This window comes from Chiloscyllium punctatum, chromosome 7, assembly GCF_047496795.1.
Source record: "Chiloscyllium punctatum isolate Juve2018m chromosome 7, sChiPun1.3, whole genome shotgun sequence".
Taxonomy (NCBI): domain Eukaryota; kingdom Metazoa; phylum Chordata; class Chondrichthyes; order Orectolobiformes; family Hemiscylliidae; genus Chiloscyllium; species Chiloscyllium punctatum.
The window spans coordinates 114631066-114700151 of NC_092745.1; the positions used below are offsets into that span (position 1 = coordinate 114631066).

Below are 69086 nucleotides of genomic sequence, written 5' to 3' on the forward strand. Positions count from 1 at the left end.
CTCCACTAAACTCCAGTGAGAATGGACCTGACCTGATCAATCTTTGCTTATTAGATGTGCACCTTCATCCCAAAAATCAAGTGAATGCTCACTTAGCTACCTCAATCGCGAGTATATCCTTTCTTAACTGGGCAGCACAGTGGCTCAGTGGTTTGCACTGCTGCCCTCATAGCACCAGGGACCCAAGTATGAGTCCAGCCTGAGGTTACTATCTGTGCGGGTTTCCTCTCACTGCACAACAGTGTGCAGTTTAGGTGGATTAGACAAGGGAAATGCAAGGTTACAGAGTCGGGGTGGGTCTGGGTGGGATGCTCTTTGGAAGGTTGGTGTGGACTCAATGGGCCAAATGGCCTGTTTCCACACTATAGACTTTCTGTGATTAATGAAGGAATCGAAAACTGTATGCAGTACCATAGGTACTATTTCACTTATGCCCTAGCAAAACTTCACTAATTTTGTACTCTGCCCACCTTCCAATAAGACCAAACATTTCATTTGGCTTCCTAATTATTCACTGTAGAAATGTTATGTCCTTTCATGCAGGAGGACAGATCCCTCTGCACTCTCCATCCTCTTAAATATTTGGATCTTACATTCTTCATACCAAAGTGGATAACTTCACGAGTTTTGAGAAGATTTGTAGCTCAGGTTGTGGTTCTGGATGTAGGTTTGCTCGCTGAGCTGGAAGGTTCATTTGAAAACGAATCTTCTAGCTCAGCGAGCAAACCTACATCCTGGATAACCTCATGTAATGCACCACCAAAGCTCAGCCATATAACATGCAGTCTTGTGTGTTTTCTGTATAGTTGCCAGGAGAATGATTGATTTGGTGTACTCCAAATACCAGACCCCAGACTCATTTTGGTTTATTTTAAGCTATTTTTTCCTAATCAACTTGTTCAGAGTTGTTATTACACAGGCCTCCTAGTCCAGGAGTAGGGACTTTCCACAATGCCAAAAGAGGGCCCAACTTCCCAATTAATTTCTTTTATTTATTTTTCTAGTCAACCTGTTCAGACTTTTGGAGTAGGTGGGGCCTGAACCCAGGCTTCCATGATCAATTTTAACACTCACTGCATGTGGAGTGATTTCTCAGCAATTAGCACAATCATAAACACACTCAAGGCCCAGAGGCAGCAAAACCACTTAGTTTTGGGCATGTCTATACATTAACAGATCATTCGCCCTTATTATAAACTGGTACCTCAAGTGGAATATCCACCTTTGTGAGTAACAGCTTTTCCAATCCTATTTACTGTTCAGCAACTGAATTCAATGCCTTGGGTGGGGTACAGTGCTGAAATATTAGTAAACTGAGTCACACCATGGAGCCTGTATTATGTTCTGCACGTAGTGACTTTTAACTCTCACCATGGCATCAGAAAGAAACACAGAGACTCCAGGCTCTTAACCAGTTGGCACAGTAACACTCTGCCTAGCGTCTGCTGCCAGATGGATGTGGAAATGCATGCATTGTCCCTTGGTAATATACTAGTACTCCTTTACACTTAGTAAATTCCCTTGGACTGAGGGAAAAGAAAAAAAGTGGTGGAGATAGAGCCCAAACAGAGAGAAAAGCAGTTGGATACTCAAAGGAGTGGGTAAAGGTCAGCCTGGGGGAATGGATTTAAGCCATTTAGAAAAGAATCCCCACAATATGGAAGCAGGCCACTCAACCCATCAAGTCCATACCGACCCTCGAAATAGCATCCTACCCAGACCCACTCCAACCCTGTAACCCTGCACTTGCCATGGCTAATCCACCTAGCCTGCACATCCCTGGACACATTTGGCAATTTAACGTGGCCAAACCACCTAACCTGCACATATTTGGACTGTGGGAGGAAATTGGTGCACCCTTAAAATATCCACACAGACACAGGCAGAATGTGCAAACTCCACACAGGCCATCACCCAAGGCTGGAATCGAACCCGGGTCCCTGGCACCATGAGACCTGGGCTGAAAATGTGTTGCTGGAAAAGCGCACCAGGTCAGGCAGCATCCAAGGAACAGGAGAATCGACGTTTTGGGCATAAGCCCTTCTTCAGGAATGAATCCTGAAGAAGGGCTTATGCCTGAAACGTCGATTCTCCTGTTCCTTGGATGCTGCCTGACTTGCTGCACTTTTCCAGCAACACATTTTCAGCTCTGATCTCCAGCATCTGCAATCCTCACTTTCACCATGAGACCTGGCCCTATCCAGTGCCTCTTCTGGAGCAGATGGGATTTGAGCCCACATTTCCTGGTCTAGTGGTAAGGAACTACAAAAGCATTCCACAGCCATTGAACACTTAGAAGGAGATTAATTGGCTAAGTGGATTGCCACTGCTAGGCAATCCATTGGCCAACCAGCATTCTATGTAGTCTCAGCTGCACCATGTTTGAGTGGTGGCCACCATTGGGGCTACAGTAGACACTAAAGAAGACCAGAGATCGGGTATTCGCTGATACTGGCTGATAGGCCACAGCGAGATAGCTGAGGAGAGTGTGGGCCTGATTTGAGAGGGATGGTTAAAGTGTGAAAGGATTGCCTCCACAGGTTACAAGGGCTGCCCAAAGGTCATCCATCTCCTTACCTAGCACCAACTTGCCCAGTAATAGCTGCCAGGCTACACATCTGGCATAGGATTCCACTAATTGGCCACTTCAGAGTTACAACAGGCCCAAATAGTGGCAGGGGGAAACCTGGTTGTTCCACCCCCCCCTGAAAATTGAATTTCAGACAAGGTCCCCACCTGTTGTGGGAATGTAAAATCACATCCAATATTTCAATCCTGAAGAAAAGTCATCAAACTGCAACGATAACTTGGTTTCTCTTGCCATAGGTGCTAGCTGATCAGATGAGTTTTCCAACTTTTTTTTAGACCAGATTCCCAGCAGCCTTTTTGCTTTCAGGATGATACCTTAAAATACTGTCACAAAGCTGGTCCTTCTTTCTAAAAGCTGTTCCTTTTCTCAAGGATACTGTATCCTTGTTTTTTTCACAGGGGTCGTAAACTACTCCCGGTACCAGTTAGACTGGTTTGGTACAGAGATTAAAGGGCATTGAGAGGCTTTTTCATTTGTATGTAAACAGATGAGAGTTCAGGCCAGAGTGGTCATGTGTTAGAAGTGACCTGTATAATGAAAGGGGAGTGTTCGGCTCTCGACCTGAGCAGTTCAGTCTAGAACTAGCTAGAAATTCAACATTGAGCTGTGTGAAAACAAGCTCTCTCTCTCTTTCTGCCCTTCTAACTTCAACCTGTAAGCAACTGTTCCATTTTTTAACTGTGTTTCAAGAAGGTTTGCTTATTACGACTATGGTGTATATTCTGAACAGCATAATTAAGTCTAGTTTGAATAGACTGAGTTCTTTAGGGGTTCTTTATTCTTAGTGTTTGTGTTTCATGGTGTAATTTTGTGAATAAATTTCTATCTGTTTTAAAATCTAGTAGTCTATCTAACTAGCTTAACTCTGGGTAATTTCTCACTGTACACTTACCAAAGCAAATTGCAAAGTTATGTCTGGGTTGCCTGCTCAAGAATGTTTTGAGTAATCTGGCCTAGTCTGTAACAGTACTTCTGTCTTTGTCTCTTTGAAATGAACAGAAAGATAACAGTGGAGATGAAGCTGTTCTTAAATCTGTTACTGCATGTTTTCAAACTTTTGGATCTTCTGTAAGATGGAAGAGAATATAACTGGGCGGCAGGGGTCTTTGATTATTTTGGCTGCTTTCCCAAGGCAAAGCAATAGGCGATGGAAAGCTGGTTTTCATGATGGACTGGGCTGCATTCACAACTCTCTGTAATTTCTTGTGGTCTTGGACAGAGCAGTTGCCAAACTGAGTTCAGATGCATCCGGACAGGATGCATTAATGAAAATTGGGAAGAGTGCTTTTTGGACTTGGGAATTTCCTTTGTCTTCTGAGGACGTATGCATTCTTAACTGTCGTTCTGGCTTGGATGTACCAGAAAGGACTGGACAAAGAAGGCTGCTGATCACATATAGTGACCCTTGCTGATTATTTTCTCACTGACATAAGAGGCTGGATAGATCCTTGGAGAAAGTACAGCAGTAGGAGAAATAAGGAAGAAACTGCAATGAAGGCGGAATATAGCTGGTGTGAGCTGGGATCTGGAGAGAAGTTGGAAGGAAGAGAGAAAGTAAAAGGAAGGACTAACAGAGGCATGTCCCAGATAACTTACTCTTAGAGCCAAGGATATCCATGAAATGTTAGCATTTGGTCTTGCAAGATTGGGGATGGGGAAGAAGTTTGAAGGCATGATTAATTCTGAAGAGATGGAGCCTCTTATTTGACAATGGCTTCCAATATTGATGTGTTTTGGCTGAGGCAAACATTAAGACAGGGCATTATCATCTTTTAATTCTAATCTGCATACCACAAGCCTCTTCGGATGACTCAGAACTTTTCATCAAGTAGCTGAGTCAAGCAGGCGACATGGTTAATGTGACCTTCGTGACCTCAACCATGGTATGTTACTGGGCTAGAACGGGCTTCAATCACTCTGAGTCGTCATTGTCTACAGGTTTGGTACAGAGGACTGGAGGATTGCAAATGTTGTGCCCTTGTTCAAGAAGGGCAGTAGAGATGACCCAGGTAATTATAGACCAGTGAGCGTTACCTCTGTTATAGGAAAGGTTTTGGAAAGGATTTGGAAAGGATTATAAGAGATAAGATTTATAATCATCTAGCAAGCAACAATTTGATTTCAGATAGTCAACATGGTTTCGTCAAGGGCAGGTCGTGTCTCACAAACCTCATTGAGTTTTTTGAGAAGGTGACCAAGCATGTGGATGAGAGTAGGGCAGTTGACATGGTATACATGGACTTCAGTAAAGCCTTTGATAAGGTTCCACATGGTAGGCTGATGGCGAAAATGCAGAGGCATGGGATTGAGGGTAATTTAGCAGTTTGGATTAGAAACTGGCTTTCTGAAAGAAGGCAGCGAGTGGTGGTTGATGGAAAATATTCAGCCTGGAGTCCGGTTACTAATGGTGTGCCACAAGGATCTGTTTTGGGACCACTGCTATTTGTCATTTTTATAAATGACTTAGATGCAGGCAGAGGTGGATGGATTAGTAAACTTGCAGACGACACTAAAGTTGGTGGAGTAGTGGACAGTTTGGAAGGATGTTACAGGTTGCAGGGGGACTTGGATAAACTGCAGAATTGGGCTGAGAGGTGGCAGATGGAGTTCAATGTAGCTAAATGTGAGGTGATGCACTTTGGGAAGAATAAGAGGAAGGCAGAGTACTGGGTCAATGGAAAGATTCTTGGTAGTATGGATGTGCAGAGGGATCTTGGAGTCCATGTACATAGATCCCTGAAAGTTGCCACCCAGATGGATAGTGCTATTAAGAAGGCATACGGTGTGTTAGGTTTCATTCGTAGAGGGATTGAGTTCCGGAGCCGCAATATCATGCTGCAACTATACAAAATACTAGTGTGGCCACACTCGGAATATTGTGTACAGTTCTGGTTGCCATATTTCGGGAAGAATGTGGAAGCATTGGAAAAGGTGCAGAGGAGATTTACCAGGATGTTGCCTGGTCTGGAGGGAAGATCTTATGAGGAAAGGCTGAGTGACTTGAACCTGTTCTTATTGGCAAGAAGAAGGCTAAGAGGGGATTTGATAGAGACATACAAGGTGATCAGAGGATTAGATATGGTAGACAGTGAAAGTCTTTTTCCTAGGACAATGACGTCAGCGTGTATGAGGGGGAATAACTACAAATTGAGGGGTGAAAGATTTAAGTCCGATGTCAGAGGCTGGTTCTTTACGCAGAGAGTGGTAAGGGCGTGGAATGCCCTACCTGCTAATGTAGTCAACTCAGCCGCATTAGGGAGATTAAAACAATCCTTGGATAAGCACATGGATGATTTTGGGATAGTGTAGGGGGATGAGCTGAGAATAGTTCACAGGTCAGCACAACATCGAGGGCCGAAGGGCCTGTTCTGCACTGTATTGTTCTATGTCCTATGTTCTATGTTCTATGTGAACACCACACAGACAGTCACCCAAAGTGGAATTGAACTCAAGTCCCCAGCGTGAGAAGACAGCAGTGCTAACCGCTATGCCACCACAGGAAGGGAAAGAGAAAACAGAGCAAAGTCAAGGAGTTTTATTGGTTCCAGATGAGAATTGCTACTCATGAGGAGGCCTCTCAAAATACTTCTTAATACACTTTTCCAATTGGGCTTCTGACGCCCAGTGGATTCCCAGGCATGGTCAGAAATATACAAGACTCATCGGACAGCATGAAAGTATCATCAGGATCCACATGAAATTCTCAGACCCTGGCTTGTGAATATTTCTGAGGCTATCGCTGGCATGCAGTGCAGGGCCACAACAGTGGGCTGGCAACAGATCAAGATGAAGGTGGAGCCGGGGCACCACCCCAGTGTAACCCCCTCACAAGTCTAGTTTTCACCTGACAGTGTTGAGGGTGTGTGGTGGAGGTGGTAAAGTCAAAACTGTTCTGCCTTTGTGTTAAGATGCTGCATGAGAGATGTAGACTATTGGATGTTGATATGATTGATTTAAAAAATGAAGAATGAGAAATCTATTAAATCATTTTTAATTTATTGATTTGACAGAATATGAATATGACAACACACAGATTTCCATCAACAGCACCTTCTAAACCACCTGGAAAAAAATGGGGAGCAGATGCCTGGAAAGACATTCACACACAATCCTGACTTGGAACAATATTGTCGTTCCTTCACTGTTGCTGGGTCAAAGTCCTGGCACTGTCTTCCTCAGAGCACCTCATGGACTGCAACAGTTCAATAAGGTGGTTTATAACTTATCATGACTCGACTCTGGTGGGGAGGCATCAGACCAATGGTATATGTTAATTAAGAGTTAATTAGGTGAGAACTGGGTGTGATAACTATATGGAAAACAAATAAAAGATGGGTTGGAATTTTGTGATGCCTTCTGACTAGAGAAAGTACATTCCTGGATTCTGTTTTATCAACTTTTTAGCCTCTGGGGTTTAACAATCACCGCCTTGTCATGGGCAATTGGTGTGAGCAATAAATATTGGCCTAGTCAGCAATGCACACATCCTGTGAGAAAACATGAAAACATATTTAGGGTTGAAGTAATTCAACTTGCTTTATGGTTTGGAACTCCAGGTTGCAAAGATGTCTTGGATAGTGGCATACCTTAGATCATCCGCATGTTGTATTCGGTTTCATTATTGCCAACACAAATAGATTTCTACTCCTCTCAGCCACAGTAACATTCCATAATGAGTGTTGTACATGATTAAGCCATAAAGAGCCCACAATGACAGAGTAAGCTTTCGCTAAAGCAGCAAATTGACAACTGGAATTTATGCTATTCATTTCAACATGACTGGATGACAAAAAATATGGTGACAGTTCTACTCTGCCAGGATAATGATACTGTAATCTTGACTCTGCAGTAATTAATCATGTCTTTGTGTAAGTTAAATAGGGCAGCAGGAATATTGCTCTTTTGGAAACAGCTTTTTTTTTGTGAAAGCTGTTTGGTTTTGGAGCTTTGATGTATAATGAATGTTGTATCACCACCACAATCACACTGTCACACAATGTCTGACAATAAAAATCCACCAGTCAGCATTTAAAATGACAAGAGAGCCAAACAATTCTTAAATTCTCATCTCATGACTCAATATCGTATTCTCCAATTTTAGAGCCTGAACACCTCCTTCCATGTGTTTTATCCACCCCCACAGACAGAGTCCTGTCATGACATAGGTTGCTTACAGTACAGTCATGAATATTTTCAGCCATCACAAACTCCTGTTATCACCTATCTCACTTCTTCTGTGCTTTATTATTGACTTCCCTTTGTCTGATTAACTGTTTCCTCTTTCTCTGAGCTCCAGTTATCCGCTCACTCATTTTCCCCTACACCGCCATCATCAAGATAAATGCCATTTTCTCTTGCTGCCATTTTATGACTGGACTTCTCATATATTAGAGTTGAGTGTGTGGTGCTGGAAAAGCACAGCAGGTCAGGTACCATCCAAGGAGCTGGGATCTGCTCCTCAGATGCTGTGTTTTTCCAGCACCACACTCTCGACTCTGATCTTCAGCATCTGCAGTCTTCACTTTCTCCTTCTCATATATTAGAGTTGATCTTTCTCTGCACCTTACCTCACGGGTGGCGCAGAGGCACAGTGGTTAGCATTGCTGTCTCACAGCACCAAGGACCTCGGTTCAATTCTAGCCTCGGGTGATTGTCTGTGTGGTGTTTGCACATTCTCCCTGTGTCTGTGTGGGTTTCCTCCCACAATCCAAAGGATATGCAGGTTAGGTGAATTAGCCATGCTAAATTGCCCTTAGTGTTCAGGGATGTGTAGGTTAGGTGCATTTGTCAGGGTAAATGTAGAGGAATGGGTCTGCGTGGGTTACTTTTCGGACGGCTGGTGTGGACTTAGAGTCATAAAGTCATAGAGATGCACAGCATGGAAACAGACCCGCCCATGCCGACCAGATATCTCAACCCAATCTAGTCCCACCTGCCAGTACCCAGCCCATATCCCTCCAAACCCTTCCTATTCATAAAGAGCCTATTTCCACACAATAGGATTTCTAATTCTCTGTTGCTGTATCAGTACATTCTGCTTTCTGTTCTTTTTTTAGATTAGATTACATTAGATTACATTACAGCATGGAAACAGGCCCTTCGGCCCAACAAGTCCACACCGCCCCGCCGAAGCGCAACCCACCCATACCCATACTTCTACCCCTTACCTAACACTACGGGCAATTTAACATGGCCAATTCACCTGACCTGCACATCTTTGGAGTGTGGGAGGAAACCGGAGCACCCGGAGGAAACCCACGCAGACACGGGGAGAACGTGCAAACTCCACACAGAGAGTCGCCTGAGGCGGGAATTGAATCCGGGTCTCTGGCGCTGTGAGGCAGCAGTGCTAACCACTGTGCCACCGTGCCGCCCATACTATTATCCTGATGTTCTTACGTAAGGTATAATTTGCCTGGATAGCGTGCAAACAATACTTTTCACTGTATCTTGGTACATGTGACATTAATAAGTCAAACCAAGACAAATCTGAAGGAGGGTCACAAGGCTCAAAATATTAACTCTGTTTCTTTCCACAGATACTGCCACACCTTTTGAGTTTCTCCAGCAATTTCTGTTTTTGTCTCAAAATCTCTTGATAGCCTCCATCTGTATGATTGGTTTATTACTAGCACTGACAGAAGATGGCCACAACTGACAAATATTCTCCGCAGTATTAATTTCTGTCACTAAAGTTAATTGTACCTCCACTATGCTGCCACAAGGCAGGGGTCAGCTAATGGGAACAGCTTACCTTCCTTAGCATTATCTAAACCTGTCACAGTATTGTGTAGATATAGCAAGTTACCTTTCTCTAAATGAGTACAACCCCAGTTTCCCCAACCTGCTGTTGATCAGATACAACAGATACATGAGAAAATGATGAATTATAACATGAAGCTCAGCTGAGGAATAGAAGTAACTGCTTTCATTTTTCACAAGTGATTTCTAATTTGTTAAAATTCAAGGGTAGATAAAGACTATTCTTTATTATTTGTTTTTCCTAAATTAAAACTCTTTTTGCTTCTCCATCTCAACAATTTAATAAAATTGAGACTTGCATGGAAAACTTTATCATGATGGAAAACCATTTTGTAGAAGGTGTCAATGGGGAGATCTCCATTTGGATCAGCATACTTCAGAGTTGTCATGGGAGTGTAAAGCGTGTTTGTCTGATGACGGAATGGCGGATTGTCTGAGGTAATGATCTTCTTGGTGTGCTGTTCAATAAAAAGAAAGACAAAATCATTTAGAAATTGTATGAATTAATGTTTTATGTTTATTAACTATGGTTTTCTCCTAGCTAAGCATTCCATCAGTGCTCTCCCTACTTCCTGTACCAGGCTTGATTTTTGTAACCAAGTGAAATACTGTACACCAAAGTGATCCTTACTCCTGAATATGATCATACAGCTTTGATTTTTATAGTGAGTGAAAAGGAGTGGCCAGTTGGTTAATATTGTGTCAGTGTATGTGGTAGGCTTTCCTCTATAGTCCTAATGTCCATGGATATGAAATCCAATCATGAGATAATTAAAGAGCAACTTGAGGAGAGATCTACAAGGTGTGTACTATACATATATTATTATAAATTTGAATTTGGATTTCAAAATAGATGTAGTTGGGTGTTGGTTATTTCAGTGAAAATGTTTCTTTTATAAAAGGTCAGAGAGTCTTTCTGAAACATTGACTAAGTCCAGCATTTTTTGACAAAAAGCAGGTGACTGTGGACCCCTGTGGTGTTAACAGAAAGATGTTTATGACAGGTAGAGTTAACGTGTAAAGACTAGAGTGGTGGAAAAGCACAGATCAGGCAGCATCCAAGGAGCAAGAAAATTGATGTTTCGGGCAAAAGCCCTTCATCGGGAATAAGGCTGGGAGCCTCAGGAGTGGAGAGATAAATGGGAGGGGGAATGGGGCTGGGGGGAATGTAGCTGGGAGTGCAATAGGTGGATGGAGGTGGGGGGAAACCTCAATTTTCCTGCTCCTCAGAAGCTGCCTGACCTGCAGTGCTTTTCCAGCACCACTCTAATCTTGACTCTGATCTCCAGTATCTGCAGTACTCACTTTCGCCAGAGTTAATGTGTAAGGTCATTTGTTTGTTTTCAGTTGAGAAGAATCAAGGATGAGCAAGCTTTTTTTTTTGTAATTCAATCAGAACTAACCAGTGTTGAGCTTAGAAGCCACTCTAGTTTCTCTCCTAGAGGAAGGATTCAGGGAACAGATCATATCAGCAAAGACATTAGGTTTGTGTAACTTCTAAACCAGGAGAATGTGGTTAGAAATTCTCAAATTGTTAGAATTGAGGAAGTTTAGGTTTTCAGATTAATGAAAAGTTCATGTTGACAGATTTGAAAAAAATACTCATGAAATTGTCTTCACATCTCAAGACAAAGACGTCATCAAGAGTGTGTTAGGTAGAATCCTAAAGAGTTGAGCTAGGGGCATAATTTTTCTGTAGTCAAGATTAGAGTGGGGCACTCTCCTCCCATTTAATCTCTCCACCCCGGAGGCTCCCTGCCTCATTCCTGATGAAGGGCTTTTGCCCAAAACGTCGATTTTCCTGCTCCTCGGATGCTTCCTGACCTGCTGTGCTTTTCCAGCACCACTCTAATATTGACCCTGATCTCCAGCATCTGTAGACTTCACTTTCACCCCCATAATTTTTCTGTACTTGAGTTTCTGTAATATATAGTGTTAGGAAAGTTTGTCTTACTGTGTGATGTGAGATCATTCTAATTGTCTAGGTAAAAATGAGGACTGCAGATGCTGGAAACCCAAGTCTGGATTAGAGTGGTGCTGGAAAAGCACAGCAGGTCAGGCAGCATCCGAGGAGCAGGAAAATTAATGTTTTGGGCAAAAGCCCTTCATCAGGAGTAGAGGCAGGATGCTTGCAGGGTGTAGAGATAAATGAGGGGCATGGGGGGGTGGGGTGGGGAGAAAGTAGCATAGAGTACAATAAGTGAATGGGGGTGGGGGTGGAGGTGATAGGTCAGAGAGGAGGGTGGTGTGGATCGGTGGAAAGGAAGATAGGCAGGTAGGACAGGTCATGGGGACGGTGCTGAGCTGGAAGGCTGGAACTGGGGTAAGATGGGGGGAGGGGAAATGACGTAACTGGTGAAGTCCACATTGATACCTTGGGGTTGAAGTGTTCTGAGGCAGAAGGTGAGGCGTTCTTCCTCCAGGCGTCGGGTGGTGAGGGAGCAGCGGTGAAAGAGGCCCAGGACCTGTATGTCCTCGGCAGAGTGGGAGGGGGAGTTGAAATGTTGGGCCACAGGGCGGTGGGGTTGATTGGTGCGGGTGTCCCGGAGATGTTCCCTAAAGTGCTCTGCTAGGAGGTGTCCAGTCTCCCTAGAGTAGAGGAGACCCCATCGGGAGCAACGGATACAATAAATGACATTGGTGGATGTGTAGGTAAAACTTTGATAGATGCGGAAGGCTCCTTTGGGGCCTTGGATGGAGGTGAGGGAGGAGGTGTGGGTGCAGGTTTTGCAATTCCTGCGGTTGCAGAGGAGGGTGGATTGTTGGGGGGCATGGACCTGACCAGGTAGTCATGGAGGGAACGGTCTTTGGGAAAGTGGAAAGGGGTGTGGAGGGAAATATATCCCTAGTGGTGGGGTCCGTTTGGACGTGGCGGAAATGTCAGCGGATGATGCGGTTTATGCAAAGATTGGTAGCGTGGAAGGTGACCACCGGAGATGGGGGGGTTCTGTCCTTGTTACGGTTGGAGTGGTGGGGTTCAAGGGCCGAGGTGCGGGATGTGGACGAAATGTGTTAGAGGGCATCTTTAACCATGTGGGAAGGGAAATTGCGGTCTCTAAAGAATGAGGCCATCTGGTGTGTTCTGTGGTGGAACTGGTCCTCCTGGGAGCAGGTACGGCAGAGGTAGAGGTGCAGGTGGAGGTGGAAAGAGGTGTAATCCAGGTAGCTGTGGGAGTCGGTGGGTTTGTAAAAAATGTCAGTCCACTAGGTAGGTTGTGGTTTCCCTTTGTGTTTTTTTGTGTGACATAAACATCTGTTCTGTGCCTGAGGAAAATCTGCAGCTTCATGAGAACATTGAACCTAGACCTGTGCCGACCTATTATCCTATTCTAAGATCAAGCTAACCTACATACCCTACATTTTACTATCCAAGAGTAGTTTAAATGTCCCTAATGTATCTGACTCCATTACCACTGCTTGCAGTGTATTCTGCTCACCCACCACTCTGTGTAAAGAATCTGACATCTCCCTAAACCTTCCTCCAATCACCTTAAAATTATGACCCCTCATGATAGTCATTTTCACCTTAGGACAAAGTTTCTGGCGAACCACTCTATCTATACCTCTCACCATCTTGTACACTTCTATCAAGTCACCTCTCATCCTTCTTCACTCCAATGAGAAAAGCCCTAGCTCCTCAAACGTTCTTTATAAGAAATGCCCTCCAATCCAGACAGCATCCTGGTAAATCTCCTCTGCACCCTCACTAATGATACTATACCCGTCCTATAATAAGAGGAGAAAGTGAGGACTGCAGATGCTGGAGATCAGAGCTGAAAATGTGTTGCTGGAAAAGCGCAGCAGGTCAGGCAGCATCCATGCTTCCTATAATAAGGTGACCAGAACTGAACACAGTATTCCAAATGTGGTGTAACCAGGGTTTTATAGAGCTGCAACATAACCTTGTGGTTCTTAAAGCCAATGGATGAAAGCCAACACACCATAAGGTTTCTTAACAACCCTGTCAACTTGGGTGGCAAGGACTCAAGATCCCTCTGTTCTTCCACACTGCCAAGTATCCTGCCTTTAACCATGTAATCTGCATTTAAATTCAACCTTTCAAAGTGAATCACTTCATGCTTTTCCAGGTTGAACTCCATCTGCCCAGTTCTGCATTCTGTCAATGTCCCATTACAACCTCCAACAGCCCTCCACACGATCCACAACTCCACCAACCTTTGTGTCATCATCTTCTAGGAGAAAGTGAGGATTGCAGATTCTGGAGATCAGTGCTGAAAATGTGTTGCTGGAAAAGCGCAGCAGGCGTGGCTCAACACTTCAACTCCCCCTCCCACTCCACCAAGGACATGCAGGTCCTTGGACTCCTTCATCGCCAGACCATAGCAACACGACGGCTGGAGGAAGAACGCCTCATCTTCCGCCTAGGAACCCTCCAACCACAAGGGATGAACTCAGATTTCTCCAGTTTCCTCATTCCCCCTCTCCCCACCTTGTCTCAGTCCCAACCCTCGAACTCAGCACCACCTTCCTAACCTGCAATCTTCTTCCTGACCTCTTCGCCCCCACCCCCACTCCGGCCTATCACCCTCACCTTAACCTCCTTCCACCTATCGCATTACCAACGCCCCTTCCCCAAGTCCCTCCTCCCTAGCTTTTTATCTTAGCCTGTTTGGCACATTCTCCTCATTCCTGAAGAAGGGCTCATGCCCGAAACGTCGATTCTCCTGCTCCTTGGATGCTGCCTGACCTGCTGCGCTTTTCCAGCAACACATTTTCAGCTTTTATCTCTAATCAAGCTATGCTTTTCCAAATAATCATAAATTGTGTCACTCAGAATCCTCTCCAATACTTTGCCCACCACAGATGTAAGACTGACTGTAATTCCAAGGGTTGTCCCTATTCCCTTTCTTGAATAAGAGAATGACATTGACCACCCTCCAATCATCTGGTACTACTGCAGTAGACAGTGAGGATGCAAAGATCATTGCCAAAGATGCAGCAATCTCTTCTCTTGCTTCCCATAGTAACCTTAGGTTTATACCGTCTGGCCTAGGGGACTTCTCTATCCTCATTTTCAAAATCTCCAGCACATCCTCCTTCTGGACATCAACTTGTTTGAGCGTATCAGCCTGTTTCACGCTGTCCTCACAAATGACAATGTCCCTCTCACTAGTGAATACTGAAGCAAAGTATTCATTAAGGACCTCCTCTACCTCCTCCGACTCCAGGCATAAGTTCCCTTCACTATCCCTGATCAGCCTTACCCTTACTCTGGCCATCTTCTTGTTCCTCACAAAAGTGTAGAACATCTTGGGGTTTACTTTAATCCTACCCACCAAGGTTTTCTCATGCCCCCTTCCAGCTCTTCTAAGTCCATTCTTCAGTTCCTTCCTGGTTGCCTTGTAACCCTTTGGAGCCATGTCTGATCCTTGCCTCCTCAACCTTAAGTAAGCTTCCTTCTTTCGCTTGACTAGATGTTCTATATCTCTTGTCATCCAAGGTTCCTTCACCCTACCATCTCTTCCTTGCTTCAGTGGGACAGACCTGTCCAGCACTCGAGGCAAGTGCTCCCTAAACAACCTCCACATTTCTGTCGTGTGCATTTCCCTGAGAATACCTGCTCCCAATTTATGCTCCACAGTCCCTGCCTAATAGCATTGTAATTCCCCCTCCCCCAATTAAATACTTCCCCATATCATCTACTCCTATCCCTCTACATGACTATAGTAAAGATCAGGGTGTTGGGATCACTATCACCGAAATGCTTTCCCACTGAGAGATCTGACACCTGACCTGGATTGTTGCCAAGCACCAAATTCAATATGGCCTCACCTCAGTGTCTGATCACCAAGTCAACTAACTAAATAAAAATATATTATGATCTATCCAGCCAGATCTCATCCTGGGACCTGACTTCTACAGTAGTACCATCAGCAGGGATCAAACTGGAGGAAGCCTGATATTTTCTAGAGGGCACTGGAGAGAGTCCCCTACTCTTATGGACCTTGAAGGATACTTAGCAAATAGTTTACTTTTCTGGACATCTCCTGACTTCTGTTCCCAGCAGGTTTGACCTACCCTGATGCCCTTAGTCCAATCTCAGATTAAATTTGGAGATCTGGTCCCGATACTGGCATCCACATGTATAACCAGAAGCTCCAAGCATCAGCTTTTGACACCTACAGTTTAGAATTGCACTCAGGCAGACGAAGAGAGAGAAGGGTGGCTAACTAACTCACTGTATTTTGACTGCTCCTTTGCAGGGTTTCTGAGAGTACAGGAAGAGCAGTTAAAAGTAGGATCAATTAGTGTTCCAAAAAAACTTCAGCATTGGTTGGGATAAAAACCTACAGCTTTCAGTTATTACTGGGCACACCATGACTTCTGGTTTCCCCATTAAGCACCATCCTGACTTGGAAATGTGTTATTGTGCCTTCAGTGTCACTGGGTCAGTAACTACAACATATGGACTTCAATATTTTAAGAAGTCAGCTCACCACCACCACCTTCCCAAGGGTAATTAGGGATAGTCTTTCCTATCAGTGAATAAATAACAAAAGACATGAGATAATACAGTGTCAAAGTCAAGGACATGTTAAAAATTTTGTTTCAAATCATGAGAAAGGAGAACACTGATTTTATTCCTTTCAGGCATAGTTCCATTCAACTGATTTCACTTCTTATTGATTTATGTAGTGTAAGCTTTGATAAGCTTTTTTCTTTAATTGTTAGTACCTCAGCCACATCATCAGCACTTTGTCCCAGGCTTACAAATATGTCCTTGTAGTTGCGTAGGTAAATATTTGTAAACATATCTCTTGTTTCCTGGTCTGCTGCAGACAGATCCACTTTCAATCCCTCTTCATAAACCTTTTTTTCAAATTCAGTGATCACAGGGCCAGGTTCAATCAGAGTGATGCTGTCAAATTAAAAGAAGTCATCGATAAACTCCCAACAATGAACTATTTCTTAGACAGTTAGTAGAGGCTTCTGTATGAGTCAGAGTAACTCATTCTCTTCAATCATTTTGCTATCATTATTTTGACTGAGGCTGCTGCAGTTAACACATACTATGGAGTCTCAGGAATGCTACAAGTTGAAGGTAAGCTTAGAATCCCAAAAGTGTGGAAACAGTGTTGAGCCATTTGGCCCAACAAGTCCACACCAACCTTCCAAAGAGTATCCCACCCAGACCCATTCCCATACCCTATTACAAATGCTATTTTTCACAGAATTTCATTTCATAGAATTCCTACAGTATGGAACATGGTGTAGGGGTTCGCAGGGTTGGGGTCACAGGCAGACGGTGCTGAGGGTTTGCTTGCAAGGGTAAATGGGCCAGAGTGGGGCATTGGGAATGTTAGTTCCAAGCAGCTTCCTCATTCTTGATGACTAGCTCTTTGATCAAGCACAGAGCCTTTCACTGAAGAACTAACCCAAATCAATTGGCACTGGGGAGGTGGAGAAGTGGGAGGGGTAGAATAGTGGATCATAGATCTCTCCACCCAGAACGTGATCTTTCCAACAATGTTCAGGCATGGGGCCATGTAATCGAATTAAATACACTTCCACCAGCAAGAACAGATGACTCCAGCCATAACATCATAGACTCAGGATATAACTTTGCAAAGGTTAAGGAGAGGCATTTGTTTTGAAGAATTTCAAAAATAGGAACACGCTGCTGTGTTGCACCCTCAGCAGGAAAGAGCATTTTTGGGCCCTATATTTAAGGAGGGATGTTCTGGTGATGGAGGGATCCAGAAGAGGTTTCAAAGAATGATCCTGGTAAAGAAGGGCTTGTCATGTGAGGAGTACTTGAGGATTCTGGGTCTGTACTCGATTGAGTTTAGAAATGGGCTTGGGATCTGATTGAAATGTACAGAATACTGAGGGACCTGGATAGAGTGGACCACTAGTAGGAGAGGCTGAGACCCGAAGGCACAGCCTCAGAGTGAAGGGGCAACACTTTAATATTGAGGTGAGAAGGAATTTCACAGGGGATCAAATTTTGCCACTCCAACTCTGCTTCCATTGTGGAATCTGATGAAAATGGAAATTAGGTTTTTTTACTGGAATGAGTGGCCACTCTGGAATGCCAGTTTTACACCTGCGTGTTAAAATGGCATCCTGATATTTCTGATACAATTTGGGAGGTTTTGAGAAAATTACATGCAAGTTAATGACATAAATGTTATGTAAGTCATTATACATTTTTAATAACTTAACATATCATTCTGCAATTAGAGTCCTATTGAGTTCATAAATGGAGTGAGGGGCAGACAGACCTTCTGTTTGTCCCAGAACATGATATTGTTTTCTCAGTAATTTAATTGGGAAAAAAGGTCAATGTTCAACTCACTGTCGGGAAGATATGGGTCCAGTAAGGTCTCCTTTTCAGAGCCTACACTCTGAAATGTTCCAATGTAAGATGGGGGATATACCATAGAGGATCAGAGGGGAAATATACTCTGGGAGGTTTACCAAAAATGATGTTTACAAGTAGCCAAGGGGACAATGGTTTCTATTCTACCCACTGCTGCAGCACATCCACCCACCCTGACACCAAACTTGCTCCCCTTATAAGCAGTCAATATGTGCGTAATCTGATGAACAAAAATTTGGATCAGAAGCTAATATAAGTGACATTCACTCAGCTGCAAAGTGTGGCGAAAGATTTTCATAGATAACATGAGTATACAACTGACTGATGAAATGGCACCTTAGCTATTATAAAAATTATTTACATAACAGGAAACATAAAATAGAAAATTTGCCTATGTAATCACCAAATGCATACACTGACAGATATAGAGTCATTGAGTCATTGAGATATACAGCATGTAAACAGATCCTTCGGTCAAACTCGTTCATGCCAAGCAGATAATCTAATCTAGTCTGTTTTGCCCGCACTTGGCCCATATCCCTCTAAACCCTTCCTATTCATTTACCCCTCCAGATGCCTTTTAAATGTTGTAATTGTACCAGTCTCCATCACTTCCTCTGGCAGCTCATTCCATACACACACTACCCTCTGCATGAAAAAGTTGCATTTTAAGTCCCTTTTCAATTGGTCTCCTCTCACCCTAAACCTTTGTCCTCTAGTTTGGGCTCCCCCAACCCAGGGAAAAGACCTTGTCTATTCACCCTTATGATTTTATAAACCTCTATAAGGTCACTCCTCAGTTTCCGACGCTCCAGGGAAACAACCCACCCTGTTCAGCCTCTCCCTATAGCTCAAATCCTCCAACCCTGGCAACATCCTTGTGAATCTTTTATGAACCATATAACGTAATAATCTGAATGTCTTCTGCAGCAGATCATTTAAATCAATTCCACATACATAATAATGTAATAAATGGGCAAGAATTAATTCAAAGCTATCTTTTCCCAAAGTTAGCACAATTGTTACCTACTTCAATTTGAATTTTATTGCCTGAATTGCTAAACTTTCACAAAATCCTTCGACTGCAAATTTTGAGGCAGCATAGATATCATTGAACAAAATTCCTGAAAAGAAAAGAGATAGACAATTAGCTGAAATTTCTTATAAAAAGTAACGCCACTCAAGAAAGAGAAATTAATTCACAGATTGAATCAAATAGAACATGAACAAAGCAAGAATTTGATCTCAATGGGCATATTAGTGAAGTGATTACATTGCAAACCATACCCTGAATTCCCATCACACTACTAATCACCACGATGTGACCCTTCTTCCTCTTCTTCATATCTGGTAAGATTTCTTTAAGGAGTCTAACAAGTCCAAAGAAGTTGGTGTCCATAACATTCTTCATCTCCTCCAAGCTCTGGCACTCAATCGGTCCAATCATCCCCATTCCAGCATTGCTAACTGGAAGAGATAATACACAGAATTATACAATCACACGTTTCTACTCAGTTTTTGTTTTTAATTTAGCAAAGCTGATATATTATTAAAATAATGTAAATATATATATAAATGTAAATATTCCTGATGAAGTGCTCTTGCCCGAAACATCGATTCTCCTGCTCCTTGGATGCTGCCTGACCTGCTGTGCTTTTTCAGTACCACACTCTTGACTCTGATCTCCAGCAGCTGTAGCCCTGACTTTCACCTAATGTAAATATATGTAAATTCACATATTTGCAGAGCTTAAATGTCCTTATTAAATCGGCATTAAGAGATTTTTTTCAGCAAACTGACTCTCCAATCTTCACTGAGTTGTAAGCCACTTAATTTTCAGAATAATACAGTGGATTGAGCAAACTAATTCTTAAGGGATGGCATGCTCTGACATCATGCAGGGTAAAAACAATGACTGCAGATGCTGAAAACCAAATACTGGATTAGTGGTGCTGGAAGAGCACAGCAGTTCAGGCAGCATCCAACGAGCAGCGAAATCGACGTTTCGGGCAAAAGCCCTTCATCAGGAATACAGGTAGAGTGCATGAAGGGTGGAGAGATAAATGAGAGGAGGATGGGGGTGGGGAGAAAGTAGCATAAAGTACAACAGGTGAGTGGGGAAGGGGATGAAGGTGATAGGTCAGGGAGGAGGGTGGAGTGGATAGGTGAAAAAGAAGATAGGCAGGTAGGACGTCATGGGGACAGTGCTGAGCTGGAAGTTTGGAACTAGGGTGAGGTGGGGGAAGGGGAAATGAGGAAACTGTTGAAGTCCACATTGATGCCCTGGGGTTGAAATGTTCCGAGGCGGAAGGTGAGGCGTTCTTCCTCCAGGCATCGGGTGGTGAGGGAGCGTCGGTGAAGGAGGCCCAGGACCTCCATGTCCTCGGCAGAGTGGGAGGGGGAGTTGAAATGTTGGGCCACAGGGCGGTGTGGTTGATTGGTGCGGGTGTCCCAGAGATGTTCCCTAAATCGCTCTGCTAGGAGGCATCCAGTCTCCCCAATGTAGACGAGACCGCATCAGGAGCAACGGATACAATAAATGATATTGGTGGATGTGCAGGTAAAACTTTGATGGATGTGGAAGGCTCCTTTAGGGCCTTGGATGGAGGTGAGGGAGGAGGTGTGGGCGCAGGTTTTGTAATTCCTGCGGTGGCGGGGAAGGTGCCAGGACGGGAGGGTGGGTTGTAGGGGGCATGGACCTGACCAGGTAGTCACGGAGGGAACTATCTTTGCGGAAGGGAGAAAGGGGTGGGGAGGGAAATATATCCCTGTTGTTGGGGTCCCTTTTGGAGGTGGCGGAAATGTCGGTGGATGATTTGGTTTATGCGAAGGTTGGTAGGGTGGAAGGTGAGCACCAGGGGCGTTCTATCCTTGTTACAGTTGGAGGGGTGGGGTCTGAGAGCGGAGGTGCGGGATGTGGACAAGTTGCGTTGGAGGGCATCTTTAACCACGTGGGAAGGGAAATTGCGGTCTCTAAAGAAGGAGGCCACCTGGTGTGTTCTGTGGTGGAACTGGTCCTCCTGGGAGCAGATACGGTGGAGATGGAGGAATTGGGAATACGGGATGGCATTTTTGCAGGAGGTAGGGTGGGAAGAGGTGTAATCCAGGTAACTGTGGGAGTTGGTAGGTTTGTAAAAAATTTCAGTGTCAAGTCGGTCGTCATTAATGGAGATGGAGAGGTCCAGGAAGGGGAGGGAGGTGTCAGAGATGGTCCAGGTAAATTTAAGGTTAGGATGGAATGTGTTGGTGAAGTTGATGAATTGCTCAACCTCCTTGCGGGAGCATGAGGTGACGCCAATGCAGTCATCAATGTAGCGGAGGAAGACGTGGGGAGTCATTCATAGGATTTGGATATCATTGGCAATCTCAGTAAAGGCAAAGTCACCATAGGGCTACTCTCTCTTAGAGGGCAATGACTGGTGGTGGTTTAACATGAGGATCACATGTCTCAGGTGAGAGGAGATGTTGAGAAAGAGACTCCTTCATGGTAACCCTTGCTAGGAAGTGAACACACACTGTTGGTGTCCCTGCATTTCAAATCAGTCATACAGTTGAGTTAACCAACCCCCAACAAGCCCAATTCTTTATTGCCCAATCCTATTTGCCCTGGAGAAGAAGTCTATTGCGTGTTGAAGTCTATTGCAGCAGTTCTGATCCAACTGAGTGATTTACTAGACCACTTCAAATGGCATGTCAGAGAATCTGGAGGCCAAACGGGGTAAAAGACAGTAGATTTGCTTTCCTGAAAGATATTGGGGAATTAGTTAAGTTTTTATAATAACTTGATATTTTAATGGTTGCCACTATATTGAGGCAAGTTATTTAATCCAGAGTTAATCAAATTTGTAATTCCCAAATGCATGCACAAATTTTTATAATAAGGAAGCAGGGTGACGTTGTTGCGCATTTCATTCAATGAGCTGGAGTTAATTTCTACATTGGATTAGTGGTGCTGGAAGAGCACAGCAGTTCAGGCAGCATCCAACGAGCAGCGAAATCTGACATCATGCAGTCTGCCTTCCAATCCCTTCTACAAAACTACTTTAGCAAGTTTATTTTTAAATTGTTTACTTTTCATGCAAACATTACATTTGTTTAAATCACCTTATTCAGACATGTCATTATCAGGCCTGCTCTTGTTTGCCAAAACCACCAAATACAAAGAACACTCCAACTCCTTACCTCTGCAGCAAACTATTATCTTAAATCCATCCCTTTTGATTCCTCCATTTTCATCTCAGACAAATACAAGGAACTCCTACATTTTGTTGCCTCTAAGATTGAGATCTTCACTCAGTTCCCTCCACCATCTCCTTAATTTCACAGTGCCCACAGAGCAACCTTCCTTGACGGAAGCTTTTGTAAGGAGCATCCAAGAGGGTTTTCTAGAGCAGTATGTAAGTAGTCCAACTCAGGAAGGTGCCATAATGGACCTGGTGTTAGGAAATGAGCCCGGCCGGGTGGTTGAAGTTTCAGTTGGGGATTACTTTGGGAATAGCGATCACAACTCCATAAGTTTTAGAATACTCATGGACAAATACTCATACTACAACTGTACAAAACGCTGGTGCGGCCACACTTGGTATATAGTATACAGTTCTGGTTCCCATATTTAAGGAAGGATGTGGAAGCATTGGAAAAGGTGCAGAGGAGATTTACCAGGATGTTGCCTGGTCTGGAGGGAAGGTCTTATAAGGAAAGGCTGAGAGACTTAAACTTGTTCTCATTGGCAAGAAGAAGGCTAAGAAGGGATTTGATAGAGACTTACAAGATGATCAGAGGATTAGATAGGGTAGACAGTGAAAGTCTTTTTCCTAGGATGATGACGTCAGCATGCACGAGGGGTGATAGATTTAGATTAGATTAGATTACTTACAGTGTGGAAACAGGCCCTTCGGCCCAACAAGTCCACACCGCCCCGCCGAAGCGTAACCCACCCATACTCCTACATCTGCATCTACATCTACCCCTTACCTAACACTACGGGCAATTTAGCATAGCCAATTCACCTTGCCTGCACATCTTTGGAGTGTGGGAGGAAACCGGAGCACCCGGAGGAAACCCACGCAGACACGGGGAGAACGTGCAAACTCCACACAGTCAGTCGCCTGAGGCGGGAATTGAACCCGGATCTCTGGCGCTGTGAGGCAGCAGTGCTAACCACTTAAGTCCGATGTCAGAGGCAGGTTCTTTACACAGAGAGTGGTAAGAGCATGGAATGCCCTACCTGCTAATGTAGTCAACTCAGCCACATTAGGGAGATTTAAACAATCCTTAGACAAGCACATGGATGATTTTGGGATAGTGTAGGGGGATGAGCTGAAAATAGTTCACAGGTCGGCACAACATTGAGGGCCGAAGGGCCTGCTCTGCACTGTATTGTTCTATGTCCTATGTTCTAAAGATGAGAGTGGTCCTAAAGGAGGAGTGCTAAATTGCGAGAAGGCCAACTATACCAGAATTTGGCAGGAGCTAGGGAATGTAGATTTGGAGCAGCTTTTTGAAGTGAAATTCACATTCAATATGTGGGATGCTTTTAAAGAGAGGTTGATTAGGGTTCAGGACAGATACGTTCCTGTGAAAATGAAAGATAGAAATGGCAAGATTAGGGAACCACAGGTGTGACACTAACAAAGAGGAACAAGGATGTGTACATAAGGTCTAGGCAACTGAAGACAGACAAAGTTCTGGAAGGATATTGGGAATGCAGGGCCAATCTGAAATGAGGAATTAAGAGGGTTAAGAGGTGTCATGAGATATCCTTAGCGAGCTGGGTAAGGAAAAAGCCTTTTATTCACATATAAGGAGCAAGAGGTGAGCAGGGAAAGCATTGGCCCACTCAAGGACAAAGGAGGAAAGATATGTGTGGAGTCAGAGAAAGTGGGTGAGATTTTTAATGAATACTTTGAATCAGTATTCACCGAGTACAGAGACATAGCGGATGTTGATAGGGATAGATCTTTGATTACGCTTGGTCAAGTTGGCGTAAGGAGGGAGGAAGTGTTGTGTATTCTATAAGGCATTAATGTGAACAAGTCCCCAGGACCAGATGGGATCGATCCCAGGTTACTGAGGGAAGTGGGAGAGGAAATAGCTGGGGCTTTAACAGATATCTTTGCTGCATTCTTGAACACGAGGGAGGTCCCAGAGAACTGGAGAATTGCTAATGTTGTCCCCTTGTTTAAGAAGGTAGCAGGGATAATCCAGGTAATTACAGACCTGTGAGCCTGACGGCAGTGGTAGGGAAGCTACTGGAGAAGATACTCAGGGATTGGATATATACCCATTTGGAAGAAAATTAGCTTATCAGTGATAGGCAGCATGGTCTTGTGCAGGTAAGGTCATGTCTTCCAAACCGTGGGGCGGCACGTTGGCTCAGTGGTTAGCACTGCTGCTTCACAGCACCAGGGTCCCAGGTTCGATTCCAGCCTCGGGTGACTGCCTGTGTTGAGTTTGCACGTTCTCCCCATGTCTGCGTGGGTTTCCTCTGGGTGCTCCGGTTTCCTCCCACAGTCCAAAGATGTGCAGGTCAGGTGAATTGGCTGTGTTAAATTGCCCGTAGTGTTAAGTGCATTTGTCAGAGGGAAATGGGACTGGGTGGGTTACTGTTCGGAGGGTCGGTGTGGACTTGTTGGGCCGAAGAGCCTGTTTCAACACTGTAGGGAATCTAATCTAAAAAAGAATTATTTGAAGAGGTAACAAAATCAGTTGATGAGGGAAGGGATGTAGATGTCATATACATGGACTTTAGTAAGGGGTTTGATAAGGTTCCCCATGGTAGGCTGATGCAGAAGGTGAAGTCGCATGGGGTCCAGGGTGTTCTAGCTAGATGGATAGAGAACTAATTGGGCAACAGGAGACAGGTAGTAGTGGAAGGGAGCTTCTCAAAATGGAGACCTGTTACCACTGGTGTCCCACAGGGATCCATACTGGGACCACTGTTGTTTGTGATTTTCATAAATGATTTGGAGGAAGGTGTAGGTTGCCTCATTAGCAAGTCTGCAGATGACACTAAGATTGGTGGAGTAGCAGATAGTGAAGGGGACGGTCAGAGAATACGGCAGACTATTGATAGATTGGAGAGTTGGGCAGAGAAATGGCAGATGGGTTCAATCTGGACAAATGTGAGGTGATGCATTTTGGAAGAGGCAATTCCAGCGTGAACTATACAATAAATGGAAAATTGATGTACCGAGAGATCAGGGTGTTCAGGTCCATTGATCCCTGAAGGTGGCAACACAAGTCAATGGAGTGGTCAAGAAGGCATATGGATGGGATACTGAGTACAGTTGTATAAGACTTTGGTTCGGCCACATTTGGAATACTGGACACAGTTCTGGTCACCACATTACCAAAAGGATGTGGCTGCCTTAGAGAGGGTGCAAAGGAGGTTCACTAGGATGTCGCCTGGTATGGAGGGTGCTAGCTATGAGAAGAGGTTGAGTAGATTAGGATTATTTTCATTGGAAAGAAGGAGGTTGAGGGGAGACCTGATTGAGGCCTACAACATCATGAGAGGTGTAGACAGGGTGGATAGCAAGAAACATTTTCCCAGAGTGGAGGACTCAATTACTAGGGGTCACGAGTTCAAAGTGAGAGGGGAAGAGTTTAGGGAGATATGCGTGGAAAGTTCTTTACACAGAAGGTGGTGGGTGACTGGAATGTGTTGCCAGTGGTGTTGGTAGGGGCGGGAACGATAGTATCATTAAAGGTGTATCATTAAAGATACATGAATGGACAGGGGGCATAGGGATACAGATCCTGAGAAAATAGATGGCAGCTTTCGATAGAGGATATGAATCGGTACAGCTTGAAGGGCCAGAGGGCCTGTTCCTGTGCTGTAATTTTCTTGGTTCTTTGTTTAAGGATCCTCTGTCCTAACCCTGTGATAGTTCCTTTCACGACTTGCTCCTGCATGTCAGTGCCATTCTCTCAAAGTTCAGCTTGTCCATGGGATCCAAATCCAGCTCCAACTAATCTGCTGACTGTCCAAGATCCCATCCTAATTCCCATGTTAGCCAATACTTTTAATGGTTCTCACTCCCATAAACTGTTCACCCCCCCCCCCTTGAAACTGCCTACATTGTCCTCTCCTTTAGAAGGTAATTCTGAACCTCCTTACTCTTTGCAAATTATTACTCCAAATCCAACTTCCCTTTCTTCTCCAAAGTCCTGAAAATGCTGTCAATTTCTGAATCCATGCCCACTTTTCCCAGAAATCCATGTTTGAACTCCTCCAATCAGTTTTCCACCTATGCCACAATACTCAAAAATAAAACAAAGAACAGCAGGCACTGGAAATCCGAAAGAAAAGAACAGAAATTGCTGGAGAAACTCAGCAGGTCTGGCAGCACCTGTGGCATGAAAGCAGAGTTAACGTTTTGGGTCCAGTGATCCTTCTTCAGAAGGGTTTGAAGAGCCAGACCTGCTGAGTTTCTCCACTAAAACAGCTCTTATTATCAAAGTCATAAATGACATCCTATGTGACTGTGGCAAAGATAAACTATTCCTCCTCATTCTTCACACCCTTCCTTGTGCCTTTGATATACTACGCCATCCTACTCCAGCACCTTTCCACTGCAATCAACCAAGTGGGTTTGGTCTCACCTGAGGTTCTATTCTGATCTATCACCTCACAGTCACAGTGACTTGCAATGGCTTTTCTGCACCACTAACTCAAGTGTCTCCCAAGAATGTATCTTTAGCTGCCTCCTATTTGACACATGTCACACCCATTGGTGTCCATTGGGTAGGCAAATAGCCGAGTGGTACTTTTGCCAGACTATTAATCCAGAGACCCAGGTCATGTTCTGGTGACAGGATACTGAGTTGGAGTATCAGTACGGGAGAATAGCATACTGAGTTGGATGATCAGCCACGACATACTGAATGGTGGGGCAGGCTGGGAGGGCCGAATGGCCTAAACCAGCTACTATTTTCTATGTTTCTGTGTAAAAGTGCATCCTGCCACAACAATGCAGACTCCCCGAGTGAACTGCACCATGTATGCATCAAATCCTCTAATCATCTTAAACTGTCAAATAGATCGTCATTTAATCTTCTATACCCAAACCTAATCTATCCTAACTATCGTCATAATTTAATACCTTCAGCCCTCATATCATTCTGAAGGCATTTCCATCATTAATATGTGACCAATGTCGAATAAGATTCATCTGCTCTGAATATATAACACTGCAGGTGCAAATTCAGCACAGAAAATCTACTGTCACACAAACAAAAAATTAAGATTTCAGAACACATACCACAATTGCAAATCCACAGAAGAGATAAAATATTGTTTAGTAATTTCAGTAACAAATGTCTTTTAAGTAAGTTGTCAAAGGTGATAAATGTGTGGAAATTCTAACATTATTTAAGGAAATTATGAGGATTTGATTAAAGGAAAGGAAACTCTGGGACAAACAAGGCTGCAGTTTAAAGTTAATGTTAAAAGTTCACTGTGGTTTTAACCATTGTTTAAGTAACAAGACAATCACTTCAATCAATTTATTTTGGGTGGTTTAGATGAAAGGGTGTAGACAGGCCCTTTCAGTGGTAGACAAACTGCAGTTGAGTTACAGGAGCAGAAGGATTGGAAGAGATTACAGAAATGGGGAGGAATAAAGCCATGTAGGGGATTTAGAAATAACAGTTTGAGAATTTTAAATTGCAGCAATTCTTCTCTTGGATTCAGTATGAATTAAGTGACAGAGAGTGCTGGCTGAACAATATAACCTACAACATAGATGGCAAAGTTACAAATCACCTCAAATTTACCCAAGGGGAAGAGGTTGGCAGGAATGTGTTGAAATAGAGTAAACATAACAAAGACATGCAGAACAGTTTCTACAGCAGGTGAACTGAGGTGAAGAGAGGGTCACTGATGTTGCACTGGGGAAATAGATGGTCTCACTGATGATGCAGACATGGCCAAAAGCTGCAGGGTGGGCAGCATTTTGTGGTAAACACTGAAGGAAATAATCATTGTTTTCCAATATATAATTAAAGGATATTTCTGGTCACCCAGTACCAGACCTTGGATAAGCTGTCTGACAATTTCAACAGAGAAGGGAATTTTTGACTTCTGCAAAACCTTTTGAGGCTAGGTCAGTTGACATTTTTGAAATGGAAACCAATTGAATTCTTTTATGTAGAGGTACCAAGGGAGATAGAAGCAAGATCAGTAAATGGCACTGAGAACACCAATATTGTGGTAGTGTCATTCGACTAATGATCCAGAGACAAATCTCACAACCCCACCATCTGGGGAACTTTAATGTAATTAAATCATGAATCTGGAATGAAAATCTCATCTGGAATGAAAATCTCATCGGTAACGGAAACTAGCATTGTTGTAAAGCCTCAGCTGGTTTACTAATGTCCTTTAGGGAAGGAAATCTGACATTTGTAACCCGACTGGCTTAAAAGCGATTACAAGCAAGTAGCAATTAATTCTGAACATCCCTCTGAATGAGGGCTAGAATAAACCCACACAGCATCCACCTCAGCATGGGACACAATAGTGGTGGCTGCTGATAATGCTCCCACCACGGCATTAGGATCAATGAAGTATCAGACCAAAGGTGAATGAAGGCAGGATACGTTTCACAGGGAGCAGGAGAGAAGGGTCACAGAGGGAGTTGGAGGCTCAGACATGGGTTGAACCTTCACGCCCAATGTTGAGTTCTCAATCAGGCACTGACTACCTGTCAATGAGGGATAACACCTTTTCCTCATACTCCAAGAGACCACTGACAAACTGACAGAGTATTTTGGACAGTCTTCCGGCAGTGTGGGAGGGCAGCCCAGCTTACAGTTAATCTCCAGGTCAGTGCCATTTTAACAAGTGACAGCTTCCCTGACACTGGGAATTCAATGTGGTACTCCCGGCCAATTCTCCCCACCCACACTGCCACTGTCCTCATTCCAGTGGCGGCAGTTTAATTCTGCCCAATGTACTGTGACTGGGACTTCTCCATTTACTACCAAGAGTGTCTTGATGGCTTTACTACAGATGGAGTTGACCAATCCTAAAGCTGCTTATCTGGACCATTGCATGTGGTGAGCGAATAAACTTGAGGGACGAATCTGCTTGACCATGCCCTTGCCAATCTACCTGGCACAAGTGCATTCATCTATAACAGTATTGGGAGGAGTGACCAATAAGCAAGAGGTCCCATCTTCACACTGCAAACACTCTCCATCATGTTGTGTGGCTCTCTGGTTGCATTAAATGAGATAGAAACAGATCTCGCAATTCAAATCTGGGCATGAGGCTTTTGTAGGCACCAGCTGCAGAATTGTACTTGCAATTTCCACACTCTAACAGCTTAATGAGAAAGTAACTTTCTCCTGAATTCTATATTGAGTTAACTTTCTCCACATCCAGTCCAACAAATTATTTCCAAATCATTTTAAGACTAGATGTCCTTACCAAGTATATCGACTTTCCTGTTGGGAATACTGCTAATACAGTCACGGATTGACTTTTCGCAACAAACATCTAATTGTTTAATTTCCAGTGTTTTGCCCAGTGAACTTCCGGCAGTATCCACAAGATCTCGTCTCTTATCCAGATTCCGCATCGTGGCATAGACTGCAAGTGGATTTACAAATAATAAAAATACAAATAGCATGTACAGGTCTCAGATTCCTCATTAGACAAAGCTCTAAAAAACTCAACTACCAAAACTTTTACAGCACATTTAATACTTTTAACACTTGTCAAGATTATGATGTCTCAGAAATGCAAACAATTTCCTGTAATCATTTCCTTGACTGTAATTGCAGCTTGAATTGACTGTCTGCTGAGTACATTCAGGCTAATACATCATTATAAACGGCCAACAATCAGAGATTTGCATTCCTTCCCTATTATTTCCTCACACTGCCACATTTCATTTTTCATTTTGTACTGCAGTGAGTGTGAACATATTTTCAAATGCATCTGAGAGAATCCAAGTCAGTAACTTCAGATACTTTATACTTTTTCCATGTTGTAATGGAACCTTCAACCTTGCACACTCAATTCCTGCTCAACTTCATAATCCCAGTCGCTGCTTTGAGCTCTGTTCCTTTCCCTCTGCCTTGCCCTTCACCTTATCCCACTTCTCTCTGCATGTACTCACTCTTCTATTTTTGCTCACATCCCTCCCCTTCACACTCTCTTTACTCTATCCTGCTTACCAATCTTTTTCCTAGCTCTTTCTCCAACTTATTTATCTTTTCAACCATTCCACGTTAACATTCTCTCTATTCTTGTCTCTATTACTCTACCACATGGCATCCTGTGACATTATCCAATCTCTTTCTGCTCCTCTTTCTACTCCTGCTCAGGCTAAATGTTTTTAAGTTTGTTTGTATCTCTCCTGCTCCCTGCTTTCCATTCATAATATTGTATCCGTCTCTCTGAGAGACAAACCTTTAAGCTTGAAACTCACCCATAAATCTTTTCTTATCATCGTTGGCCAGTTTAGAGGCTATGGCCAAGCCAATTCCTGAGGAGCAGCCAGTAATCAAGACAGTTTTTTGAGCCATTCTGTGAGTTGTGTTTCCTGTCCTAGGGAAGAGAAATAATCCAGGTATGAGTCACCCCGAAGGCCACTTTATCTCCAGTGAGCCTGACGCAGTACTCACTGCTGTTCCCATTTCCGAGATCAGACGGATAATCTCTGAAACAGATGGCCAGTAAAGGATAGCTTTGACAAACTAAGCACATTAGAAAGCATCGCAGGCAATGATATGGAATAAAATTCTTTGATAGTGCATATGCTAATGCAAGTTCAAAAGCAAAACACAGCAGAGGTTGGAAATTTGTAATTAAAACAAAAACTATGCTGGGCAACCTGTTAACATGTTGGTCAGTGACCTTTCATCTGAAATATTGGGTTGGATTTTAACTTACCTGTTCCATCGGAGGCATGGGATGGAGATGGGGCCAGGGGTGGTTTATATCAGTGGAATCAGAAGGAAGCCAGAAGCCAGGGTTTCAATTGCGAGATGTGTTATCAAGTTCCCTACATTGATACCAATCTGAGTGACAGACTTGGCATCCACTTAGATAGGGAACATTTCTGAGGAGACCATAAGGACAGGTAGGACCACAATTTTTTATAATCTCTCATTGGATGTGGACATCTCTGGCTGGCCACCATTTATTGCCCATCCCTAGTTGCCCTTGAGAAGGTGGTGGTGAGCTGCCTTCTTGAACCACTGCAGTCCACCTGCTGTGGGTTGACCCACAATGACATTAGGGATGGAATTCCAGGATTTTGACCCAGTGACAGTGAAAGAACAGCGAAGTATTTCTCGGTCAGGATGGTGAGTGACTTGGAGGGGAACTTGCGAATGGTGGTGTTCCCATGTATCTGTTGCCTTTGCCCTTTAAGATGAAAGTGGTCAAGAAGGTGTTATCTGAGGATATTTGGCAGATATCTGCAGTGCATTTTGTAGATTGTACACACTGCTGCTGCTGAGTTTTGGTGTTGGAGGCAGTGGATACTTGTGGGTGTGGTTCCAATAAAATAGGCTGCTTTGTCCTGGATAGTTCCCATTTCCGTGATCAGACGGATAATCTCTGAAACAGATGGCCAGTAAAGGATAGCTTTGACAAACTAAGCACATTAGAAAGCATCGCAGACAATGATATGGAACAAAATTCTTTGATAGTGCATATGCTAATGCAAGTTCAAAAGCAAAATATAGTAGAGGAAATTTGGAATTAAAACAAAAAACTACGCTGGGCAACCTGTTAACATGTCAGTGACCTTTCATTTGAAATATTGGGTTGGATTTTAACTTACCTGTACCATCAGAGGCATGGGATGGGGATAGGGATTGGGATGGTTTACATCAGTGGAATCCTTTATTGGCCATCTGTTTCAGAGATTATCCCTCTGGTCACAGAACTGGGAACAGCAGTGTTATTGCAGACACACCCATCAGGGCAAGTGGGGAGATTTCAATCACACTCCTGATTTGTGCCTTGTAGGTGATGGACAGGCTTTGGGGAGCCCTTACTGCAGGATTGGTAATCTCTGACCTGCTATGGTAGCCACACTATAGTTGATGAAAGTGTCACTTACGAGAGAGGCATTCAATCTTGGGGTAATGGGAGATTTCAAGGTTCAGGGGGTCAATCCTGTTTGGAATGGCTGATTTTGAGTTGGGGTAATTGATTTTCAAGACCTAGTTAGCTGTCTAGTCGCACGTTAGGTGGGTGTAGTCTAATCCTTGGATCCAGGAGATTTTGCTAGGAGGCTGGGAATGGAGCTAAGAAATTGAAGGCCTGAGGGCTGTTAAAATGGTTGGAGGCTGAGAGTTGGGGGGTTCAGGTGGTGTATTAGGGAGCTACTGGGCAAGGTCAGAGACCTGGAAGAGGGTAATAGGGTCCACTTGGGTATGTTTGAGGTGAATCAGAGACTGGGGATTCATTAGCAGGAATCGTTCTGGGCAGGTAATCAATCACAGCAGCTTCCTTACTCAGGCACAATGGACCCAGCAGGCAGATAGAGAGGAATTCATTTCCTCAAACCAAGAATCCTTTTGAAGGTTAAACCCTACCTCCCAACTAGTTAAATTCAAAATGGGAAATACAAATGTGATTCATGGGAGAACTAAATATTAAAGTTTCAAATCTGCCAAAAAAGATGGAGCTGAGCCCAAGGATGAACTGTGATATGTCAACTTTTCAACAAAGCCTGCAACTAAGCCGATGCTGAACACTGTGCTTTGTATTCCTTTGGACTCAACTCGAGAGGTCAAGAGAAGCAAGTGAGGTCTGAGCACCCATGGTCTCCAAAAGTCTTGCCCAAGCTTTCACCTGGAGAAGTCACTCCAACTGAGAGTATCTGCTCAATAAATGGGCAGAATCCAACTCACGAGGCAAACAAGCAAAAAAGACAAAGTGCCAATGTATGGCAAACTGGAATGTCAGGGCTAGGTACACAGGATTGATAGATACCTTGGATTTGGCCAGCTGCTGAATAATAAGGTCAGAAGTCAGATTATAGTCTAACAAGTTTATTTGAAATCAGAAGCTTTCCGTATGAACCTCACCTGATGAAAAGGCAATATTCTGAAAGCTTGTGATTTCAAATAAACCTGTTGGGCTATAATCTGATGTTGTCTGACTTCTGACCTTGTCCACTCCAGTCCAACACCAGCACCTCCACATCATGCCTGAATAATAAGACAACAGTGATCGTTGCTGAACTTGGTAGACTGAGCATTGACATAGCTTCTCTACAAGATCTGAAAGTGGATCACTGGAAGACAAACATTACACATTGATCTGGCAGGGGGAGCCTTCAGGGGAAACTTGTGAGCTGGGTGTAGGTCTGACTGAGTGGAGTTCAATACTCTCACTGATAGAAATTCCCATAAACAATTCAGAACCTGTGCTCTCCATCAATTTCTCAACACTAACAGCACTGTTAACTTCATGAGCATCTGTACTAGGATACTGTTCTCCAGTACAAAGGAAAAATCTGATCCCCTATCTCAGAGCGCTTTTATCTAGTGGGCGATTGTAATGCAGTTGTGGTCATAAAGTGCGACTGCCTTTTTAAATTTTTTTATTCATTCATAGGAGATGGGTATCACTGGATAGGCTCTGGGGAGTCAGGAGCTGACTGCAGGATTCCTCATCTCCGAGCTGCACTGAGAGTTGATCAGAGTAAAGCCCAGCAAATTGTTGCATCAATAGTTTCTGGCTAAAAGCTTGCCCAAAATTCCAGTTGTCTTTTAAGACACAGAATGCAAAGGGCACTTATGGAGAGATCAAAAAGGTAAGAGCTCCATCCCTTGAAAACAAAGTCACAGGAGATCATCACCAAATGCAACAAACAGTTGGAGAGATCTCTAGCCTTGCCTTCTGCTTTACAGAGAGTACCATGGAGGTCACCACAGAGAGGCTGTCTGACATGACAGATTAGAGTGGTGCTGGAAAAGCACAGCAATGCAGCCAGCATCCGAGGCTGGCTGCATTGCTTTTGCCCGAAACGTCAATTTTCCTGCTCCTCGGATGCTGCCTGACCTGCTGTGCTTTTCCAGCACCACTCTAATCTTGACTCTAATCTCCAGCACATCCAGTCCTCACTTTCGCCTGGCATGACAGGTGGCAAACCCACAGTGTAAGAGCTGGGTGTAACTATTGAGCCACTTGCCATGGGCAAAGCTCCTGTTGCTGATGCTGTACATCTGGACTCAGCAGCAATGAGAAACCTGCAGCATCTGCACAAACATTTGGAGAGGGGCAGTGCTCCTGGATATGTATGATACAAAAATTTTGCCTGTACAAGATGGCAGCACAGTGGCTCAGTGGTTAGCACAGCTGCCTCGCAGCGCCAGGGACATGAGTTCAATTCCAGCCTTGGGTCACTGTCTGCATGGAGTTTGCACATTTTCCCCTTGTCTGCATGGATTTGCTCCAGTTTCCTCCCACAGTCCAAAGATGTGCAGGCCAGGTGAATTGGCCATGCTAAATTGCTCATAGTGATAGGTGCATTAGTAAGGGGAGTAGGTGAATGGGTCTGGGTGGGTTACTCTTCGGAGGGTCGGTATGGACTTGTTGGACTAAAGGGCCTATTTCCACATGGTATGGAATCTGATCTAATCTAAACAAGGGTGGACTGCAGTGATTTCAGCAACTACCAGTGATTCTCAGTGTTGAACAGCATGACGCAAGAACTCGCCCATGTCACATAGAAACTCCTGGCTCAACACATCTACCCTGTATCCCAGGATGGTTTCAAAACTGGAAGATTTGCAACTGAACATGATCCTTTATAGTGGCAGCTACAAGAGAAATGTTGTGAACTAAGGAGACCATGATATAGTTCCTTAGCTGTTCTCTCCAGGGCATTGGATTATGTGAACAATGGCAAGTCATTTAAGTTTCTGGAGATAATTGGCTGCTCTCCAAGGCTGTTCAAATTGATCTCCTCATTCCATGGCAACATAGTAGGTAAGGTTTGTGACAGAGCATGCCAGAACCCTTTGAAATCTGCAGTGATGTCAAACTCTTTAGCATCTTCATCTTTTTACTACCTTCAGGTCATTCAGAACTCCTTCCCTAGCAGATCTACCTCCACCAAATGGTTTGCCGTGGTTCAAGAAGGCAGCTCACCACCAGAGGGCAATTAAACATGGGTTACAGTTCATCTTTGCGCTCAGCCCTAACTTTATTGTCAAGTTTGACTGTCTACATTTTGAATTCCCTTGAGCTACCCACTTAACTGGGTGACTGCCTGGTTTCAAGGAGGTGGTTTGGCATTTTAATAATCACAATGTGTGTGGGAGTCTCATGTGTGAGTACAATTTTAAATTTAGCTGTGGGTGGCAGGGTTAACCTCAGAAACCTGGCAGCTAAACCCAGACAAAGACTGTTGGATTGAGGAGATAAGTTCTCTTCTATCTACCTGTCTTTGTAAGGAAACTGCTGTGATCGATCACCGAACCAGAACCATTCCTAACACTCTGCACCCTGTCTCTGATTCAGCTCCTACAAATCTCTGAGTCCACTATTGCTTCCTGACAGGCCTACAACCTTCCTCAGAAGCTTTCTGACTCACCACCTTAGCCCCTGAGCCTCTGACTTCAACACTGTCATTCCAAACCTCCAGATTCCAGATCTCAAGCATCCTAGCCCCACCTCCAGCATCCTCTTCCCAGCCCTTGATCCAAGGATTGGACAATTAAGCCTTTCAAATAAGGGCTTGTGGGCCAGAGGTTCGGATTCAGGTCTCAGGTGGCCTGGAGGTACAGAAATCATCAAATTCCTACAGTGTAGAAGCAGGTCATACTGACCTTCCAAAGACCATCCCACCCAGACCCACTCCCTCCCCTTACTCTGTAACCCTATATTTCCCATGGCAAATCCACCTAACCTACACACCTTGGACACTGTGGGCAATTTAGCATAGGCAGTTGAATTGAATTGAATTTATTGTCACGTGTACCAAGGCACAATGAAAGGTTTTGTCTTGCGAGCAATACAGGCAGATCCCAGAGTTAAGTAGCATAGATAAGTAAATGATAGGTAAACAGCAGCAAAAACAAAACACAGATACAGACAAATGTGAAGGGTTTGTGAGTCCATTCAGTATTCTAACAACGGTAGGGTAGAAACTGTTTTGAAACCGCTGGTGTGTGTGTTCAGGCTTCTGTACCTTCTCCCCAACGGTAGAGGTTGTAGAAAAACATTGTCGGGGTGGGATAGATCTTTGAGAATGTTGGTGGCCTTTCCTTGACAGCAGGCCTGATAGATGGATTCTATAGATGGGAGGTTGGCCTTTGTGATTGCCCAGGCCATGTTCACCACTCTCTATAACTATCTCCAAACTTGGTTAGTACAGTTGCCATACCAGGTAGTGATACATCCAGACAGAATGCTCTCGATGGCGCACCTATAAAAGTTGGCAAGAGTATTCGCCGTCATGCCAAATTTCCTCAGCTGCCTGAGGAATAAAGGATGTTGTTGGGCCTTTGTAACCAGTGTATCCACTTGAAGAGACCAAGAGAGCTTGTGGATGACCACTCCCAGGAGTTTGATACTTTCCATTTGTTCCACCTCTGCACTATTAATGTGTAGGGACGGCATGAGTAACATCCCGCTGAAAGTCAATAACAAGTTCTTTGGTTTTGCTGGCATTGAGAGTTAGGTTGTTCTCAGTGCACTATTCTTCCAGGTCTTTAGTCTGTTTCGTCGCCATCTGAGATTCGACCGACTATGGTGATGTCATCAGCAACCTTGTAAATGGCATTAGTCTGGCATTTGGTGACACAGTCATGGGCATACAGTGAGTACAGTAGGGGGCTGAGTACACACCCCTGGGGGGGCTCCAGTGGTGAATGTTAGTGAGGATGAAATATTGTCCCCCATCTTCACTGATTGTGGCCTGTAGGTCAGGAAACTGAGGATCCAGTTGCAGAGAGTGGGGCTTAATCCAAGATCACTAAATTTAGTAATCAGTCTCCAGGGGATAATAGTGTTGAAGGCTGAACTGTAGTCAATGAGTAGAATTCTTACGTAGCTGTTCTTGGAGTCAAGATGTTTGAGGGAGGAGTGAGGGGCAAGTGATATGAGATCTGATGTGGATCTCTTGGTCCCATAGGCAAATTGGAGTGGGTCAAGAATAGTGGGGAGGCTGGAGTTGATTAATGCCATGACCAGCCTTTCAAAGCACTTCATGATCACTGATGTTAGGGCGGTAGTCATTGAGACATGCTGCGTGAGCCTTCTTAGGCACAGGGATGATGTTGACCCTCTTGAAATAGGCAGGGACAGGGGCCTGCTGCAGGGAGAGGTTGAAGATGTCCGAGAAGACCTCTGCCAGTTGATCTGCGCATGTCCTGAGTGTACGGCCTGGTATTCCATCTGGTCCCATTGCTTTCTCTGGATTCACACAAAGATGAACTGATCTGACTTCTGATGCAGTGACTGTTGGGATAAGTTTGTCAGGACTTGTCGGAATAGGTGTTACCTCTCTGTCAAAATTCAGTTCATAGCAAGCATAAGAAGGCATTGAGATGATCTGGGAGGGATGTGTCATCGTCTGCTATCTTGCATTGTCTCTTTTTAGAACCTGAGATGTCATTCAATCCTTGCTATAGTTACCGACTGTCTGCCTGGGTCTCTAATCAATCTAAAATGCACATCGTCGGGATTGTGGGAGGAAATCAGAGCACTCAGAGGAAACCCATGCAGTCACAGGGGGAATGTGCAAACTGAGTCAAACACACTAGGCAGTTGCCTTAGAGTGGAATTGAACTGGGTCACTGGTGTTGAGAGGCAGCAGCGCTAACCACTGAGCCATGTACCACCCAACCAGGCTGATGAAAAATATCTATGCTCATTGTCAAAACAACAAGACTCAGCATTTGTCCCTCAGATAGATGACAGACATAACTGTAAAGGCTTTGTCTATGATGAACTGGCTTTTGGATATCAAGATGTTGACTAGAAACCTACAAATGAGGCTGAGGATATCAGGCATTGATACTGACAAGAGCAAACAGTCACTGATGCCTGTGGAAGCTGATGGTTTGAAATGACATTGAAAGTGATGAGCAGAAACAAAAAGCTCAGCTGGTCAAGAAGGACACAGAACAGAGCACAGTACAGCAGAGTACAGGCCCTTTGGCCCTCAACATTGTGCCTACCCTTTATTCTACTCTAAGATTGAGACCCAGATAAAACAGACACTAGTCTTTCTCTGCAGCAAATGCATCAGAGGCTGACAGAGTGAGGTTCCTGAGTCAATGTTTACCACTATCAGCCAATAAACAGTCTTTTCACGAGATGGAAAGTTGCCCAAGAATGGATTGCAACATTTGCAGTTACACATTTACATATTGTGGCTTATCATTATTCAAACAGTAGCCAATGTCCAATGTAATGTTAAAGGACACTTGCATTAAATTCAAATGCAACAGAGATGAAATAATAATGCTGCCTGTAGAAGTTTACTGGGATTATTTGCATTATAACTTGTTATTCAGTCAAACAGGTCAGTGGTTGATGTTTAAACTTCTGATGAGTCTCCTGCAGATTTTCACCAAGCTCCATTAATGACAGTCATAGCATCATAGACGTCGACAGCACAGAAAAGGCTCTTTGGCCCATCAATTATGAACTAGTCAGAAACAACTCCTAACTATTCTATCCCATTTACTAGCACTTGGCTCATAGCCTTGTATGTCTTGATATGGATTCCTGTCTCCCTCCTTGCTCACTGATAGCTCTGCTTTAGTACATTGATTTTATTCACTTACACTATTCCTTGTGCAGCCAGTCATTATGGCGTTTGGAAGACTTTCAATCCTCTGAGAGAAGAAGTTCCTCTTTATCTCAGTCTTAAATTACAATCCTTAATTCTGAGACTATACCCTCTAGTCCTAGATTCTTCTTTGATAGTTAGCATCCTCTCAGCATTTGTCCTGTCAAGCCTCTTAAGTTTCAATGAGATCACCTTTCATTCTTCTAAATTCCAACGAGTAGAATCCCAACCAGTTTGACCTTTGTTTGTAAGACTATCCTGTCATACCAGGGATCATCCTCGGGAAATTTCTCTGAAGTGCCTCCAATGAAATGGTATCTTTTCTTAAATAATAGGACCAAAACTACTCACAGTACCTCCAGGTGTGGTCTCACCAGCACCTTGTTCAGTTGCAGTAAGACTTCCCTACTCTATACTCCAATCCTCTTGAAATAAGGGAGAACATTCCATTAGCTCTCCCTGATGGTGCACTGTACCTATGTGTTAGCTTTCTGTGTTTCGTGCACAGGTACCTCCAAGTCGCTTTGTCTTGCAGCTTTCTGCAGGTTTCCCCTTTCCAAATTTAAATAATATTTTGTCTCCCTTCCAAGTGAACAACTTCACATTTTCCCACATTATACTTAATTTGCCAACTTTTTGCCCATTTACTTAAACTATCAATACCTCTCTGTAAACTACTTGTGTCACTCTTGCAACTTGCCTTTCCATTTATTTTGTCTGCAAATCTAGCTATGGCACACTGGCTTCCTTCCTTACTCGAAGTCATTAATACATACTGTAAACCATTGCAAACTCAGCAGTGAGTGTAGGTCCAAGCATTAAGTACAGGAGTTGGGATGGCATGTTGCAGCTGTACAGGTTAGGCCATTTTTGGAATACTGCATTCAATTTTAATTTCCCTGCTATAGGAAAGATAATGTTAAATGTGAAATGGTTCAGAATAGTTTTACAATGATATTGCCATGGTTGGAGGATTTGAGCTATAGGGACAGGCTGAATCAGCTGGAGCTATTTTCCCTGGAGCATCGGAGGCTGTGGGGTGACATTATAGAGGTTTATAAAGTCATGAGGGGCACGGATAGGGTAAATAGACAAGGTCTTTTTCCCAGGGTTGTGGAGTCCAAACTAGAGGGCATAGGTTTAGGATGACAGGGGAAAGATCTAAAAAGGATCTATTGGGTAACTTTTTCAAACATATGGTGGTTGTCTGGAATGAGCTGCCAGAGGAAGTGGTGAAGGTTGGTACAATTACAACATTTAAAAGGCATCTGGATGGGTACATGAATAGGAAGAGTTTAGAGGGGCATGGACCAAATGCTAGTAAATGGGACTCGATTAATTTCGGATATCTGGTTGGCATGGACGAGGTGGACCGAAGGGTCTGTTTCTATGCTGCACAGTTCTAAGACTCTGTGACTATGACACTGATCTCTGTAAAACCCCACTGGTTACAGGTTGCCAACCTGAAAAAGAACCCTTAACCCCACTAACTGTTCCTTACCGATTAGCCAATTCTCTATCCAAACCAATATACTAGCCCCAGCATCGTGGGCTATTATTTTATGATTTAACTTTTCAAAAACATTCTGCAATTCCAAATACACAAAGCATCTACTCACTCTTTGCTATCCCCTCTGGTTGAGACTTCCTCAAGGAACTTGAATAAGTTAGTAAGACACAATTTCCCTTTCATGAAGCCATGCTGATCTTGCTCGATTAGATTATTTTCCAAATGTTTTGCTAATACTTCGTTAATAAATTATTCTAATACTTTTATTCCAGTAATTGATTCTAATCGGCCCACAGTTATCTGTTTTTTGTCTTCCCTTTTGACTAGATATTATAGCCAGACGAGCTGCTCAAAATGATGGATTTATGATGGATTTATGAGAAACAGACAATAAATGAGGCATGCTGGGAAATTGAGACAAGCATTGACCAAAGTGATTGTGCTAATTGTGACAATGCTTACCCCTTTACCAAGGTTATGTTGTCCTTGGATTTGTCAAGAGGGGTCGTAAAAGCAGAGATGCCAATTTGTCTGGATACGGTTACTTTGAATAGTGACAGGGAGTGGCCAGTTCTCCCAGTTCCGGGTTTTTTTTCTTGTTTGATTTATTTTAGCAAGCTGTCAGAAAGCTGCTGAGCACCTGGAGAAGCAGCTACAGTGAGAAGAGATTCCATGCTTCAATGGAGGTCTTGCCTGAACTTTCTCTCTAAAATCTCTCCTGCCTGTAAGAACCTGTACTGCATTTACATTTTGCCAGGGGGTATGTTTTTGGGATGTTGCGGGAATTTGAACATCTTCGTTAAGTTGGGATAGAGTCAGTCGGGTTATCAAATATGTTAAGTTATTCTAAATTCTGTTTTCTTTTATTCATGTTGCAACCATTGTGTGTAAATTAATTTGTTTAAAGCTGAGTGGTTTGATTAGCTGTGTCACTCCTGGAATATCCACTTTACAGATTCTTTAAAATAAAAAAAAAGTTCAGGTCTGGGCTATCTTAATAGATTATTTAGAAGGTGTCTGGCCTGGTCCATAACATGATAAACATGTTGCAAAATCCAGACAGACTGCAGCTACAGACCAACAGTATTCAATTAACCCAGCAGCTGCAGCCAATACAATATGCATTTGAATTTGTATTGAATAGAATCAATCTTAGTGCCATCCTCAGGACAGTCAAAATCTCGAGTTGTTTACCAGACACAGGGGTGCCTCACACCCTTATTTGGAGAGGACGACCTGACCTGTGTGTACACCTAACACCTCCAGGGATGAATACCCAAGCGCCAACCTGCCATTGACATGTCAAAACCTGATCAAGACCAAGATGATTGAGCCCTGATCAATTTAAAGGAGGACATCGAAGACCCTTCCAAAAGGACGCGAACAGTGGCTAAGCATAAGGTTCACTGCAACACCATCCTCAGGAGCAGTAACTCGAGACCAACCCCCTTGAAGAGAAGACACCCCTGGGACCACAGGGAGAAGACAATCAGATGATCATCGCCATGTGCATCAAGGCCAGGATCTAGTGTGGTGGTATAGGATCATCCAGAGTTAAGTTCAAGTGCAAGATAGTTGATTAGATTTATGATGTATCATTGTTTGTTTAGTTATTTTGCTGGGACAGAATTAACTGTGTTAAATAAATAAATATAATTGTTTGTTATTATAAAGAGTCATCTCACGGTTTCTTTGCAAGATCAAAAGAGTTAAACACACTGTGTGGCAGGCAGAATAAACTGACACACCAGATGGGACCTCGATAAGAAGTGACCTTGTCGCTCCGTGATCAAATCCCGTGGAGCCTAATAGTCCTTGAGATTTTGCCTGAGTAGGTGATTAAGTGGACAGCTGTCCCACGTGAAGGCCAGGAATTCAAGTAAATCAATGGAAATGGAAAGGTCTCAACTAAGATGTTCTTTAAAATATAAAGCCAACAGGTTTTTCCTCCTGATCAAGCAAACTGTTTCCTTCGTGTGAGCACAATCCTTAGTGGGATAGGTAAGTGTCAGGAGACAACCGGTGGGATTAGGACCGGAACATTGTGAACGCCGTACCCTCAGTCTGATCCACCCCCTATACTCCATAGTTAATCAAGAATGGCAGAGAAAGACACTAGAGTAGAAGATTGTCCCATTTGGGAAAAGAAGCTAAATGGCCAATATGGACAGAATTTTGTTGTAATGATAAAACGGGATCAGAATCCCTCGGACAAAGATATTGGGATGATTTTAGGAAATTTCAAGGGAAACAGGCTTCCAGACCTGAAAAGGACACAGCAGTGATGTGTGTCTAGGACAATTTCTAAGGACTGAGTAGAAATTGCAAATAGTCAGCAAAGAATTAAAGGACACGAGAAGTTAAAACTGAAAAATGCAGCTTAGGACCAAAGAAACCAGACAAACCTACTAGACATGAGACAATTCCAAACCCAGTGCGAGAGAGCATACCAGGACACCCAATGCACAGTGTCAGCTGTAAAGAGATTACTGAGAGGGAAGTGAGTCAATTGAGAAATAAACGTGCAGGTTTGCAAGCCAGCAGTAAAGATGATGCACCAGACAGATACGGAGAGGATCAGACAACTGCAGACCACACTAAGTTCCTGCATGAGACTGAGAAATTAAAAGCTCAACTCTCAATCCACAATGAAATAATGTACACAAAGTGGGAAGTTAAAGGGGAAGACGATGGATAGGAGGTAGACTGGGATAAGCTCAGGGAAGACACACGGCAAGATGCAAGTGTGTGGAGGACAGGGGGCTGCCCTGACTCCCAGAGGATTCAACTCCTTCAGCGCCCCCGGGGAAACCCCCCTGTCGCAGTGAAACCAATTATCACTGAGAGACGGATCGGGGACACCGATGTCCCAGCAATAACATACACCATCCCATTCACAGTGGCACAATAAGGAGGAAATAGCTAAAAAGATTCCAGATTTTGAGCCATCAGCTGATCCATTTACATTCTTTGAAAGGGTCAGGCAATAAAAGGTTTTAAATGGGTTAGTGAGAGGAAGTGAAACTCATCATAATGATGTCTGAGCCAGTCCGGACAATCCCATCCTCGCTAAATGTGGAAGAGGGAACCCTCGCTGATATGAGAAAAGTGATCCTAACGACAATTGGGAACAATAATTGAGACCCCATAGATGGGTTAAATAATTGTAGGCAAAAGAAGAGGAGGGAGGGAGCACCTGACTGCCTTTGCCTGTTGTTTATAGGTATACCTTTAGGAATCTACAGAGACTTAACCAGGGCTCAGTTATCTGAGGCTGACTCAGCGAAGTGGCCTAGGGTGTTAGTTTCCCATACCACCGAAGGGAGCAGGAAGGCATGTGTGAATTTCGATCCCACAGAGCCAAGCCATAGTAAGGAATGGCTTCGGAGAAAAATGTCCCAGGTGTAGAAGAAAGGAGGGAAAATGTTTCCGTTCCGAACCTCCAACCAGGGTCCGGTGTGGAGAAATGAAGGAAAAGGGGCGAGCGCTTACCAAAGGAACCCAGTTCCACCTTACACAGTCACAGGGAGAGATAGAGGGGCACAGTAGGGGAACCCTTGGCAGCCAGTGCGGTGCTATCGCTGCGGGCACACAGGACACTCCACATGGGGATGTAGGACCCACGCACAGCACCACTCATGGCAACAGGGACCACCGACCGCAGTGACACCAAAAGGAGGTAGATGGAGTCACCGACTCCCATTAGAAGGCCCAACCTGGCAGGCTCCATGCCATGGACACTAGCCAACTCATATACCCCCCACTCCCAAACAACAGGGCATCAGCATGAATGTGTCAGGCTTCTGCGTGTCCACTGTGAGTCTGCAACACGCAGTGGGATAGTGTAGGTAGACCACTAGCCAATGGCGAGGTAGGATGCCGCCCTGTAAAATGTCTTTGGGATACTGGAGGTTCCTGCACAACCCTGAATACTTCTAGATTAAATGATCTACCCTCGTGGACCACAAGGACTATTGTTTTAAATGGATTTACTGGCCATATAAGAGGGGTACATTTCAGAACTGATAGGATTTAAGCGAGGTGACATTCCATACCAACACCCTGCCATCTTAGTCAACCTTCCCCCAGATGTGGAACACACACTCGGCGTTGATTACATGACTAGGTGCAATCTTACTTTTGATCCAGTAAATGCCTGCATATGGCAACTGTCTCCAGCTAGCAATACCCCACTCATCATTTCAACAGGAAATTATGCGAATCGAATCAGCACAATTTGGTTCAATCCTCTAGCAATGACCAAGGATCCTATGAGAGAAGTGATTGTGAAACACAAAGGGGTATTCGCCCAGTGTAACTCTGCGGGCTTTTCCTGGGAGAGGTGATAATCGAGGGGCCTCACCTGAAACTGCAAAGGCAATACTGTTCATCCAGACAGGCAGAGGGAGAGATAGCCAAGCCGATTGGCAGTCTGTTACAGCAAGGAGTGCTGAGTCCTGTAACCTTCACTATTAAAGCTCTGATTTGGCTGGTCAGGAAGCCCGATGGTTCCTGGTGTTTAACCATCGATTATCGGGAGCTTGATAAAGTCACCTCTCTCACTCCACCAACAGTAGCCACCAGCCCAGACACAATAATGAAGCAAGCTCCATAAACAAAGTATTCCATAGTACTCAATATTAGTAATGGTTTTTAGTCTATACCTTTAAATCGGACCTGCCAGTACAAATTCACACTTACCTTCCAGGAACATCAGTATATATATATATTATATACATATATTATATACATATACCACCCCAAGGGATTCCATAACTCATCCACGGTTTTCCATCGACAATTAGCCAAGGGACTAGAAAGGTTTTCTCGGCCTGACTGCCAAGCCCAATATGGAGACAACTCACTCCTATAAACAGAAACAAAGGAGGAACACATTGAGCTCTTAGACAAATTAACAACAGTGAGGGAGGACAATATAAAAACAAACAATATAAAAAAGTGGTTAGCACTGCTGCCTCACAGCACCAGGGTCCCAGGTTCGATTCCAGCCTTGGGCTACTGTCTGTTTGCACATTCTCCCCGTGTCTGCGTGGGTTTCCTCCGAATTCTCCGGTTTCCTCACACAGTCAAAAGATATGCAGGTCAGGTGAATTGGCTATGCTAAATTGCCCGTAGTTTTAGGTGCATCAGTCAAATGGGTCTGGGTGGGTTGCTCTTTGGAGGGTTGGTGTGGACTGGTTGGGCCGAAGGGCCTGTTTCGACACAGTAGGGAATCTAACTCTAAATCTAAATAAAAATAAATTCATAACAAAAAATCAAACAATCATTATAAAACCGAAGAATATTTTATACAAACAATTGGATAGAACATTTTATACAAATAACATAACAATAGATATTTACTCGGCTAACAAATATTCCTTCATCATTGCTGATGAAGGGCTTTTGTTGGAAACGTCAATTTTCCTGCTCCTCGGATGCTGCCTGACCTACTGTGCTTTTCCAGCACCACTCTAATCTTAACAGTGAGGGAGGGTTAGGGCATAGGCAACACATTAGTTTGAAACTATTCAGTTATTAGACAAGGATAACAAAAGAAACAACCTTGATCTCTTCCCAGGACAACCTGTAATCAAGATTGACCTCACTGGGATCATCATCAGCACCAGAAACAATACACAAGAAACACTGAACAGACCAGGGTAAATATTTGTTAGCCAAGTAAATATTTGTTGTTATGTTGTATGTATAAAATGTTCTATCCAATTGTTTGTATAAAATATTGTTCGGTTTTATAATGATTGTTTGATTTTTCATTATGAGTTTATTTTTATACTGTTTGTTTTCTCTGACGTCTTATTTATATTTATCTATCACTATCAGTTCATTTGTATTCAGCAGCCCTTACTCATACTGTTTGCTCCAATTTTATAACATTTGTTTGATTTTTTGTTATGAAATTTTTGTTCTATTTTGTTTTCTCCAATGTCTTCGCTTGATCAGCTGTTAAGTCTGAAATTTGACATTTCATTTCGATACAGTTTGATGACATTTGATGATCTTAGTTAGGTGTGATTTTACCTGTAAGAGTTAAGCTGTAGAAGTGTATGTTGTACTTTGATTGACCCGAGATAGTTGTGTGGTCACTGCATGGAAATTGGTCTGTGATCATGTGATCCATCACGCTTCTAGTTCAGGACCAAGAGGTGGGACTGTGGCTGGATGGGCCGCTCAAAATGATGCATTTATGATGGATTTACAAAAAATGGACAGTAAATGAGGCATGCTGGGAAATTGAGGCAAGTTTTGATCAATGTAACTGTGCTAATAAAGTACAGGCCTTCATAGCCCTGTTCCTTCGTCAGGTAGCTAGTGGGGCAGGACCACAAGACAGAGAATTTATAGTAAAAGATCAAAGTGTCACAACTGATGTGATGTATTGAACAAATCTAGATTGCTGTTACGTCTTAATCACTTAGAATGGGTTGCAGGTTTTGATTAATTAAATCCAGAACTTCTTTCAAGTCTCATTCCTGAGATAACTTAAGGTTTTATCAAAAAAAAGGTGACATCTCAGCTCAGACAATGCACTAAAGGTGTGAGGTTAGAGACTGTCTGCATTCCAACCTTGAGTCAGACTGGTTCTATTTACGTTTGGTTGCCAAGTAGAGGCTGATAGCCAAGTTCGGTACCCATGAGGATGGCCTCAACTGTGATCCTGGGTTCATGTCACACTACAGGTGACCTCACTACACTATACCCTCACACACACGCACTCACACACAAGCACACATACACACACACTCTTACACACAATCACACTCACACAGACCTTCTCTCATACACATGCTCTATCTCAAAAACACACACACTCTCTCATACCCGCACACCCTCTCACAGGCATACACTCCATCACACTCACGCTCACACTCTAACAATCACATACACACACACACACACACACACACACACACACACACACACACACACACACACACACACACACACACACACACACACACTCTCCCCCACATGCACACACACATTTGCAGACTTATATTTGCAGATACATTCGATTTTGTTCCAAAAGCACACAATTTGAAGGTAGTCTGTCCATGTGACAGTTTATAAATTCCTACTTTGGAAATAGAACCGGTCTGACTGAAACACTCCAAAAGCTTGTACTTCCAAAAAAACCTGTTGGACTTTAACTTGGTGTTGTGTGACTTTTAACTTTGTCAACCCCAGTCCAACACTGGCACTTCCACATCATAACTAACCCAGCAGCTGTAGACAATACAATATGCGTTTGAATTTGTATTTAATAGAATCAATCTTAGTGCCATCCCCAGGTCAATCAAAACCTTAAGTTGTTTACCAGACACAGTGGTGACTCACACTGTTATTTGGAGAGGGCTACCTGATCTATGTGCACCTAACACCTCCAGGGATGGATACCCAAGGACCACCCTGCCATTGACATGTCAACGCCTAGTTGCGTCCAATCGATCGGGATGATTGAGCCCTGATCGATCTATTGGAAGACACTAAAAGACCCTCCCAAAAGGGTGCGAGCAACTAATAAGTCTAAGAATTGCCACTAAACCATCCTCAGGATCAGTAACAAGAGACAAAACCCCCTGTAAAGAGATGACACCTCTGGGACCACAGGAAGAAGATAACCAGATAACTATCCATTTGGATCCAGACCAAGATCTAGAGTGCTGGTATATGATCATCCAGAGTTAAGTTAAAGCACAAAATAATTGATTAGAATTATCGTGTAAATTGTTAGCTTATAGTGCATTTTGTTGTTATAGAATTAATTGTGTTAAACCAATAAATATTATTGTTTATTATTATTAAGAGCCGACTTGTAATTTCTTTGCTAGATATAAGAGTTAAACACATTGTGTGGCAGGCAGAACAAGGTGTCACATTCCAATCCTCTGGTAGTTCTCCAAAATCCAAGGGTTTTTGGAAAATTACAATCAATGTCTCCACTATCTTGATAGCTACCTCTTTTGGATACCAGCCCTCAGGACCAGGGGACCTAGCTGCCTTGAGCCCATTAATTTGTTTAATCCTACTTCTCTAGTGATAGTGAAGGCATTAATTCTTCCTACATATTCTTCAATATTAAAGGGGTGTTCACACTATATTCCACCATAAAAACTGATGCAAATATCTATTTAACTCCTTTGCCATTTCCTTGTTATCCATAACCATCTCCTCAGATTCATTTTTTAAAGGGCCTATGTTCGCTTTGACCCCTCTCTTTTTTAATATGCTTAAAGAAACTCTAATTTTCTCAAAGCTACAAATCTTCTCAAAACTTGCTAAGAAGCTCTAATTGTCAGTTTTTATATTTCTCACTAGTTTGACCCCGTAGTTTATTCATTCAGTGACCAACTGAAAGGTGCATATCGATGCATTGTATCTGAATACAGGATAAAGTGTAGATGGCCATACTTCACTTGGCTCAATAATATGTTCCCTGTTCAGGGACATTTACAAAGAATGGCAAATTACTTGATGTACTGAAGACTACCTGACCTCTGGGGAACTGTACACTGGCATGAGTCACCATTTTAAAGGTGAAAGAACATGGACACTTAGAGTCATAGAGATGTACAGCATGGAAACCGACCCTTCGGTTGTCGGAGTCTTGTGAAAGCTGGTAGTGCCATCTAGCTGGTTATCATGAAATGATAAAAGGAGAGAATGAGAAAGCGTATAAGAGTCATAGAGATGTACAGCATAGAAACAGACTCTTCGATCCAACCAGTCCATGCCAACCAAATATCCCAATCCAATCTAGTCCCACTTGCCTGCACCTGGCCCATATCCCTTCAAACCCTTCCTATTCATATACCCATCCAAATGCCTCTTAAATGTTGCAATTGTACCAGCCTCCACCACTTCCTCTGGCAACTCATTCCATACACGTACACTCTCTGTGTGAAAAAGTTGCCCCGTAAGTCTATTTTATATCTTTCCCCTCTCACCCTAAACCTATGCCCTCTAGTTCTGGACTCCCTGACCCCAGGGAAAAGACTTTGCCTATTTACCCAATCCATACCCCTCATAATTTGTAAACCTCTATATGGTCACCCCTCAGCCTCCGACGCTCCAGGGAAAACAGCCCCAGCCTGTTCAGCCTCCCCCTATAGCTCAAATCCTCCAACCCCGGCAACATCCTTGTAAATCTTTTCTGAAACCTTTCAAGTTTCACAACATCTTTCCGATAGGAAGGAGACCAGAATTGAACACAATATTCCAACAGTGGCCTAACCAATGTCCTGTACAGCCGCAACATGACCTCCCAACTCCTGTATTCAATACTCTGATCGATAAAGGAAACCATACCAAATGCCTTCTTCACTATCCTATCTACCTGCAACTCCACTTTCAAGGAGCTATGAACCTGCACTCCAAGGTCTCTTTGTTCAGCAACACTCCCTAGGACCTTACCATTAAGTGTATAAGTCCTGCTAAATTTTGCTTTCCCAAAATGCAGCACCTTGCACTTATCTGAATTAAACTCCATCTGCCACTTCTCAGCCCATTGGCCCATCTGGTCCAGATCCTATTGTAATCAGAGGTAACCCTCTTCGCTGTCCACTACACCTCCAATTTTGGTGTCATCTGCAAACTTACTAACTGTACCTCTTATGCTCGCATCCAAATCATTTACGTAAATGACAAAAAGTAGAGGGCCCAGCACCGATCATTGTGGCACTCCACTGGTCACAGGCCTCCGTTCTGAAAAACGACCCTCTGTCTTCTACCTTTGACCCAATTCTGTATCTAAATAGCTAGTTCTCCCTGTATTCCGTGAGATCTAACCTTCTAAACAATCTCGCATGGGGAACCTTGTCTAACGCCTTACTGAAGTCCATATAGATCACATCTACTGCTCTGCCCTCATCAATCCTCTTTGTTACTTCTTCAAAAAACTCAATCAAATTTGTGAGACATTTCCCACGCACAAAGCCATGTTGACTATCCTTAATCAGTCCTTGCCTTTCCAAATACATGTACATCCTGTCCCTCAGGATTCCCTCCAACAACTTGCCCACCACCGACATCAGGCTCACTGGTCTACAGTTCCCTGGCTTGTCCCTACCACCCTTCTTAAACAGTGGCACCACGTTAGCCAACCTCCAGTCTTCCGGCATCTCACCTGTGACTATTGATGATACAAATATCTCAGCAAGAGGCCCAGCAATCACTTCTCTAGCTTCCCACAGAGTTCTCGGGTGCACCTGATCAGGTCTTGGGGATTTATCCACCTTTAACCGTTTCAAGACATCCAACACTTCCTCGTCTGTAATATGGACATTTTGCAAGATGTTACCATCTGTTTCCCTTCAGTCTATATCTTCCATATCCTTTTCCACGGTAAATACTGATGCAAAATACTCATTTCGTATTTCCCCCATTTTCTGTGGCTCCACACAAAGGCCGCCTTGCTGATCTTTGAGGGGGCCCTATTCTCTCCCGAGTTACCCTTTTGTCCTTAAAAACTCTTTGGATTCTTCTTAATTCTATTTGCCAAAGTTATCTCATGTCCCCTTTTGCCCTCCTGATTTCCCTCTTAAGTATACTCCTACTTCCTTTATACTCTTCTAAGGATTCACTCGATCTCTCCTGTCTATACCTTACATATGCTTCCTTCTTTTTCTTAACCAAACCCTCAATTTCTTTAGTCGTCCAGTATTCCTTATACCTACCAGCCTTTTCCTTTCACCCTGACAGGAATATACTTTCTCTGGATTATCGTTATCTCATTTCTGAAAGCTTCCCATTTTCCAGCCATCCCTTTACCTGCGAACATCTGCCCCCAATCAGCTTTCGAAAGTTTTGTCTAATACTGTAAAAATTGGCCTTTCTCCAATTTAGAACTTCAATTTTTAGATCTGGTCTATCCTTTTCCATCATTATTTTAAATCTAATAGAATTATGGTCGCTTGCTCCAAAGTGCTCCCCCACTGACACCTCAGTCACCTGCCCTGCCTTATTTCCCAAGTGTAGGTCAAATTTTCACCTTCTCTCGAAGGTACATCCACACACTGAATCAGAAAACTGTCTTGTACACACTTAACAATTTCCTCTGCATCTAAACCCTTAATACAATGGCGGTCCCAGTCTATGTTTGGAAAGTTTGGAAAGTTTGGGAGTAATCCAGATATTACTACTCTCGAGGACCTCCGTTTTAAATTTCTGCCTAACTCTCTGTAACCTCCCCTCAGAATTTCAACCTATTCCCTTCCTATGTCATTGGTTCCGATGTAGACAATAACCTCTTGCTGGCCCCTCTCCCCCGTGAGAACATTCTGCACCCTCTCTGAGACATCCTTGATCCTGGCACCAGGTAAGCAACACACCATTCTGTTTTTTCGCTGCCGGCCACAGAAACATCAGTCTGTACCTCGGACTAGAGAATCCCCTAATACAATTGATCTCTTGGAACCCGATGTACCCCTCGTTGCATTAGAGCCAGTCCCAATACCAGAAACTTGGCTGTTCATGCTACATTCCCCTGAGAATCCATCACCCCCTACATTTTCCAAAACAGCATACCTGTTTGAAATGGGTATATCCACAGAAGGCTCCTGCACTAGCTGCCCACCTCTCTTACCTTTCCTGGAGTTAACCCATCTCTGTGACTGTATCTGAGACTTCCCCCCCTTCCTATAACTGCCAACCATCACATACTGTTGCTGTTGTAAATTCCTCATTGCTTCTAACTGTCTCCAACCGATCCATTTGATCTGTTAAGATTCACAGCCAACAGCATTTATTGTAGATATAATCCGCAGTAACCCTTAAACTCTCTTTAAACTCCCACATCTGACAAGAAGTACATATCACTGCAAAGGCCATTTTTGCTCCTTCACAATCTACGGACCCAGAAAATAACACCGTCTTATTCCTCTACAAACACTGCCCCAGGTTAAATTAATATTTATGGCATATATTTTAAGTTTAATCAAGAGACATATCTCCAAAAACATATAATCAAGAAAGAACCCACTCTACTCACTACTGCCGATTCTCTGTAGGCCATACTTTAAAACGATTAACTTGTCTGATTCTGTGCTGTGAACTTCGCCCAAGAGTTCCTCCAAGATCAGTTGTGAAATTCACTGTTTGTTAATTTTCCCAGACGCACTCCAATGTCCAGCGATACATGAATCCAAACAGCAAAGACAGTAACTATGCAAGGATTTCTTTTTCTCTCTCTCTCCTGCAATGACCTCACCATGTTCCTTTGTTTGCTCTTCTCCCTTTTAATACTGCTGTTGTTTTGACTTTTTTTTCCCAAAGTTCCAAAACAATGCAATAGTATATAAAACAGTAATTGCTGCTCCTCGAATTCGAGGAAATCACCTCCACCACCTAAAAAATACCTCAAAAAAGGAGCAGCTGTTACAGCCAGAAATTTTTCCCATCCTCCATCTTGGATTACCCAGAATCCTCTTTCGTGTCATCTCTCTTCTCAAATTCTCAGGAAAAGCAGGAAGCATCTCCTGCACTCAATTGGCAATTGAAAACTGGATGAAATGTATTTCAAGGTCCTGGATTTTGCAGATGATGGGGCCATACAGGACTCAAGGACTAAAATGAAAGGATAATTTGGGAGCACAGCAGAGTTTGGCGAGAATGTTATCAATGTTATGGAGGCCTCATGATTGACGAAGAAGGGCTGGTGATCTTACACAATATTAAAATGTGTGCAAGGAAGGGTTGGTGATCTTACACAATATTACTTGTGAATGGCTGTCTCACCAGAGAGATTAAGTCAATAATCATCAAAGCCAGTGAGCCAAATGTCTGGAGGTGATACATTTACACTGCACAATGTGATAAGCCAACATTTACCCTCTCCAAACTCATGTATGACTCAGAAGCATGCTAGATGGTAGAGTCTGAACAAAAACCTGAGGGCATTTCCTGAGCTTTGGTTAAGTAGAATTGCGAGTGCTCATCGAAGCTGATCGTGTAGACAATGAAGAAGTTGTACACCATGTGAGTCAACTGAATATGACTCAGGCAGAGACAGTTACGGTGGTTTAGTTTAAGTCATCATGTTTGCCTTGAGTGAAGCACAATGTTCCAGCTTGTGTTCCACCTGATTAGTAAAGTGTGGAGGATAAAGACTGACTTATTGTATAATAACAAAAGGAATGCTGCCACTATGGATCCAAAGACATTCCTCAGGACAGTAAGCAGTGGAAGCAATAAGTCAGAAGAGACACAATGGGCCCTGTGACATACCCCACTCCTCTACATTCACCGCCTGAAACCACCTCCCTATAATTTAGCTGCTTGTCATCTCTCATATCCTGGCCAACATTCATCCCTCAGACAGAGCAGATCCACTGGAGGTTTTCTTCATGGTGAGAGGCTTTGGGAAAGAAACAATTCCCTCTGATCAGAATCTATAGACCAACAACATATGATTGCAGCATGTGATTAAGAGGGCTAACGGTATGCTATTCTCTATTAAGTATTTGAATATAACAGTATATATAGGGCGGGTACAAGCTCAAATATTGTGTGCAGATTTGGTCTCCTCGTTGAAGGAAGGATGTAAATACATTGGAGGCAGTTCTGAAGATGTTTGTTAGATTGGCATCGATAAAGGGGAAGTGTGTGGAAAAGATGGTGAGGGTGCCCTGTCTCAAAAACAAAGGGAGTGCTAATAAATGAAGGGGTTGTGATGTAAAATAAGTATGAAAAGGAGAAAATAGATTAGCTCTGCTGACAGCAATGCTAACAAGTCACAAACAAGAAGGGTGGGGCAAAATGGAGGACAATTTTCCTGCTCTGACATTGTTGAACTCAATCTCGAGTCCTGAAGCCCTAGCCATGAAGGAAGGTCAAAGGGGACCAGTCCTTAGTGGGTCAAGGGGGACTATCGCCTGTCAGGAGTGATTCAAATAGTCAAGGAGCTTCCGATCTTCATCCAGAGGGTTGATCGTGGGGAGTCAGACTTTATCTGACCAGTGCATGGGATCAGCACTCTTGCAGTAAGGGAATTGAACCATGGTCAGCCCTAGAGGTCTAATTCAACCAGATCTGGGGATCCCAGGTTGGTAGGTTGCGGAGCTGTGGAGATATTTGTCTGGGGCTGGATCACGCTCAGGAGGGTCTATCCTCCTAAATCAGTTGGCAGGGGAATTGGGCCACAGATAGTTCTCGGGTGTCAGACGGCTCTGTAGGCGGTAACCTTTGTCATCCTGGGGCAAGTGGAAAGGTCAGGTCTGGGTTTTCTGATTGGATTGGGCTGCTGTGGGAATGCTTATGATAAAAGAGAGAGGTTGGAGATTGAACGGAGGAATTTCAGAGAGCACAGAAAGCTACAGGGAGCTGTAGGTGGATTGTATAATTCACAATTACCTAGGCCGACAGGCTAAATGGCCACCTTCTGCTTCTGTGAGTGGAAGGAGAGTGTATGACAAACAAAGGCATGGCATTTCCCAGCTCCATGGGCTCAGGGATAAATGGGGAACAGTAACGGTAACACAAAGAGGCTGAGTGGAAACAGGAAGAGGCTGAAAGTTGTCAGGAACAAATGAACAGCAACACAAAAAAGAACATGAAGCATAGGGTTTCATAATTAATCTCAGGCTCTTAACCTCACTCAGGAGGACGTGAAGCTGAACCCCTGTGGTCTTTGCACCAAACCCAGAAGCACAGCAGAAGACAAAATGGCTGCCATCACATGCAGAGTTGGGGGGGGGGTGGTGGAGGGGGGTTAAAAATCCTCCCTGGCTTTGTCAATTCTGCATCTCTTTTCATAGCTACATTGGAACACAATGTTTCGGAGCTGCCACATTATTATACTTAACTGTAAGTATGTAATGGCATGGTCTGTGATGGTAAATATTGGCTTTTCTTTGAGGGGGTGTGTTATCGTGGCTCAGAAGTGCCTGCATTTAACTCCCCCAATGTAGAATTAACACTTCAGACATACAGAAAGATTACGGAACTCCTCAGCCAGGCAATGTGTTGGCCTTTCTTGTGAAAGTGAGGTCTCCATGTTGCAATGTGTGAGGCCACAGCTTAACGCTTCATTGCGATTGATGTAAGAGATCAGGAAATTGCAGAAATACTGTTCCTCTTCTGACATTCCTCACAGATTATCCGATTGCTTTTCTGAGGTGGAACCAACTCGAAGAGGATTCCTGAAGACATTTTCAGAAGTCAGATGACTGTGATGAAGATAGATGCTGCTGGGAGGACCAGCAGCTGATGATTCTCCACAGAGGAAGAAGTGAGTGACCACATCCTGATTGTTGCCGCCTTGCTGTCAGTACCTACAGTTGTTAGAGGACCAGTGTGGATGGAGATGGAGGAAGTCCTGACTCATCAATACACAACTATTCCATTGGCTGAAGAAGGACTGGTGCTCTGAAGAAATGGGTTGCCATTCCATTCTGGAAGATGGCAAGGCTCTGAATTATTTTGTTCCAAGGAGCAACCATAGACCTGTGTGGCATCTCCAAATAATCCACACATAAGCACATCTGAGATATCACTGATGCCACCAGCTTATACCCTCCCCCCATAACAATCATTGTTGATGCCCACTCTCCACCCCCTCTTCACGATGCATCCACATTGCTTTGAGAGAGCCTTATCACCAACCTGCTGAGTCCGTCACTCTATCACAATCCTTAACTGGCAAATTTTGGAGGTGTGCAGTAGATTTATATAAATGATTTAGATACGAACATAGGAGATACAGTAAGTAAGTTTGCAGGTGACAAAACTGGAGGTTTAGTGGACAGCGAAGAAGGTTCCCTCAGAGTACAATGGGATCTTGATCAGTTGAGCCAATGGGCCGAGCAGTGGCAGATGGAGTTCCATTTAGATAAATGTGAGGAGCTGCATTTTGGAAAGGCAAATCACAGCAGGACCTATACACTTAATGGTGAGGTCCTGGGGAGTGTTGCTGAACAAAGAGGCCTTGAAGTGCAGGTTCATAGTTCCTTGAAAGTGGAGTTGCAGATAGATTGGATAGTGAAGAAGGCGTTTGGTATGCTTTCCTTTATTGTGCAGTGCATTGAGTATAGGAGTTGGGAGGTCATGTTGTGACTGTACAGGACATGGGTTTCGTCATTTTTGGAATATTGTGTGCAATTCTGAAAGGCTTCAGAAATTATTTACAAGGATGTTGCCAGGGTTGGCTGGTTTGAGCAATAAGGAGAGGCTGAATAGGCTGGGGCTATTTTCCCTGGAGCGTCAGAGGGATGACGTTATAGAGGTTTATAAAATCATGAGGGATATGGATAGGATAAATACACAGTCTTTTCCCTAAGTAGGGGGGAGTCCAGAACTAGAGGGGCACAGGTTTAGGGTGAGAGGGGAAAGATTTAGAAGGGATCTAATGGAGCGACTTATTCATGCAGTGAGTGGTGCGTGTATGGAATGAGCAGCCAGAGGAAGTGGTGGAGGCTGGTACAATTACAACATTTAAAAAGCATCTGGATATTGAGGCCTCCCAAGCAAAGTGCCTTCTTATTGACCTATTGTTCATGGATAAGATGAGGACAGTTATGGACCATTGCCGGAACCCCATTGTCATTAGTACAGTCAAGGCATGGAGGTCGATGCGTCAGAGTGAGGGTTGTTCATCCAAGACTTCGCCACTTACGCCTATAGTTGGCACGCCAGGGTTCCAACCAGGGATGATGGACTCAGGGTTCAAACTATGGGCAGCAAGAGGGGTTTCTAGTTTGGGAGACTTATTTGAGGGGGAGGTTATGATGTTTTTTCAGCAACTGAGCCACAAATACGGGTTACCCAGCAGAGACCTTTTCCATTTTTTTCAAGATAGGGATTTCATCTAGAAGAAGACTACACTTCTCACTAAGCCCTATAAGCCCGAAACAGAGAGGATGTTGCTACGTTCCACAAGCACCCTTTCGGTTTTTGCCCTCTATCGCCTGCCGAATGGCAGATCCTGGCAGGACATTAACCAGTTATGTGAGGTTTGGGAGCAAGAGCTGGGAGTGGAGATCTCTTCTGAAACATGGGAGAACATATGGGAGAATACTCAAAAGATCTCAATCTGTAACAGGACATGCGCCACGCAGTTAAAAGTTCTGCACAGGGCTCATCTGGCACCGGACCATCTGGTGAAGTTTAAAAAAGGGGCATCTTCAGTGTGCCCCAAATGTAAAATAAGTGTAGGTACTCTTACCCATTGCTTCTGGACATGCCACAGGCTCCATGTTTATTGGAGTGCTGTGGCGGGAGAGATATGGAGAGTATTGAAGTCAAAGTCGACCCGATATCTCTCCTCTTAGGTCTACTGAATTTACCATCTTCAGATGGGCATGGGAAGAAATTATTTAATATTCTTGCACACTGTGCACGGAAGAATATTCAGATGAACTGGGTGTCTGAGAACCCACTGGGCTTACTGAGATAGCAGAAATTAATTATGGAGCACATCCCCTTGGACTTTTTCACAAATATGGTCCACCACACAACAGACCATTTTTATAAGACATGGCAGCCCTACTTGACTTATTTGGATATAGATTTGTCAGTTGTCTCAACAAGGGCATTTGCTTAACCAGGGTGATTAGATTTGTCAAGCCCTGGGCCCTGGAGGGGGTCTTCCGAGTTAATGAGCCTTGCACCTAGCGTAGCTGTTCTGTATTTTGTGTTTTTTTTTGTTTGCTTTTTTTTTAGTATTGCTTTGCACACTGTTAGGGTTTGCTTTGCATTATAAAGTAGGTTAGTAGTTAGTAGATAATAGTTGTATTGCAATTTGTGTTTTTTTTTTATTGTACTGATATTTGTGATCTTTTTCAATAATTTTATATGTTTGTAAAGTTAAAAAAAATTGCTAATAAATATATTTACAAAAAAAAGGCATCTGGAAAGGTACATGAATAGGAAGGGTTTAGAGGGATATGGGTCAAGTGCTGGCAAATGGGACTAGATTAATTTAGGATATCTGATTGGCATGGACGAGTTGGACCGAGGGGTCTGTCTCTGAGCTGTACATCTCTGTGACTCAATGACTCTATATCCTGGCAGCTATCATGATGTGTATTTATTGAAGAACTCACAGGTTCCTGCAACCTTCCAAAGTCATTCTAGGTTAGCTGCTGGGAAGTAAGTGCTACCCTTTCCCTATTGTTGGCTGATGTCACCTTTAGAGCTGAAAATGTGTTGCTGGAAAAGTGTAGCAGGTCAGGCAGCATCCAGTCTTGGCCTTTTTGACCTGGTTATAAGAGACTATTTCCTACAATGGCACAAAGGGAGGAGATTGCATATGTTGGAGATAGAGGGGAGAGGCATTAGTGGTGACACAGCGGCAGGAGAGGTGGCAAGATGCCTCAGGTCAGTGAGTAGGAAGCACCAAGAGTAGGAAAGGTTAATCATTTGGGAGGTAAAAACAATGACTGCAGATGCTGGAAACCAGATTCTGGATTAGTGGTGCTGGAAGAGCACAGCAGTTCAGGCAGCATCCAAGGAGCAGCGAAATCGACGTTTCGGGCAAAAGCCCTTCGTCAGGAATAAAGGCTGGGAGCCTGTAGTGGTTGGGAGCTGTTGAATAGTCATGCTGCATTCAATAGTGACCACCAGGAAAGGCAAAGGGAGAAGGCAGAGAGTGCAGGAAACCCGTCTGACCATTCCCCATGAAAACAAGCATACCATTTTGGATACTGTTGAAGGGGCGATGACCGTTCAGGGGAATGCAGCAGTAGCCAGGTTGGTGGCACGATGACTGCCTCTGGGGCACAGCAGGAAAGGGTAAAGGTAAACAGGGCCTTAGCGATAGGAGACTCGATAGTTGGGGGAGAGACAGGAGATTCTCTGTCCACAAATGGGAATCCAGCATGGCGTGTTGCCTCCTGGGTCCAGAGTCCAGGATGACTGGGAGCAGCTGCAGAACGTTTTTGAGGGGGAGGGGGAGCAGCCCAGAAATCATTGTGCACATTACCACAAATGACATAAGTAGAAATAGGAAGTAAGTCCTGCAGAGTGATTAGAAAGAGTTAGGAAAAAAGTTAAAAGCCAGTACCTCATCAGTGGTGATCTCCGGATTGCTTCCAGTGACACGTGCTAATATGGCAGATGAATGCATGGCTAACGAATTGGTGCAGAGGGTAAGGAATCAGATTTTTAGATCATTGGGATCTGGTGTGTGTATGGAATGAGCTGCCAGAGGATGTGGTGGAGGATGGTACAATTGCAACACTTAAAAGGCATCTGGATGGGTATACGAACGGGAAGGGTTTGGAGGGATATGGTACGTGCGCTGGCAAATGGGACTAGATTAATTTAGGATATCTGGTCGGCATGGACAAGTTCAACCGAAGGGTCTGTTTCCATGCTGTACATCTCTATGACTCTACTGGGGCAGATATGACCTATTTAAGAGGGACTGGTTGCATCTGAACTGGAGGGGGACCAATACCTTGGTGGCCAGGTTTGCTAGTGTTGCAAAGGAGGGTTTAAATTAGATTGGCAGAGGGGTGGGATCCTCAACAATAGGGAGGCAAGTGTGAGGTTGGAAGGAAATACAGTAATCAGAAATAATAAAGTGAAGAGACAGGTCAGGCTGGAACATGACAGGGAGCCTATTGGATAAAATTGCATCTATTTCAATGCAAGATGGCTGACAGGTAAGGCCAATGAACTCAGGGTGGGGATAGATACGTGGGACTGGGATATTATAGCCATTACAGAAACACAGCTAAAGGAGGGACAGGATTGGTGGCTTAATATGCCCAGGGTACAAGTGCTTTAGGTGGGACAGAGTTGATGGAAGGAGGGGAAGGGGAGTTGTATTTTAGATTCAGGCGAGTATCACAGCCATAGTCAGAGATGAAATAACTGAGGCATCATCCAGTAAGGCTTGGTGGGCGGAGCTAAGAAATAAGAAGGGGATGGTGACAATATTGGGGTTGTACTACACTCCCCCAAACAGTCAATGGGAATTAGAGGAACAAATATTCAGGGATACTGGGTAGACTTGCATGAGCAATAGGATTGTCATAGTGGGGTTTTTTTTATTTTCCTAACATGGACTGGCACTGCCATAGCATTACAGGCTTCGATTGGGTGGACTTTGTGAAGTGCATTCAGGAAAGTTTCTTCAAGCAGTATACAGAGGGTCTTACTTGGGAAGGGACAAAACTCGACCTGTGGAATAGAACAGGACAGATGACTGAGGTGACAGTGGGAGAGCACTTTGGGATCAGTGAACATAGTCCTATTAGTTTTAAGACAGTTATGGAGAGGGACAAATCTGGTCCACAGGTTCAAGTTCTAAATTGGGGCAAAGCAAATTTTGATGGAATTAGACATGAACTTGCAGGGGTTAATTAGAGTAGTTTGTTTGCAGGCAAAGGGATATCTGGCAAGTGGGAGGCCTTTAAAAGTGAAATAGCTAGAGTTCAAAGTCTATATGCTCCTGTGAGGGTGAAGGGCAAGGTTAGCAGGAATAGGGAATCCTGGATGACAAGAGATATTGAGGCTTCGACCAGAAAAAAGGAGGCATAGCTCAGGTACAGGCAGCTGGGATCAAGGGAATCCCTGGAGGTATACAGGGAATACAGGAGTTTTCTGAAGAAGGAAATCAGGAGGGTGGAAAGGGGGCACGAGATAGTCTTGGCTGAGAAGATTAGGGTGAATCTGAAGAGGTAATTTAACTATATTAAAGGAAAAAGAATAACTAGAGAGAAAATAGGACCAAAATGGACAAGTATGTGTAGAACCGCAAGAGATTGGCGAGGTCCTCAATGAATATTTCTCATCTGTATTTTTCGTGGAGAAAGACATGAAAACTTGGGAGCTTGAAGAGGTTAGTAGTCATGTCTTGGGGACAGTCCATATCACAGTAGAGGAGGTGTTGGATGTATTAGAATGTATGAAGGTGAATAAATCTCCTGGTCCTGACCACATGTATCCAGAACACTACAGAGGCTAGAGAAGATATTGCGGGAGCCCCAGTTGATATCTTTGCATCATTGTTAGCCATGGGTGAAGTCCTGAAAGAATGAAGGGAGTGAATGTTGTGCCCTTATTCAAGAAAGGGCTGCAAAGAAAGACCGGGAACAATAGACCATTAAGTCTAATACAATGGTAGGTAAATTGCTTGAGAACATTCTGAGGATAAGATATATATGCATTTGGAAATACAGGGTTTGATTAGGAGTAGTCAGCATGGCTTTGCGTGTGGGGGATCATGCCTCATAAATTTATTAGAGTTCTTTGATGAAGTGACCAGGAAGGCTGACGAGAGCAGGATGGTAGACATAGTCTACATGGAGAAAGTGAGGACTGCAGATGCTAGAGATCAGAATCAAAAAGTGTGCAGCAGGAAAAACACAGAGGGTCAGGCAGCATCTGAGAAGGAGAGTCAACATTTTGGGCATAAGCCCTTCATCAGGAATGTGGGGTGGGATGGGGTGGGGGGGGGGGGGCAAGGGGGCTGAGAGATAAATAGAACATAGAACATAGAACATTACAGCGCAGTACAGGCCCTTCGGCCCTCGATGTTGCGCCGATCAAAGCACACCTAACCTACACTAACCCAATATCCTCCATATACCTATCCAATGCCCGCTTAAATACCCATAAAGAGGGAGAGTCCACTACTGCTACTGGCAGGGCATTCCATGAACTTACGACTCGCTGAGTGAAGAACCTACCCCTAACATCAGTCCTATATCTACCCCCCCTTAATTTAAAGCTATGCCCCCTTGTAATAGCTGACTCCATACGTGGAAAAAGGTTCTCACTGTCAACCCTATCTAACCCCCTAATCATCTTGTACACCTCTATCAAGTCACCCCTAAACCTTCTTTTCTCCAATGAAAACAACCCCAAGTGCCTCAGCCTTTCCTCATAGGATCTTCCTACCATACCAGGCAACATCCTGGTAAACCTCCTCTGCACCCGTTCCAGTGCCTCCACATCCTTCCTATAGTATGGCGACCAAAACTGCACACAATATTCCAGATGCGGTCGCACCAGAGTCTTATACAACTGCAGCATGACCTCAGGACTCCGGAACTCAATTCCTCTACCAATAAAAGCCAGTACGCCATATGCCTTCTTCACTGCACTATTTACCTGGATGGCAACTTTCAGAGATCTGTGTACATGGACACCAAGATCCCTCTGCTCTTCCACACTACCAAGTATCCGACCATTAGCCCAGTACCCCATCTTTTTATTACTCTTACCAAAGTGAATCACCTCACACTTAGCTACATTGAACTCCATTTGCCACCTTTCTGCCCAGCTCTGCAGCTTCTCTATATCCCGCTGTAACCTGCCACATCCTTCCTCACTGTCTACAACTCCTCCGACTTTCGTATCATCTGCAAACTTGCTCACCCAACCTTCTAACCCTTCCTCCAGGTCATTTATAAAAATGACAAACAGCAATGGTCCCAAAACAGATCCTTGCGGAACACCGCTAGTGACGGCACTCCAAGATGAACCTTTGCCATCAACTACTACCCTCTGTCTTCTTCCAGCCAGCCAATTCCTAATCCAAACCTCCAACTCACCCTCAATGCCATATCTCTGTATTTTCTGCAGTAGCCTACCATGGGGGACCTTATCAAACGCCTTACTAAAATCCATATATACCACATCTACCGCTTTCCCCTCATCTACCTCCTTAGTCACCTTCTCAAAGAATTCAATAAGGTTTGTGAGGCACGACCTGCCCTTCACAAAACCATGCTGACTATCCTTGATCACATTATTCTTATCCAGATGTGCATAAATCCTATCCCTTACAATTCTCTCTAAGACTTTGCCCACAACAGAAGTGAGACTCACTGGCCTATAGTTACTAGGATTATCCCTACTCCCCTTCTTGAACAAGGGAACCACGTTTGCTAGCCTCCAGTCCTCTGGCACTACTCCTTTAGACAAAGAGGACACAAAAATCAAGGCCAATGGCTCTGCAATCTCCTCCCTTGCTTCCCAGAGAATCCTAGGATAAATGCCATCAGGCCCAGGGGACTTATCTATTTTCACCCTTGCCAGAATTTCCAACACCTCTTCTCTACATATCTCAAAGCCATCCATTCTACTTATTCGTGCCTCAGTATTCATATCGACAACAATGTCCTGTTCCTGAGTGAATACTGACGAAAAGTATTCATTCAGTGCCTCCCCAATCTCTTCAGCCTCCACACGCAACTTCCCATTACTATCCTTGATTGGACCTATTCCTACCCTAGTCATTCTTTTATTCCTATTAGGAATAAATAGGAGGAAGATGGGATTGGGGGGGGGAAGGTAGGTAGGAAGGCAAGGGGTGGTGCAGGTGGGGGATGTAGTGACAGGTCAGAGTAGAGGATGGAGTGGATAGATGAGACAGTTCAAGAGGACAGTGTCGTGTTGTAGGGTTGGATCTGGGATAAGGTCAAGGGAGGGGAAATGAGAAACCTGACGGAATCGACATTGATGCCGTGTGGTTGGTGGGTCCGAAGGCAGAAGATGAGGTGTTCTTCCTCTGGGCGTCAGGTGGCTTGAATTTGGCGATGGATGTTGCCAGGACTCAACGGTCTGAGTTATAGGGAGAGGCTAGAAAAACTAGGACTTTTTTTCTTTAAAGCGTAGGAGACTGAGGTGGGGGGTCTGATAGAACTGTATAAAATCACGGGAGGCATGGATAGGGTGAATGCACTCAGTGTTTTTCCCAAGGCTGAGGAATCAAGGACTACATGGCATCAGTTTAAGGTTAGAGGGGAAAGAATAAAAGAGAACCTGAGGGACAACCTTTTACACAGACGGTGTACACATTTGGAATGAGCTGCCAGCAGAAATGTTCGAGGTGAGTACATTAACAACATTTAAATGGCATTTGGGAAAATACATAGGAAAGGTTTAGGAGAATATGGGCCAAGTGCAGGGAAATGGGGTTAATGTTGATGGACATTTTGGTCATCATGGACCAGTTTGGAGTGAAGAGCCTGTCTCCATGCTGTAGGACTCTATGACTCTACGGGTTAGTGAGAGGTGAGCTCAATGACCAAGTTAGAGTGAGTAGTGGTGGCCCTGTGCGTGTGGAATAGCAGACAGAAAATGATAGCATTTACCTTTGCAGTGTGCAGGTGATCAGAACAAAAGCAAATTGATGCTGGAAATCTGAAATAAACACAGAGATTACTGAAGAAACTCTGCGGGTCTGGCAGCATCTGTGAAGAGACTCAGCGTCCAATATGTCTTTTCTTCAGAACTGAAGGTAAATGGCAGAAGGCCATTCAACCTTTTTCTGGCACCACTGGGCATTTCTTATAACCCAGGCCTCTGCACTGACCTGGGTCCAGACTGGCTGTATTTGATGGAATGCTCTCCTTTGATGGAAAAAGCACTACCCTTCTCCCGAGTGTATTGTCCACCAGTGAATCAGGGTGCCGACTTCCCATCCTGAGTTATTGGCTGGATCCCAACAATGCAGGGTTGGAAGGTAAGGGACAAAAACAAAAAGTGCTGGAGAAACTCAGCAGTCTCTGCCTTTTGAGGCCAAAATCACACTTCCTCAAATCTGAAGTTCCAAACTCAGACACAAAACATTAACTTTGTTTCTCTCTCCGCAGACGCTGCAAAACCTGCTGAGTTCTTTCCAGCACTTCCTGCTTGTAGTTCAGATTTCTAGCCTCTGCAGTACCTTGCTTTTACTTGAGTGAAGGGGGCAGTTTCTGGCCTACAGTGTTTCACATTTCGTGGAGATGAGGATTAAATCTGGCGCCAGCAGCATGAACTTGACAAATTTCCAACAACAGTGAGCACATCCACCACCTGAGCCATTGCATTAGTTAGACCTTGCGGAGGCCTGTTGTGTAATTAATGAGCTGAGGAGTGGAAGATTGCAAGAGAGAAGTCATTATTATCCATGACACATCACCCACCATCCCACCATGAATCTCCCTGAGAAAAACGCTTTGCCAATAAGTGGGAAAATTTCAACCCACAGAAATCGTTATTGTTGTTGCTTTGAGTATAAAGCTCACTACCAAAAGTCTCCCAATTAGAAACTCAATATTATCACCAGCTTTTGATACGTGTAAGTTCAATTTAGCTCTGGGACCATCAAGCTCTGTCCTTTCACTTTAATTCAGATATTATAAAACAATTTTCATAACTGATTAAATAGGACTAGGCGACATTAATTGTCAAGTTTTTTTAAAGATTTGACTTTTTGATTTCAACACTGCTTTATAAAACAAACCAAGAGTAGACCCAAAGGTCAGCACTGAGCTGATATTTCATTTTGGTTGTTAAGTTAATGATACATTAAAATTGATTAATAGCTGGGTGGGGAATCAAATGGCATGCTAGGATTATCATGAAACTCATTGTATCAAATGTTCTCCTCGTAGATAGGCTGGACTTAGAATGCCTAAATGTTGGGAGACAATCCTTTAAAATCACACTGTTTAAGAGTCGAGTTTCAGTCATGATTCTGTACGCCTGATCCCTGGCAATTCTATGTTACCGTTTTAAAATTCATTATTGGGATGTGGGTGTCACTGGCTGTGCCAGCTTTTATTGCCAATCCAAAATTACCCTTGAGAAGGTGGGGGGCGAGCTGCCTTCTGAACCGCTGTTGCCCATATGGTGTAATGTGGTACACCCACAATGCCGTCTAGGATTTTGACTTGGCGACACTGAAGTGACGGTCAGATGTTCCCCTGTCATGATGACGCGTGACTGAAGGGGAAATTGCAAGGGGTGGTGCTTCCAAGTATTTGTTGCCCTTGTCCTTTTAGATGGTGATGAACATGGATTTGGAAGGTGCTGTCTAAGGGGCCTTGGTGGATTTCTGTAGTCCATCTTCCAGACAGGATGCAGTACTGCTACTGAGTATCATAGAGTCAGACAGTAGGGCAGCAGTCTGTGCAACTTCCAGACAGTGAATAAATCTGTGAATCTGCTTCAATAAACCTAGTCATTTCTGTTACAAACTTTAAGAAATGCTCATCTGTCTGCCAATTCAAATCCATTCTCTGTTCAAGCAATGTTTGCCACTTCTCATTTTGGAGACTGAATTTATCAGAATTCAGTTAAAAAGGTTTTAAGGAAGAATCTGCTGTGCCTGGGGCCATGTTTAACAAAATTTTTGCCCCTTTCACTTGAGAAGGACACTTCATGAGGAGCGAGTTTCTACAAGTTGTATCAGCCAAGGTTTCGTGAATGAAGCTGAGAGAATGCTTCACTCACTTGGATTGTGTCGATGCTGCTCTGTGGTTTAGTTAAATGGGATATCATCTCCCTGCAATTTCCTGAGCCCAGGCTGAGTGTATTGGGAGGCTGAGCCCGGATTGGAGGATGTTACATCCCGGCGATGGGCAGGAAGCTGCCAACTGAAGCCTGCAGCGGCAACTTTCTGCTGGCAGCAGAGGATTGGAGAGTGCTGGGTCAAATCCTGATGCTTGTCCCTGTCTCACTCTGTGCTGAACCGGGACCAGAGGATCATTGATAGGTTTGTTTCCCATGTGAAATGTGGCTGAGACACTGTTATTAATGGAGCAGTCAGCTGTAAGGCTTAGTTTTGAGTGAACAGAACTGTAGAGTAGACAACAAATACTAAATGGACCTAAGGTACTGTACTCAGTTAATATTTAATAAATGTGACCCAGTGAATATTTCTTCACTCTCAGGTTAAAAGTATTTCACTGAAAATCTTGTTCCAGTCTCTCCTTGTTCTTCTGATCAAAAGTAGTCACTACTAAGCTGAAGGTGTGTAGTCTTGGCAATGTCCTATTGGAGAGTATTCCATCATACTCCTGACTTGTGCCTTGTAGATGATGGACAGGCTTTGGGAAGCCTAACAGGTGAGGTGAATTACTCGCTACAACATTTCTAACCTCTGGTCTACTCTCGTCGCCATTATATTTATTTGGCTAATTCAGTTCAGTTCTTGCAATGTAGGTTAATGAGATGGAATGAATGTATGATTAATAAGCCCGTAATCTGGATCAGTCTCAACTTGACTATTGTATTCAGTTTTAGGTGTTGCACTTTAGGGAAGACATGAGAGAAAATACAGAAAAGATTTACAAGAGTGGTTCCAAGAATGAGAAATTTCATGTAATTGTTTTCCTTGGAGAAGATTAGAAGGATGTTTGATTGAGGTACTTAAAACTGTGAAGCACCCAAACAAAGTAGATAGCAAAAAATCATTCCACTGTTGGATGGATTGGGAGCAACATCTAGAAGGACAAGGGCTGCAGATACATAGGAACACCACTGCCTACAAGTCAACCTCCAAGCCACTCACCATTCTGACTTGGAATACTGGATTAGTGGTGCTGGAAGAGCACAGCAGTTCAGGCAGCATCCAACGAGCAGCGAAATCAACGTTTCGGGCAAAAGCCCTTCATCTTGCCCGAAACGTTGATTTCGCTGCTCGTTGGATGCTGCCTGAACTGCTGTGCTCTTCCAGCACCACTAATCCAGTATTTGATTTTCAGCATCTGCAGTCATTGTTTTTACCATTCTGACTTGGAAGTCTATCCTTCAGTGTAGCTGGGTCATAATCATGGACCTCCCTTCCCAATGGAATTGTGGGTGTATCTACATCAACATGGACTGCAACAGTTCTAGAAGGTAGCTTACCTTCTCAAGGGCAACTAGGAACGGACAACCCCTATATCCATGACAACTATATCTATCTCTTTCCTGAAAACATTCAATGTTTTGAATTCAACTGCTTTTTGTGGCAGAGAATTCCACAGGCTCACAACTCCTAGTTCTAAATGGCCTGCCCCATATCTTTAAATTGTGACCCCCCTTTCTGGACTCCCCAAACATCCTGGATTAGTGGTGCTGGAAGAGCACAGCAATTCAGGCAGCATCCAACGAGCAGCGAAATCGACGTTTCGGGCAAAAGCCCTTCATCAGGAATAAAGGCAGTGAGCCTGAAGCGTGGAGAGATAAGCTAGAGGAGGGTGGGGGTGGGGAGAAAGTAGCATAGAGTACAATGGGTGAGTGGGGGAGAGGATGAAGGTGATAGGTCAAGGAGGAGAGGGTGGAGTGGATAGGTGGAAAAGGAGATAGGCAGGTAGGACAAGTCCGGACAAGTCATGGAAACAGTTACTGAGCTGGAAGTTTAGAACTAGGGTGAGGTGGGGGAAGGGGAAATGAGGAAGCTGTTGAAGTCCACATTGATGCCCTGGGGTTGAAGTGTTCCGAGGCGGAAGATGAGGTGTTCTTCCTCCAGGCGCCTGGTGGTGAGGGACCAGCGGTGAAGGAGGCCCAGGACCTCCATGTCCTCGGCAGAGTGGGAGGGGGAGTTGAAATGTTGGGCCACAGGGCGGTGTGGTTGATTGGTGCGGGTGTCCCAGAGATGTTCCCTAAAGTGCTCTGCTAGGAGGCGCCCAGTCTCCCCAATGTAGAGGAGACCGCATCGGGAGCAACAGATATAATAAATGATATTAGTGGATGTGCAAGTAAAACTTTGATGGATGTGGAAGGCTCCTTTAGGGCCTTGGATAGAGGTGAGGGAGGAGGTGTGGGCGCAGGTTTTACAGTTCCTGCAGTGGCAGGGGAAAGTGCCAGGATTGCAGTTAAGTGTAGAGGAGGAGACAGGCAATTTGTCATGGTGGGCAGTATTGAACTGATAGTACTGTTAAGGTGTTGGCTATGTCTCTATACAGCACCATGCTAGGTCAGTGTTACTGCAGCCACCAAACTCATCACAGAAGATCGCGTAACATTCTGTTCATGATGTTTCCTCTCTTACCCTTTCTATCATGTTAAAAATCACACAACACCAGGTTATAGTCCAACAGGTTTAATTGGAAGCACAGTCGCTCTCGGAGCGACGGTCCTTCATCAGGTGATTGTGGAGGGCTCGATCGTAACACAGAATTTATAGCAAAAAATTTGCAGTGTGATGTAACTGAAATTATACATTGAAGAATTGATTGTCTGTTAAGCCTTTCATCTGTTAGAATACAGTGATAGTTTCACTTCTTTCATGTGTAAATCACAAAACCCTTTTTTTTAAAAGTTGCATTCTCGGGTTCGCTGTTAACAATGGTGATAGCTAGACAATATGTTGAAGGTAAAAACAATGACTGCAGATGCTTGACTGCCCCAATTGAACCTGCCTCCACGCATTTC

General features: G+C 43.9%; 1 protein-coding gene across 1 annotated transcript; it reads right to left on the reverse strand.

Annotated features, from left to right (window-relative positions):
• Nucleotides 1-6565: 6565 nt before the first annotated feature.
• Nucleotides 6566-30315, reverse strand: LOC140480065 (retinol dehydrogenase 8). Its single transcript, XM_072574651.1, has 6 exons — nucleotides 30140-30315; nucleotides 29134-29295; nucleotides 18984-19163; nucleotides 18727-18820; nucleotides 16049-16232; nucleotides 6566-9810 (listed from the first exon to the last, which is right to left on the reverse strand). The coding sequence occupies exons 1-6, from the start codon at nucleotides 30234-30236 to the stop codon at nucleotides 9571-9573; spliced, it is 957 nt and encodes a 318-aa protein (XP_072430752.1). The 5' UTR covers nucleotides 30237-30315; the 3' UTR covers nucleotides 6566-9570.
• Nucleotides 30316-69086: the final 38771 nt, after the last annotated feature.

What these genes read in the sequence shown, in the direction of transcription:
- LOC140480065 (XM_072574651.1), bottom strand. Translation starts at nt 30,236, where the DNA reads ATGGCTCAAAAAACTGTCTTGATTACTGGCTGCTCCTCAGGAATTGGC. An exon ending in TGATAAGAAAAGATTTATGG is followed by an intron (nt 29,296 to 30,139) that starts GTGAGTTTCAAG and finishes ATCCACTTGCAG; the next exon opens with TCTATGCCACGATGCGGAAT. An exon ending in GTGCTGATGATGTGGCTGAG is followed by an intron (nt 9,811 to 16,048) that starts GTACTAACAATT and finishes TTTATTGAACAG; the next exon opens with CACACCAAGAAGATCATTAC.